Below are 72089 nucleotides of genomic sequence, written 5' to 3'. Positions count from 1 at the left end.
ATGAAATCTTTCTAAAACTCTGTTGATGTAGGCTTCTTGAGATAAACCTAAGATACATCGGTATCTATCTCTATGAATCTTAATGCCTATGACATAAGATGCTTCACCCATGTCTTTCATCTCAAAGTTCTTTGAAAGAAATTGTTTCACTTCACGTAGCAACCCTTTATCATTGGATGCAAGAAGAATATCGTCCACATATAAAACAAGAAAACAGATCTTACTCCCACTATCCTTCAGGTATATGCATTGATCCATGACATTCTCTTCAAATCTAAAGGAAGAGATGACATCATGAAACTTTAAATACCATTGACGGGATGCTTGTTTTAATCCATAGATGGACTTCTTAAGCTTGCATACCAAATCCTGACCTTCACTAGAGGAGAATCCTTCTGGTTGTTTCATGTATACCTCCTCCTTTAGATCACCATTCAGAAAAGCAGTTTTTACATCCATCTGCTCCAGCTCTAAATCAAAATGAGCAACTAATGCCAAGATGACTCTGAGGGAATCTTTCTTTGATACAGGAGAAAAAGTCTCCGTATAGTCAATTCCTTCTTCTTGAGTGAATCCTTTAGCAACAAGTCTCGCTTTGTACCTCTCAGTGTTGCCTAATGAATCTTTCTTAGTTTTATAGACCCATTTACAACCAATGGCTCTCGCCCCATTAGGCAACTTTACAAGTTCCCAGACTCTGTTGCACCTCATAGAATTCATTTCATCATCCATAGCATTGTACCACAATTTTGATTCTCTACTGTTCATAGCTTGTAAAACCATTTCTGGATCATTTCCAATTCCGATATCAGATTCTAATAAATACACAACATAGTCTTTGTAAATCTTTGGTGTGATAGGTCTAGTAGATCTTCTTAAGACTTCACCAACAAGCTCTTGGGGAGCAGCAGCTGGTTCAACAGGTGCAGGCAACTCTTGAACATCTTGATCTACTGGATTATCATTACCAACTTGTGGATCTTCAGTGATTGGTAATGGTTGTTCAACATTCGTTTGAACTACAGGAGTGTTAACCATTATCAATCTTGCTTTTGAAGTGGAAGGTTCTGAAGGATCTTTCTCAGGACCTAAGTCCTTTGATTGATCACTCCCACTGATCAAGGCATTCTCAAGAAATTTTGCATTCCTTGATTCCACAATTCTTGTGCTATGAGATGGACAATAAAACTTGTAACCTTTAGACTTTTCAGAGTACCCTATAAAGAATCCGCTTATGGTCCTTGGGTCCAATTTATTCTCTTGTGGATTATATATTCTGACTTCAGATGGACATCCCCAAATCCGTACATGACTCAAACTTGGTTTACAACCTTTCCATAATTCAAAAGGAGTTTTTGAGACTGCCGTTGTTGGAACTCGGTTTAATATGTACACGGATGTCTTTAATGCTTCAGTCCACAAGGATTTAGGAAGGTTAGAGTTGCTACTAAGCATACTCCGCACCATGTCCATTAATGTTCGGTTTCTTCTTTCTGCAACACCATTTTGCTCGGGTGTACCGGGCAAGGTGTAATGGGCAACAATCCCATTTTCTTCAAGAAACCTCGCAAATGCACCAGGTGCTTGTCCATCTTCTGTGTATCTACCATAATACTCACCTCCTCTATCTGATCTCACTATCCTAATTTTCTTGTTGCATTGTTTCTCTACTTCAACTTTAAATATCTTAAAGACATCTAATGCTTCACTTTTATTATGAAGTAAGTAGATATACATGCAGCGTGAGTAATCATCTATGAATGAGATGAAGTATTTCTGACCATGTGACTCCATATCTGGACTACATATATCAGTATGTATGATTTCTAATATTTCAGAACTCCTATGGACACCAGTTTTGACAGACTTGGAGGTTTGCTTTCCCTTAATGCAATCCACACAAGTATCAAAGTCAGTAAAATCTAAGGTATTGAGTACACCATCTTTTACCAACCTTTTAATTCTATCAATGGAGATATGTCCCAATCTCCGGTGCCACAATGTACAGGAATCCTCTTTCATAACACATCTTTTAGTGCCAGCGTGAACATGCATAACATTATTTGTGGTATTATTTTGTAAATTAAGACAGTAAAGACCATCAGACAAAATACAATTTCCAACACATTCAGATTTATAATATAAATTGAAATATTTGTCTGAAAATGTAAAGGAAAAACCAAAGGGTATAAGTCTTGAAACTGAAATCAAGTTTCTAGAGAAACTTGGTACATAAAAGGTCTTTTCTAACTTTAAAATAAAACCATTACTTAAAACTAAATTGCATGTTCCAATAGCTTCCACATGTGAGCCCATCTTGTTTCCAGATAAGATGCTTTGCTCACTTGCCACTGGCTTCCTTAGATTTTGAATATCCTGCAAGGAATTTGTTATGTGAATTGTTGAACCGGAATCAATCCACCATGTGTTAAGATTAACATTAGCCATATTAGATTCATAACATACTAAGGAAATTGGATTACCTTTGTCATCCATCCATTTCTTGAACTGGTTGCACTCCTTTTTCGCATGTCCCTTTTGTTTACAACAGAAACATTTGATGGAATCTTTCTTTATGGCAGCCTTGGGAGCCACGGGCTTTTTCCATTTGTTCTTCTTGAATGGTTTGCGTTTCTTAGGTTGAGTGGTCAGGTGAACACTTTCTCCTTGCTCATGTAGGAACCTGGCTTCCTCTTGAACACACATGGTCATCAATTCATTGATAGTCCATTTTTCTTTATGTGTGTTGTAGAAAATTTTGAAAGGCCCATACTGTGGAGGAAGATTGTGAAGAATGTAATGAACCAGGAAGGTATCAAGAATGATAACGTCGAGTTTCTTCAAATGAGCAGTGATGTCCCTCATTTTAGAAATGTGTTCTCGAACTCCTTTAACACCGGTGAGTTTTGTGGACGAGAACTCTTGGATGAGGTTGATGAACAAAGATTTATCTGAAGTGTCAAATTTCTCATCCATCACTTTGATAAAATCTTTCACCTTCTCAGGTGGCTCCACCAATCCATGCATTCCCATAGGAATTCTGGACATAATGAACATGATGCATAGACGATTAGATTGCTCCCACTTTTCACGCAGTGCAATCTCAGCAGCAGTGCTAGTATCAGTGATAGCAGCTGGTTCATCTTTCCTTATTGCATAGTCCATGTCAGTGCAAGCTAGGTGGAGAAGAACTCATTCCTTCCAGATTTTGAAGTTGTCACTCCTAAGCTTAGGGATTTCACTAGTGATTTCAGCATATTTAGAGGTGGATGAAATAGCTGCAAGAATAGGATTACAAAAATTTAGATGTTAAAAGAATTGAGGCTTTAATGAATTCATGTTTTACCAATGTAGAAACATGATGAAGATGAAAATTTTATTAAATCTAAAATTGCCTGTGGGCTAAATTTTAAATCAAATAAAATTAGATGAACTTTATGATAGATTTAATGAAATATTTAATTTAGATTAATGGAGGAATGAAGTCTATCTTTAATTAAAATTTGTGATAACACTATTAAATCAAACCCTCATAACTCCCTGTGGGGTAAATTAAGAGAATTTAACTTAATATATTATCCTAATTACTTATAAAAATATAATAAAATTCCTGTGGGGTAAAATTATTATATCCAAATAATTAATTACAAGTTTTGTCCATTAAGGTGAATTTTAATTAATATATAATTTTATATAATTAAAGATGCTGTGGCTACTCCCTAATTATTTAAAATTATATTTTCACTTTAGACATTAGGTATTGGGCTCTACCTAAAAGTAATTTTGTTATTAACATAATAGACAATCACTGAGATTAGTGCTCCTAGTGTGGTCGTCCGAAAATCATTAAAAACCGTTCTAGATATGAGCATTTGTCCCAGGTTCATGTTTTCTTATGTCAAACCACAAAACTACTTACGTTTTATTCATATTTTATTCATTTTATAAAGTTTTATGAATATTTTATGAATAATTTTATGAAGTTTTATGAAACTTAATTGCTAAATAAAATATTCAACCTATCTTAATGTTTGAATATTTCTAAATATATCTAGCACTATAAAAGGAATTTATGTATAGCATTTAAATCATACAAATCTAAATTAATTGCATTAAACATAAATTTGTCAAATAAATATAAAATAATACAACTAATGTATGATTATTAATTAAATGCTAATTCCTTAATATGAAATTAATGGCAGATTTTTTCAAAATTAATTTAGACAATAAATTGCATAAATTTGGTAATATATAATTAAATGCACAAATTAGCACAATTTTTACATGCCTAAATAAATCATGTAATAAATTACCAAATTAAACAAATTTCCATTTTCAATTTATACTAGATATATGTATTAAACAAAAATGGAAAATTAACACAAAAATAGGAAATAATTAATATTCCAAATAAATAAAAAATTTATAAAAAATTCGGAATTTTTCCTTTTTTTTTTTTTTGAAAAAATCACACTGCCAAACGACATGTCGTTTTTGAAAAATCAAAACGACACGTCGTTTTTTCCAAGTTTGAAGTGGCTGAAAATGCATGCAAAACGACACGTCATTTTTCTCTCTGAAGGGCTGCTCACAAGACGAAAAACGACATGTCGTTTTTAACAACGACAACTGCAACAAAGCCTTTCAGACGACACGTCATTTGCGTCGTCTTCTCCAGCCAAACCGGGTCGATTTTTACCCGTTTTTCTGCACGTGGGTCTGTCGAACCCGACCCAAACCCGATCGGAATAGACAATTCCGACAACCAAAATGCATGTTTTCAAATCTAAAATGTTCTAAATCAAATAATAAAGAGATCCACATAGATTTTATATACGAAAACACGAAAAATTATAAACTTTAATATCACGAAGTTAATCGAGTCCGAAAAAGTTTTAACTAAAATTTTTTTCCATCTTTAAGTTTTTCAATGGATTTTCAATGCTTAGATCGATCTATAATACTATACGAATATAGTAATGTATATAGAATTCGAAATAAACACCGAAAAATAAAAATGAAAAACGAAAAACGAAAAAAATAAACTTTAACCGATAACTTTATGTTATATATATATGCATGTATATATCACATAAATAAAAATGAATATTATGAATATATTATGCGATAAAACATTATATAATATACAATATATAAATATATATATATACACGTAAATATATCAAAAAAATAAAAAATATATATACTGTATATACGTGTATGTATTATATATATAAATGTATGAATAAATGTATATATGTATATGTATATACGTATATATTTGAGATTATATGAATATGCGTATATATATACACCAACCGAACGAACAAATATATATATATGAACAGTGTATATATTGTTGGAAATTATTTTACCAGGATCTTAGATTTACTCACAAGTATGTTTATTAACATCCTAAATAAGAACTTTCTAAAACGATCAATTAAACACATATAAAGTTTAGGAAACCTTACATTGGGTGCAGCGGAATAATATAACTCCTTTCGTTCAGATATCTAGCCCTTGATTCCTTTCTGTAGCAGAGCATTATCAATATTTGAACCTGGATCTCTTTCTCTGAATCTTTGATGCTGAAACTCCTTTGTTGATGATCTTTCTTCACGATCTTCCTCACTATGATTGAGGTATCACTTGATGTGTGTGGGCACTACTCATACACTAAGGTAGTTCGAAATTCAAAGGAAGAGAAAGAAGAAGTGGTAGCTAAAGATAGGGAGAGAGAGAGGCTCAGTTTTTCTGAATCAGAAGAAGTAGTTTTTCCTGAAGCCTTCACTATCTATTTATAGCATTCCACTAGGGTTAGATTTGAATTATATGGCATTAAAATAATGAAAAAATCAACTTAAAATACTTACATAGGTGGCCGGCCATACCTTTAATGGATTGGGCCTTGCTTTTTGCAATTTTGCAATTTTAATACCTTTTGTATCTGATTTTCTCAAAAATGCCAATTTCCTAATTCAACCATTTAAATGCCAATTCGAACTATTTAATAACTATAAATAATTATTAAATAATATTTTCATTTATCATATTTGTTAATTGAACCATACAAAGTATCATAATTAACAAATATGCCCTTATAAACTCTTTCTTTACAATTTCGCCCTTACTTAGTGAAAAATTCACAAATAGACATAGTCTAATTTGAGAATTATAATTGATTAATCAAAACCAATTACACGAGTCTTACAAGCATTATTATCTCAACTAGTGGGGGGACCATGGGTCTATATAACCGAGCTTCCAATAAGTAGATCAAGAATTTAGCACTAAAATTCACTAACTTATTAATTCTTCGTTGAATCCACGCATAGAACTTAGAATTGCACTCTCAGTATATAGAATGCTCTATATGTTCCACCATATAGACACATCATTAGTTATCCATTGTTATAATCCTAATTTGATCAATTATCCTCTATATGAATGATCTACACAGTAAAGGGATTAAATTACCGTAACACCCTACTATGTATTTTATCCTTAAAACACTTGACCCCGTATAAATGATATTTCAGCTTATGTGAAATGAGATCTCCACCATTTATTTTCGTTTGGTCAAGCTCGAAGGTGATCATCCTTTGCTTACTATTCGCCAGATAGAAGCTATAGATTCCATGTTTATGCTAGCGCTCCCACTCAATTGCACTACCGTGTTCCCAAAAAGTACGTTTCACCCTGACCTAAAAGTAGGCTTAACTAACAGTTTAAGGAACACGAATAGCCTTTCAAGATTGAGCCTAATCATAACAGGATTAAGATCATTTGATCTAGGATCAACTAGGCGATATTGACTTGAATAGATTTTACGGTAAGTTTAATTAAATCTAAGTCAAAGTTCAATATCGGTCCCTTCCGATGCATACTCCATGCATCCAACCTGAGCTTTACTTTAACCAATGTTCTGGAAAGAACATAGTATTTCTCCAAATACAAGTAAACTCTTGTTGTAGATTATCATATCAGTAAAACCCTGTGTCTGATAAATCTTGGAAACTTTATTCACATAGTCATGTTTACTTTCCAATGTGTTGACGGCACAATAAACAGGATCAAGTATGTGAAAAGGGTTTCAGATGAATTTATACATTATGTACATATAATCATGAAATAAATCATGTGAACCATGCAACATTAAATGTTATTTCTGATCTATATTAATAAGTAAATCTGATTATATTGAAATGAGTTTTATTTAGGGCATAAAACCCAACATATATGTATATATATATATATGAAACTCAAATAAAATCAAGACGGTGATAAAACTGCTCTGATACCAACTGTTAGACTATAATATAGTGTATGTAATATAGCATATACAAATGATATGAAATGCAGAAAAACAACTGTAATCATATCTATAATATAAGCAATGAAATAATCGATATACCTCCAGCCATTGATCTTTGAGCTTCAATCCCTGCAATAGCTTCGGTATTGGAGTTCGGGCTTCCTCGCTCTCTCAACTCTCTTTAGATGGAATTTGCTGAATGAATTCAGAATGAGTGAGGAGCTCGAGGACCGAGACCCTATATTTATAGGTGAGATACTCCATCAGTATCTGCGCCACATTAATTGTCAGAATATTTTGACAATTAATTCAAGAAATCAAATCAGGTAATGAATATAGAAATCTGACCATATATAGAATATTATATAATTGATTTTGTCCAGATTCAATGAATATAAAATATTCATTTATCAGAAAATCAATTATTTATTTATTTCCTTAAATAGAAAATTATTTCTTTAATTAGAAAATAATTTCCATAAATAAAATATTCTAATAGTATTTTCATACCATGATTGAAACTGGTCATTTATTTTATAATGATACAATTGAAAATTAGGCAAATGAGAGAAAAGAAAGATTTTATATAATATATAAGTTGAAAATTATTTTGAATATATGAAGAAAATAAGCAGATGGGAGAAAAGAAAGATTTTATATAACATATAAGTTTATGGGGTCGGTAAAAATATGAAAGAAAAGTTTTTATATATACATGTATACGTATTAGAAAAAGTTAGACATATTTTTTATATTATTGTTCTGAATGTATTTTTTTGGATTAATTATATTTAAGTTTAACTAACTACTACATCCTGTGTTAACATCTAATAACCTGTTATTTTTTTTTATTTAAAAAAAATTACTCAATAATTTCTTATAAACTAAAAATTCTGTTATATAACCACATTTTATATAGAATAGATATATGAGTAACTATTCAATAGTTACATTTTTATTGTAACCATAATGGTTATATTTTTTTTTTTTTTGACCTGCTATATCATGTTAACAATAGTTAAAAATTCCTTTTTTAGAATTAAATTAATCATAATTAATAATTTTCCTAAAATAATTAATTTCAATTTAAATATTTTGTAAGACCTTTTTTAACAATTAATATTTATAAATAATTTTATTTTTATATTTAAGTCCCTATTATAATATTTTGAATATTTAAACCATTTAACTATAATATTTACAATAAAATTTTATTTTTTTTACAAAATTTAAACTTCCACCTCTTCTAAAATAAATTTTTGAATACTTAATTAATTTTTAAAAATTACATCTAATTATTATTTTGCAACAACCGCTTGACCCACCTTCTTTCTTTATATATATATTTTTTTTAAAAAAAAATTAGGGTTTCAATTTGTCCCAACCTAACATTATGTGAATTTTCCACTTCGATACAATTTCTTACATCTATGCCACAAACCCATTTCTCTAGTCAACCAGCTACAGTTAGATTTCTCATTAGTTTTTAATAATTTGCTTGTTATTTTCCTACTGTTATACTTATTTGTGAAAAAAAAAAACAATAATTTCAATTAACTGGTAATCTAATTTGATAATATTTTTTTATTATCTTTAGATTGATGAAGATAATTTCAACGAGGAGCGAAAATAGTTAACAATTATTAATTTTATAGTTGTTATTACATTTTTTACTTAATTTTTTATTTTTTAAAAGAAAAAAAAAACTAAATAACTTGAACTAATTTTGGACGGACACACTAATTTAACACTTAAAAGTGTTAAAAAATAAGATTAAGCATAAAATTATCTTTAATTAGAAGTCATTCATACTATTTTTTTATTAATTAAAGTTATATGTGTAATAATTTTAAATTATAAGAAGTTTTGTTGCAATTATTTCAATTATATTTAAGTTAAAAAAAATAATTGCTAAAAGATCTTTACTTATTAACAAATTACATAAAATTAATTAATAATTATTAGTAATTTAATTTTAAATATAATTAATTTTAATTAAGTTTTTATAAGGAAATAAAGTATCAAGTTACATGTTATTTATTATTATTTTTTTTAATTTCTAAATTAATCACAACCATTCAATAATGATCTAATAGTTAAAAATAAATGTAACCGTGATGGTTACATATTTGATGTAACCATTGAAACCTCCTCCTTATTTATATATATATATATATATAAATATATAATACTAAAAAAAATAAATGCATATATATACTGTAGCATATATATGTTGTAGTATATATATATAGTGCGCTAAACTAATTATAGTGCTACATTGGAGCGAAAATTCTACTGCATCCATTTGTAGTCACATTGGACTTTCTAACTTGAAGCATAATAATTAGTCTTATTTTCCATCCAAAACTAGTGTTATAAATATAGGTTGAGTTTCTTGATACAACACTAAATTAGCACGAGTATAAAAGTACGAGCACCACTAAATACAAAAAAATATAAGCTTAGACATGACACAGTACGATACTATAAATTAACACGACACAACACAAAAAAAAAATATTTTTAAATACGACACAGCACGAAAAATACGAAAAACACGATACGTAAATATGAATAGACTAACCCGAAAAACACGACACACGAAAAACTCGAAAAGCACGATACGACATATTAAAAAACCTTTTAATTTATTATTAATAATAATAAGATATAAATTTATCAATTATAAATAAATTAAAATTAATAATAATAAAAATTAAATATAATATTCAACATTATAATTTTATAGAGTAATTGCGGTATAAATACCTAAGTTTATCATTCAGTTGCTGTTTAATATCTAAGTGAAAATTTTGGCGATAAAAATACCTTCTGTCACACTTTTAGAAGTTCCGTAACTACCTCTCCGTTTTCTAACACGCTGGCTACCAAATTGCATGACACGTCATTTAAAATAATGCCACATCCTTTTATTAAATAGCCACATCATTTTACTCTAAAACAAAATAAATTAAACTAACAAATCAATTTAAATTTAGAAGAAGAAAACTAATAATACAATTAATTTAAATAAAATTGAATTATACTAAAAAGAAAACCTAAAATCAAAAACTCAAACACAAAATTAGGGGTGTTCATAAAATAGTCGATCCAATCCAATCCGCAAAGTGCAGACATTCGCATTTGTGCGGATTGAATTGGATTGGAAAATTCAAAATCCACACTTGTGCGGGTTGGATGTTGATTGACATGTAAAAGTAACCGATCCAATCCAATCCACACATATTTATAACAAAATTAAAAAATTATATATACAAATAACATTTTAATATAAAGAAAATAATAATTTAAAAGTCTAATACATAAAATACAATTATATTGCAAAACTTAATAGATAAAATGTATATTCTATTCTTATATATTTTTTTCTACATAAAATTTAAAATAAAATTAAATATTTTTTTATATATACAATTTTTTTTTCTTCCTTTGAATTTGTTATTTGTTACTTTATTTATTTAATGTGTTGTTGGAGACATAAAATAACTATAATTTGTTTTATTTTGTTGCTAATTATGTGAAAAAAAAATATTTTATTTCATAAATATTAAATAATTTAATATTAAAAAGTAACCAATCCAAAGTAACCGATCCAATCCATTGGATTGGATTTGAGCTATTGTGCGGATTGGATTGGATCCAAAAAATGAAATCCGCACTTAGTGCGGATTGGATGTTGTTTGACCAAAAAAGTGCGGATTGGATCGGATGAACAACCCTACACAAAATACATAAGTTTGAGGAGAGAGAAAGTATCGACTCCATCTTCTCCGACCACGGCCGCGTTTGATCGAGGGAGCAGGGTGGATTTCAACTGAGATTTCTGAGTTCTGATGAACGGGTTTAAGATCTGAGTAGAAGCCATTGTTGATGAAAATGAGACGATGGGTATTGTCGACCACTACAAGAAGCCATGGTTCGCACCTTGAAGAACCCGGGTAAAAAGTTCAAGTACTATTCTAGATACAAGGTTTAAATATTTTTTCTTTTTTTGTCCACTCTTTTCTTTTGGTTTTGAGTTATGTAATTTAAGTATTAATCTTCCACTTTCCCTCTTTCTCCTTAATTGATGAATGGGTAAAAAAATTCTCCTTAATTTTGGTATTACTGAATCTCACAATTATTAAGACGTTTTTTATTTTGTAATTTTTCCACAAGGTTGTGGGTGGGTGAACTTTGAGATATTTTACCCCAAATCACCAACGAATCTCACAAATATTTCAAACAAAACCCATAAATTATTTTTGCAATTCTTACCATAAGCAGGGGATCACCACCATCTTCCCTAAAAAAAGTCATGATCTATTCCAACACCCTTGAAACTGGAAAACTCCAGTTGAAATGCTCAAAGCCCCCACGATCGATCGCTTGCCGTGCTCGGAGAAGAAGGTGTTGTGACTTTATCTTGGGTTTCTTTCTGAGATATTTTAAATTTTAAGGTTTGAAATATGTTTATATTATCTTTTTCTTATCATATTACATATTAGCTATTCTGTAAATTTTTTAATTTTATATAATTCAATTTTTAGGTTTATATAAATTAATATTGTATCATTGAGTTTTTTTTTTTTATAATAATTGTATTATTTTAATTTCTGTTTTAAATTTTTTTCTTTATTTATTAAAACAAATTGAGTAAACTGATACTCATTAGGTGGCAATAAAGTATAAGGATGTGGCCTTATTTTAAATGATGTGTCTTACCATCTGGCACTCAGCGTGTCAGAAAACGGGAAGGTACTTATGAAACTTCTAAATGTGTCACATAAGGTATTTTTACGGCCAAAATTTTAACTTAAGTATTAAACTGCAACTAGATAATAAACTTAGATTTTTACGCCGCAAATTACTCTGATTCTATAATTAAAACTATTAAAACATGAAAAATAAAGATTATATATTAATTTATTTGATATAAAAATTTAAGTATTTATAAGTAAATATTTAAATTCGAATGATGTTAATAATTTGTTTATATAATTCTGTTTAAAAGTCATATTAATATAACTAAAGTTTTGAAATATATATAATTTAGTAATTGTAAAAATAAAAGTAAAATATAAATTTAAGCTCGGTTATAAAAGTAGATTGTCCTATTTAAGAAGTACGAACTGGCACGAGCAAAGCATGCCACGAATCTTATATGACATGAAATATTGAACTTACAAAGCGTGTCATACTTATTCTTTAAAAAGTTTAGCACTACATGTCACGATCCATATTTTATTGTACGCACATGACACAATCTGTTTTTTAAAAAATACAAATAAATATGACTGGGCCAAATGCACGAACTCAAAGCACTATCCAAAACTAGCCAAATGAATAAATTATGAGAGAAATAAACGGTATGAAAGAAGAATAAACTTTGATTGATTTTTTTTTTATTTGGTCACTATTAATAATATAGAAATAATAATTTTGCTAGAATGCATCTTCTTTTTCTTTTTCTTTTTCTTTTTCTTTTATTATTAGTTTTTATTTGTTTTAACACTGGTATGCATATATATTTCTACTTTCTTTAGAAAATAGAAAAAGTTCTCAATTATAGAATATATGTTTATATATTTTTTTAAGAAACGCAAATAAATATAGAATATGTGTTTGTTTATTTTTATTTTTATAAATAAGAAGTTCAATTGGCTTTTAAAAAAAAAACAAAAACAAAAACAGACAAATTGTACAATATAATGATAAGTCTTTTTTAAATAATAATAATAATAATTTAATAGTCAAAAGTATTGTAATTTTCAACTCAACAGCATCACTGAAATATATTAAATGTTTTAAACGCTCTCGTTTTAGTCATCTCGCGTTGACTAGCTGTAGCTGATATTAGAAATATTTTAAGCATTCAATAATTATTTAAAGGATTTAAAAGCAAGAACATAAAAGGTTTGGGACCAATATGCAATATACTAAAAGAACGAAAACACAAAAAACTGCGTTCTTATAAATATTATAGTATTGTCTTTTGTAACTCTTATTGCTTCATCCCAAAGTTAAAACCCCCTTTTCTTCTTACAATTCCAAACCATGAATCTCTCTATGCTCTCTCTTTTCATGTCTTTCACGAACCGTTTCAACAGCAGCAATGCAAAAGTCAAAGCCAAAACCAGCAAATCCTCAAAAACCTCACAAAAGAACCTTCAAATGGTGCCATCAACCATGGGAGAAACATGGGCCACAATAAGCTCAACCATAGCCAGCATCATGTTTGCATGGGCCATTGTTTGCCAGTACTCCCCACACGAAGTCCGCCACTTAATCGAAAATTTCAAGAGAAGTATCAAAGAATATCTCAACCCTTACATCCAAATTTCAATCCATGAATTCACTGGGGACAGAATGAAACGTAGTGAAGGTTACAACTTGGTTGAAGCATACTTGAGCTGTAACACTTCCCGTAGTGCTAAGAGACTTAGAGCTGACCTGGAGACCGATGGAGAGAGCTTGGTTTTGAGTATGGATGACTATGAGAAGATCACAGATGAGTTTCAAGGTGTTGAAGTTTGGTGGGGTTTGGGAAAAATTGCTCACTCTTCAAGGTCGAATTATGCTGAGCAGGGGAAGAGGTATTACAAGCTCATTTTTCACAGAAGGCATAGAGAGTTGGTGACCAAGTCTTATTTGGATCATGTTATGAAGCAAGGGAAGGAAATTAAAACCAGGAATAGGCAGAGGAGGCTTTATACTAATTGTGCTAATTCTATTAAGATGTCAAGTGGTATGTGGAGTCACATAGTGTTTGATCACAAGGCGAGTTTCGAAACGATGGCTTTGGATTATGCTAAGAAGAAAGAGATTGTTGAGGACTTGCAGGCTTTTAGTATGAACAAGGAGTTTTATGAGAGAGCTGGGAAGGCTTGGAAGAGAGGGTACTTGCTTTATGGCCCCCCGGGGACAGGGAAATCGACCATGATTGCTGCAATGGCAAATTTGCTTAACTATGATGTGTATGATCTGGAACTGACTGCAGTGAAGGACAACACAGATCTTAGGAGGCTTTTGATTGAGACTACTAGTAAGTCTATAATTGTTATAGAGGATATTGATTGCTCTCTTGATCTAACTGGACAGAGGAAGGAGAAGAAGGAGAAGGTAGAGAAATCTTGTTTGGAAGATGAGAAAGTGGAAGAGAAAGAGAAAGAGCAAGAGAAAGAGAAAAGGAAAGAGAAGGAAAGGCCTAAAAGCCATAAGAAGCCACAAGAGGAAGGAAACAATGGCAGAGTTACTCTCTCTGGTCTTCTGAATTTCATAGATGGGATTTGGTCTTCTTGTGGGACTGAGAGGTTGATAGTGTTTACTACAAATCATATAGAAAAGTTGGACCCTGCTTTGATAAGAAGGGGTAGAATGGACATGCATATTGAGCTTTCTTATTGCAGCTTTGAAGGGTTCAAAGTTCTTGCCAAGAATTATTTGAGCCTTGAAAACCATCAAATGTTTGATAGAATTGAGAGTTTGATTGGGGAAACTAAGATGACTCCAGCTGATGTTGCTGAGAATCTCATGCCGAAATGGCCACAGGATGATCCGGAGAAATATCTTTTAAACTTGATTAAGGCTCTTGAGAAAACTAAGGAAGCAGCAGCTAAGAAGAAATCTAACAAGTCAAAAGTGATTGAGCCAGCTCAGACAGAGGAAGTTTTGTCTCAAGATAGTTTAGACATTGGAAAAATTGAATGAGCTTAACAAATCATAGCTGTTAAGTGAATGGAATATGTAGTAGAGAGTTCAATATAAAATAATCTCTGATAGCCAGAGTTCCTATTTCATAGTTAATGTAATGACTTTCATTTCATCTCAAATGTACTACTTGAAAAATTGGTCTTATTTCCAATGCTGGAAAACTGCAGTATCCTACTTTAGAAGTGGTCTATTGGTACATTTCAATTGCAATTCAAGAATGAATATTTGATGCCATACCTTGTCAAGAATAGGGCTTAATATTAATTTGTAAGAGAGTTGATTAAAAACATCGAAAATCATCAACTGGATCCCTACAATTCTATGGAATAGTTGGTAGGTTAGTCAAATATAACAAATGAGGATATGAACAAGGCTTTAATTTTATTTCAAAGCCGTCGGACAACCTAACAAATAAATAAATTTTATTGTGATTGTTCTTTTGTCAACAAGCTTATGTTCAATAATATAAGATGACAATAGGGAATCATGTAATAACATATAATAATGTAAGACAATTTTCAGAAAATTCCTCTTTTAATTTGTTAATAGCAACACTTGGTTAGATTTTAGATCAAAAAATAAATAAATAAAAGTTATGAGCTTTTGATTTGCATGCATTGAAAGGCTGATGTCTTGTGTCTTTCATTTTTAATTCTTGATATATATTTCACAAGAATTGAGTAGAGTAGCTCATATTCTTATACAGCTTAATATTTTTACATTTAATCCACGTGGGATAATATTCTTCAATATCACATAACAAAGGTTATATTTTGTACCTACGATGACGAGAGCTAATATTTACCATTCTCACGTCAGGTCTTTCTATGTAGTTTCATACACCAATGTAAAACACACAAAAATATGTAAATGTATGATTAAAATTTGTTTATTTGCTTAAGAAGACCTTTTTTACTTTGCATTTCAATTCAAGTCATCTACGTACTCATGTTTTAGTCTAGTAGTCTTTGGATTAAACCCCTTTTCTCTCTAATGCTACTTTCTAATTTATCACTCGCAAATTGTAAGAGTAGACAAAAGATAGCTAAAATTTGAATGATAAGACCAAGGTTTAGGAAGTAGAAGAAGCGATTGTCACATAAAATAGAATACAGCACATGAGAAGATTTGTGGAGTTGTACTATTTCTAAATCAATTAACAATTACTAACCCATATGGTCCTCGTTGCATCTCTAAATTTTTTTTCATAAAAAATCTAACTCGTAGTCTTATAAGTGGATTAATATCTTCTAAGCACTTCCTTCAGTTCATATATCAAATATCTATCATTTAATTCATTTTTCTTCCACTCTGTACATTTTCCCATACACCATAATTTGTACTCATGTAAGAATTGTTGAAAGTAACTATTAATAAGCTATGAAACTATTTTTTATCCTTTTTCCTTTTAACTTTATCTTTTTTTAGTATAAACAAATTATTTTTGTATTATTATACTAATATGAACTGTAATAAAATTAATTGCTTAAGTATTTTTATCGCTAATTTTCATACATAATTTTACTATAATTATCTTTTAAATTAATTTACTTTATTAATTTTTTTTATCAGGAAATACAACTTCTATTAATCAAACCGAGTCAATTACATCCACAAGAAGATTTCCTTTCAAAAGAGAAACTTACAACTCTTTTATATTTTTAAGAATAATTTTATCTATGCTAGACAACTTTCTTTCATGTACAAGATTAAATTTACTTTTGTGGCTCTCTTCAATACTACTATCTATTCAACTCGTATTCATACACTCTTTTTTTATTTATACATAAATTTTAGTTTAGTCAAATACCATAAATTGTACTTGCTAACAGATTCTTATGAACATGATATATTTTTTATAACACATTCTAATATTTTTTATTACTTTTAAATTATATATGTGTTTTTCCTTTAAACATATTTTTTTTTTCAATAACAAAAAATAAATTAAAATAACAAAGCTCAGTAACTTAAAGTCGAAAAAAATAAGCCCATTAATGTATACATACATACAACATATATAAAACAGTCCTCTTTCTTGCTTTTTTTTAACAATTTTTTTATAAAGCAGTCGTTTTTTTTAACCAAAAAAAAAATCACAAGTGTACGTACACACTACCATACCATGTAAAGGTGTGCATAAATCAATCCAATGCAATAACAATCGACCGCCAAACATTAAATATCCAATTGTGATTGGATCGGATCGGATGTTATTTTTGAATATCCAATTGGATTAGATCGGATGTTGAATGGGGTGTCCATAACAATACATCCAACATTCAATCGAACTAATTAGTATTTTCATTTAGTTTGAATGAATAATTAAATTTTATATTGTTATATGTAAAATATATATGTATATATAAAAATTAATATTAAAATTTTACTCTTTTTTTCTTGAATTGGATGGATCAAATCTAATCCAATACATACTGGACCTAAAATATTAGATGGATCTGATCCGATCCAAAAAATACTATGTCTAAAATATTAAATAAACCTAAATTAAATCAATAAATATATATGAAATACATCCAACAGATAGAACCGATACAATCCAACATCTAATGGATGTTGGATCGATTGGATGAATGAAATTAATTGGATCAAATCGGATGGTAAAATCTAACAACCAATATATAATTAGATCGAATCTGGATATGCTTAAAAATATTGGATGTGGTCCAATGAACACCCCTACATGTAACCTCTATTTGACTTTATTTTTATTGGCCAAAAACATTACACCCATTATATATATATATTATTTTATTTGTTACATTTACGTGCTTGCAGTAGTGTAGATATTGGACCTATATATATGTGTTTTTTTATAACTTTTCATGATAATTTTTTTTTGCAGGAAGATAAAAATATTTTTTTTTTGTAAGGGGAGATAAAACTAATTTTGATTCAAAGCTTTTGTTAAATTATAATAATAAAGCTTTAGATGTGTTTGTGCAACAAATATTAATAGTTTATTTATTTTTTAATTAAAAGAGTGATAAATATTTTAAAAAATGTGTAGTAAAATTGTTTTATTTTTTAATTTTAAAATATGAATTAAAATTTAAAAATTGTCAATATTATTTTAAATTTTGTATTTTACAAAAGTTACCAATCAATTTATCTATTTGTTAAATGACAATTGTTGACCGATATTTTCGATAACTAACTAAATAAATAAAGATTTAGAGAGCTGGAAAAGAAAAGAGAATATAAAGACTATGAAGTTTACGGGCGTTAATGAGCCTGAAGATGAAGTTCTCTTTCTAAAATTTGGTAACATTTTGGCTTAACACCAATGAGAGAGAAAGAAAAAAGGTCATTTACATGTGACCTCATTCTCATATAATTTATAGGCAGTTATAGAGTTTTTTTTATTATTATTCGTCTAAATGCTTCAATATAAATAAAGCATTAATTACTGGTATATGGGCTTGTCTTATCTTGTCTCTTCAGCTTTATTAGAAAAAACGTCCTAACATATCACATCAACTTTATTGGGAGTTTTGAGAGTTAGTGGGTGCACCATCATTTGTCCTTGTTTGATAAAAATAGTGACTACCCTCTATTTTTTTAAATGAAATATAATAATACTTTGAGCCAAAATTTGGTCATACTTTTATTTAATATATTTAAAGCCAATTTTAATTACAAATACGTGCAAAAAAGAAAATTAGCCTCCACCTTAAGATATTTTTATATTTTTGACTAAAATTGAGTCGATGATATTATAATCGTTTATTCTGAAAATATATATTTCTAATTGTCATTTAAAAAATCCAATTGATAATTTTTATAAAACACAAGGTTGAGAATTTTAAAATAAAATAAATTACTTTAAAAATTCATTTAAACACACTTTTTAAGCATAGTCTATTTTGTACTTTTTTTTTTTTATCAAAATTCACTTTATTTATCTCATCATTTTCTCTCTCGTTCTATCACATTATTTTCATTATTTTTACTTAAATAAAAACTATAACGTAAAAATAAAAGTTATAAAGACATCTTTATATAAGAAATTTATATAATACACTTAAGATCAAACTTTATATATATACATATTAAGAAGTGTTTCATATACATATATATTTTTTTACATTTTATAAATTTTCTTGTTTATAGGTTTTTCCTTATTTTGTTTTTAGAAAGAAACATTATTTTCAAGTTGTTTTCCTCTTGAAACAATGTGAAAACAACACTCCGTATTTAAAAGAAAAAACAAATGTGTTAAAATGTAAAAATAATTGTAGATCCATAAACATGTAACTTTTTGTTATTTTTGGGTGTTTATAAAATTTTATTTTCAAAAAATTACTAAAGTACTTTTTTAGATTTAAATGTTTAAATTTAAAAGCAAAAAAAAAAAATGTACAAGAGACGCATATTTAAGAATTGTTTTTTTTTTTTCATATGCTCTAGCAGTTTATTATTTGAAAAAGAACTTCAAAAGAAAAAAAAAAACATAAATTCATTAAAATAATAAAATAAATAAACTAATTCTCTACAATAGACTTCATTGTATTACAATGAAACTCAAAATAACTACTTGATGATTGGCCAAAAAAACTTTCTTATACTATAGGGTGAAAAGAGTCTCCACGTTAGATTATCCCTTTATATATTTAGGGCAACACTATAATAGGACTTAGCATAAGTTCTCTACCGGTAGGGAAGCTTTTTTGGCCATTAATTTTAGATCATGTGGTCATTATAATATCAGGTGTATACTTTTACGATAAGACTGCTTGTATACAATTAAAACTTTATACATATTATAATAATATATAATTATATATTTATTTTTAAAAAATAAAATAATATTAATAATTAAAAAATTATTAATTATTAATTTTTAATTTAAATTATTATTATTATTTCAAAGTTAATTTAAATTGTATTTATATAGGTATTTATTTTTAAAAAATAATTTTAATTACGAATTTTGCTATCAATTTTTTTATAACCTTATTTTCGGCGTATTATATTTTTATAAATTTCTTAAAATTTTACAAGATGTCTTAAATAATTGTAATGTACACGTGCACGACCATGAAAAAAAATTAAACTAAAAAATTCTCTCGCATATCATAACAGATAAGAGTACATTAGTGCACTAATTTTAAAGGGATTCATTTTAGAATTTCCCTAATTAAATTGCTATCAATTTTTTTATAACCTTATTTTCGGCGTGTTATATTTTTCTGAATTTCTTAAAATTTTACAAGAGGTCTTAAATAACTGTAATGTACACGGCCATGAAAAAAAATTAAACTAAAAAAATCTCTCGAATATTGGAACAAATAAGAGTACATCATTGCACCAGTTTTAGAAAGATGCATTTTAGAATTTTCCTAATTAAAATTGCTATCAATTTTTTTATAACCTTATTTTCAGCGTGTTATATTTTTTTGAATTTTTTAAAATTTTACAAGATGTCTTAAATAACTGTAATGTACACGGTGATGAAAAAGATTAAACTAAAAAAATCTCTCGAATATCGGAACAAATAAGAGTGCATCAGTGCACCAGTTTTAGAGAGATGCATTTTAGAATTTCTCTAATTAAAATTACTAACAATTTTTTTATAATCTTATTTTCGGTGTGTTATATTTTTCTGAATTTCTTAAAATTTTAATAGATATCTTAAATAACTGTAATGTACACGGCCATGAAAAAAAATTAAACTAAAAAAATCTCTCGAATATCGGAACAGATAAGAGTGCATCACTGCACTAGTTTTAGAGGGATACATTTTAGAATTTTTCTAATTAAAATTGGTAAGAACTACCAATAAATTGGCTTGGGCGACCTGTATAAAAATGAATAAAAAAAATCATCAAGCTTTTCAAAAAAAAAAAAATCATCATAAACAAAATATATATATATATATATGAAATAATCCCCTAGAGATGCTCAAATAAAATTTTTGTACAATTTATTGTTTTTAATTTTTCATTGGCCAAATTTCTTTTCCTGTAGCATGAGGTAAAAATTGTATCCCCTACTATAGATAATTCCTATAAATATATATATATGAAACATTTCTTAATGGGTATTACCCATGAATGGTTACTAAACAAATTTAACTATAAATATTAATTTTAAAATATCAAATCATCGAATTTTGATCTAATAACGAATAATGAAATCACAAATTCAAATTTCTATGCTTATTTTAACTACTTAATTTAAAAAAAATATCTCTTTTTACACTATATCAAAAATATGTTCATACAAATAAAATATTTAACTCAAACTCAGTTTTTTCTTTTCTTATTTTTTTTTGCTAAAAACTTTTTTTAAATTTTTTTTTTACCGATGGAACAATCTCAGCCCATATGATATAAAAAAGAGAGATTTTTTTAATTAGATAGAAAAATTAAGCATAAAAACTCAAAATTTTCTAATTTTACCCATTCATGGGTAATACCCCTTAAGAGTGCACCCATATATATATATACTAGTTAGAAGTTACGTGCCGAGGCACGTAAATATTAATTTTATTTAAAGTTTAGTTCTTTATTTTTATTTAGATTTCTATAACTAAAAGTATGAGTATAAAATTAATATTGTACTATTATATTTGGTTAGTAAAATATAATTGTGTATATATAAGTCATAACAAAATAATATTAATTATTTACTTATAGAAAATTTAGAGGAATAAGATATAGGTTTTGTAAAATTTAAAGCAAACATTATGTAACAAAAATTAAAAAAATGTGCAAGACACGTATACTTAGTTTCATTTTAAGTTATTTGAAAAAGAAATGACAAGTTAAAAATAAATAATATATCCCCATCCAATGACATAATAGCCATGTTTCTAAAACAAAATATTTAAGCAATAAAAGTGCACACTACCATTCTAAAGGAGCATGTTTAGTTTAGTGTAATGTGGATAGTAATGGAATCATTATTACCATTACATTGTTTGCTTTCATTTTTAAAGCTTTGTAATGCCTTTATATTGTAGTGGTCATTACAGTATGTATTGTAATCCCCATTACATTATAAAACCAATGTAATAATGATTACATTGTTAGAAAATATTTCTTTTGTCTTTTTTTGTTACTTTAATTTAAATTTTAAATATTAAAAATAATAAAATTAAAAGTATTTTTGTCAATATACAACTTATTTTATTTGATTACAATGTTTATTAGTTAAACCAATCATCAAAATATTATTCTTATTACAATTCTTATTCCATTACATTATCATTCATATTATAATTACCATTCTCATTACATTATATTACATTAAAGCAAACACCACTATACTATAAAGGAAACTTAAAGAAAAAAAGAATTAAAAAAAGTTTTTATTATGAATCAAGAATACATAGTTAGTATTTATATAAGTATAAAAAACAAGCTAGCCATTGAGGTACAAAGAGTTACAATTAATATCATACTATATTTGACTCTAGTTTAACAATCATAACAAATTCAATATAAACCAGAAAGTTGAGCTTTCAGTTCCTTCTTTAGTATGTTTTAAAGTAACTCCTGGCTGAATAAGTAGGAATAAACAAATAATTAAATTGATATATCATCAATATATGAAGAAACTCTAGAAACTTATGTTTCAATACTGCTCAAGCTGTAAGAAGACCTAAAATTGTATGATTCCTATCAAATTGATATCTGCTCAATTATTTAAATCATGTCATTAACGTTTGCCTAGAAGTATACCTTCATAAACTCTGCAACTTTCGAGGCCAACTGTTGTTGTTCAAACATGCATGAGGGAACAATCAGCAGAGTTCAGTGATGCTGCTACCAAAAGAAAAATGACAAATATATTAAGCAGAGACCACAATGTATAGTTACTTGCTGGACATAGATGAAAATATCCACATATCTTGCAAAACGAATAAGCAGTAGGTTTCATGAACTTCTGAAACTTAAATTTTGAAAGTTAAGTGTATCATTTCTCTTCTGTTCTCTAAGCTTTTCGGTTTGACTTCCTGTAAGCTTATCTTTGTGAACATATGCAGATGGAAATGAATTTGTGTGCGCCAAAATAAGAGACAGAAGAGATCCATATCAAATGTAATAGCCCGAATAGTATAATTAAGGATAGGCTCTTGTGATGCAATACACTACTGATAAAGGTTATAGTTTCTTATCTTATTGAGAAACCAGAAAAATATTTTATGGTACTCTGTCATTGAAAACTTCCAGTAAGTATTCTAACTAAATGACAGTTTTGGGAAGTTAATTCTCACAACTGACCTGAGGCCAACAATCTCTATAGATATGGGAACATCAAATCCTAATGACAAAATAGTCTAGATTTTCACGGGGATAGGCAACACCATGAAACTTCTACTGGAAAGAAAACATACCGCATCAACTTGCACTACTTTATTATTATGAATGGAAGTTCCAGAAATCCTAATCAAAGTGATACTTTCTGCTGTGTAAGTTTCATCAGTCAAACCTTTCTCTGCAACATTTTTTTTATAACCAGAACTCAATCCACCCTGAAAAACAAAATAAAGCAAAAAGTCGGTAAATATAAATCACCAAATTAAATATAACTATGTGTATAAATATATAGATAAACATACATACACTACATTTTTCTTTTTTCTCATGCTAAAAACAAAAGAGCATCTGTATCCTATTGTGGAATTTACAATTGAAATGCAACATGAGAAAAAATTTTAAGCACCACCATAGGCTGAAAAAGAGCAATAAACTGGGGTGGCTCTTTATCTTGAAATATCCGACCCTGCAACATACACTGTTACGTTCAAGTCTTAAATTCATAATCCTGACTTGATAATAGATAATAGATACCTGAACAGGTCTCCCTTTCAGTGAGTTGGACATGGTATTTGCCAAACGAGAAGCCATTTTCCGATCCTCCTACAAATAGTAAACAATTCTGTTTTATTAAATTGGTGGATATAGTCACACAAGCTTTGACCAATCAAACGTGACCAAGAGCATATGGCCGCCAACAAAAATATGGCAAGAACTTTACTTTTTCAAGCAAGCTTATTACTATAAACAGATTTAAAGCTATGGTCGGTTTCAAATTTGCAAAAGTATCTTACATTCAAATCGAACAAAACATATATGAAACTCCTGCGCCATAATTTATCTAAACATTGATTTATACCAACAATTTAAGAATAGTGAAAAATAAGAGACAAGCAAATGCTCTGAAAACTAATAAAATAACATCATCATGTAATAGTTCATGTAACGATGTAAACTTTCAAGCAAGCTTATTACAATAAACAAATTTAAAGCTATGGTCGATTTCAAATTTGCAAAAGTATCTAACATTCAAATGGAACAAAACATATATGAAACTCTTGCACCATAATTTAACTAAACATTGATTTATACTAACAATTTAAGAAAAGTAAAAAATAAGAAACAAGCAAATGCTCTGAAAACTAATAAAATAACATCCTCATGTAATAGTTCATGTAAAACAATGTAAACAAATAATCCAGATATAAACAAAACAACCAAATTGTCATAGAAAATAATTGTTCAGAATTGTTTGCAGAAACTGTAGGTATGCAATGAGCTGCCTGAGTCTCATTCTAAAACATACCAAAATGCGAAATATTCCCAGATATACCTAAAGTTATATTAAAACAAGCACTTAGTAGCCCATTTTTATGTGAATGATCCTTGCTTTGTAACAAAAATTACCATAACCCAGGGTTGATAATGCATAAACTTGGTTTCTATGTACACAGAAATAATGTATAATAATATACCGAAATTAAACTTTCCTTATATTTAATTCTCAAAATCGGAAACTATGGCTATTAAGATCATAAATTGTTGGTACTCACTGACAGGGGCACTTTTTGTCATCTATCTTATAACCATGCCACTCTTCTTCCGACTCCTTCATGCTTGCAAATGAGATTCACTATCATGGAAGAAAATAAGAGTGAGTACAGTCTCTATGAGAGAGAAGATAGTCAATAGTGAACCCAATAAAATTAGAATTGTTGTCCTTTACAAAATATCAAAAATTAAGAGAGGGAAAAGGGAAACGAACGACATTTTTCTCCCTCTGAGCTGATATCCAAGCTACGAGGGCAACTATTGGGGAATGAAGGAGCTACATCAGAATCGTTGTATGTGAGAATTGGATCTGCTGTAATATTTGATCGATTAACTTTTTGGACGCCATCGATTTGGATTTCTTCTTCAAATAATATGTAGCGACATCGATTAAGATTTCTTCAAAAATAGAGAGGATCAATCGATTGGGGGAGTGAAATGGAAGAGTCGGTGAAAGGAAGCTTTGGTTCGTCGGGCTGTTGGTTTTGATGATCTGCTATTCAAAGTGAGAATGGAAGGGAAGAGTGAAGAGATTGTCGTGAGAATGAAACGACTGAGATTAGGACTGATAATTTTTTTAAAATTTTTTATAAGAATAATAAGTTAACGGCGTTAAAAGAAAACTTTTTTGGGGTTATATTTAACATAATATCCTTTTATTTGTAAAGTATATTCTGTTAAACCAAGAAATGTCGTTAGATAGGCACTTTTAATATATAAATATATATATGTGTGTGTTAATACTTTGAAAAGTAAAAACTTAAACTAAGCTCTCTCTTCCTTCCTCTTCGTGCGACAAGAAACACCACCACCACCACTTCTTTTTCTTCAAATTTCAATCTAAAAACAGTCTTAGTGGAAACGCCACCACCACCACTTATTTTTCTTCAAATTTCAATCTAAAAACAGTCTTAGTAGTAGTTGTAGGTGTAGGCAAACTCAAAGAAAGAAGAACTTGATGTAAGGTCAGGGCCGGCCCTGAGTATAGGCGAGCTAGGCCTGTGCCTAGGGCCCACCTAGCTCAGGGGCCCAAAAAAAATTTTTCCCCTTTTAAAATTACACATTTTTTTATTAATTTTGAAAAATACCACATTTTTTTCTAAATGAGGGCCCAAAAATATTTGTTTCCCTATGGCCCACTAAATTTAGCATTCTTAAAGTTTCAAGCTTCAAGCTATAGGTTTAAAAAATTAAAATTTTGTTTTGTAATGTATAGAGGTTAACTGATATTTAATAGGATAAATTTAGTAATTTTGTAGTAGTATTTTAGCTGCAAGATTTATAGCTAAATTAAATATCATAAGAAATATTTTTAGTAGAAAATTTTTTTACTCATTTGGCATTTAAGTATAGCTTAAATATTCTCCATTACAAATAATACTATACGCTTTGGTCTCCCAATAGGGTCGGTCTTAGACTAAGGCGGGCTAGGCCAACATCTAGGGCCCACTCCTATCAGGAGTCTAAATAAAAAAAAAAACTTAGGCTAATTAGCAATTTTTCCTCTCAAACTTTGACATGTACTAAATCATGCCCCCTGAACTTTTTTGGCAGTTAAAAAATCCCCCTGAACTATTAAGGTTGTTAAATTTAAGGACTTTTATTTAATTTTAGTAAAAAATTTCTAACATAGATGAAAGTTCAGGGGGCATGATTTAATACATATAAAAGTTTGAGGGGCATGATTTGGTAGATATCAAAGTCTGAGGAGCATGATTTAGTACCTGAAACAGTAAAATTGAATGAAATTAGACAAAAGTCCTTAAATTTAACAATCTCAATAGTTCAGGGGGAATTTTTAACGGCCAAAAAAGTTCAGGGGACATGATTTGGTATATGTCAAAGTTCGGGGAGAAAAATTGCTAATTAGCCAAAAACTTATAATAGATATACATATATTTTTAATAATTTTTAAAAATACTATTTATTTTTTATAAAAAAAAGGTCCAAAAAAATATTTTTTTACTAGGGCTCAAATTAACTTAGGGCCAGCCATGTATCCTAACTATAAATAATACTATGGACCATGATACTAATCGTATTCAGAATTTACAAAATCATAATAAAATAATACCTAAACACAAATTAAATTATTTAAAGGAGGTTTCACAAAAATATTGGATTTTGAATAAATGTTTACATTTATACTACCACACAACAAAATTTACATTTTTACTGCCTTGGCCATATTTTTTTTTTCTTTTATATTGTAAACACCAAAAATAAAAAACGAGGTCATCATCTTCCATACCCACGGATAGAACCACCATAGCAACACTACAACACCTGAAAAAATAACTATTAATTCCGGCGAGATGAAGCAGATTTATTAAAACCATTAATACTGAGATTGTCATAGTTTTTCTAATGTTGTTCTTAGGTTGTTTCACTATTGTCTCTTATGTTTAATAAATGTTGGTTTTAAATTGTACAGGTTAAACCAACCACCGAATATTTATTTGAGGTAACCAAAATAAAAGAATTATGGAGAGTAGACCTCAAAGAGAGAACACACACATGCAACAGGTTACTACACAAGCTCTGTTCAGATTACGACACTAAGAAAAATTGGCTAGCAACTAATTAAGGAACAATGTATCCAATAAGACACGAAAATGAGTGGGATATAGCACAAAATGTGAAAGATGTAATAGTCTTACCTCCCATTGAAAGGGTGAAATCTGGAAGACAAAAAAAAAAGAGGATGGAAGTTGGCTGGGAAAAGAAACAACATAACAAATGCAACAGATGTGGGGAGCTAGGGCATAACAAGAGAACATGCAAGCGAAGACATCAAAAATGAAAAGAATCAGAACAACTAAAAACTAACAATAGAACAATGGAGGAAAAATAAACATATATTGGAGCATAGGATACTGAAGAAAATAACTTACATACAAATTTTATTATTTTTCTAATACAGTACAATAATATTTTAAAAAATGTGATAAATAAATAAAATAAAACAACCTTAAAATAATAATAAACAATAACAAAAATAAACCAGTAACAAAAATATATATTCAATCCTAAATAATCTAATAGAAACATATTTAACATGAAGAACTAAAGTACACGAATATAGGAAAACTACTTGTTATAGTGAGATTTCTCTCACCTAGAAACTCGAGACCAGACTCTTATTTAAAGGACACGTGTATTCAGATTTCCAATGAAAGCTGAAATGTCCATGAGAGACTTCTCGAAGTTTTAGATCTCGCCCAGGATAAAACCAGCAAGATACTGCGAGTGCGACCTAAGTCGCACCGCATAACCGTAATTCTCATTATGCAGGGTAGATCCAACTCGCGTGTGTCAGAACATGTGCGAGTGTCCCCTCTATATTTCCGCGAAAACATAGAGACCAACTCTCTATGATACAATTTGGTCCCAACGACCCAATAGCCCCGACAAACCGATATAATTTCACATGTCCAAGTTCTACCAGCTCAAACATGCGATGTCTACGAGGGGCGATTACCTAAGGGCGCAGATGTTCCAAACGTACTGGCGACCCTGCGAGCTCAACAAACGGAACATGAACAGTCAACTCGCAAATGCGGAAGATGCATACGTTGATAAACTTAGTAACTGTCAAGCATTTATTAATGTTAACGTTGTTTGGGTTTAATTATTGCAATTCAATGTGTAAATAATGGATTAACAATGAATGTGATCCTTGTGTAACCGATTGGACACCTACTTTGTATATAAAGGGGTGATTCACCATGAAAATGGACCTACGAATCCTTTGCTACAGTGGACTAAGCAGATCACAATCTGACTGAACCACTATAATTCTTTGTCTTATTTACATTTTCCAGCCTTGTTGTTTGTTCTTGCATTCCCAGTCGAGTACTCGCCATTCTAGGTCGAATACTCGCACTTGTCATTTCCCTGAAAATTCTCTTTTATGTTAGTTAAATAATACATTTCGGTGTTGCAAAATTCACTCGACAACATTTGGCGCCGTCTGTGGGAAATCGACTGAAAGATTTCATTCACTTTAAAGAACACTATTCATCATGGCTGGAAATCACGCTAACGGAGCTAACAATGGATCCATCAATATTGGAATGATGAGTGTACCACTGCCTGGAGCTGGAGTGCCACCTGTAGACGTCATCAACGGCGGAGTAGGGAGGAGCAACATCAGACCTCTCAACCTATTCCCAGAAACGACTGGCTCTCAAGTCGGAGACACGTCCACACCGCCAGCAACCATGCATTTTCCCCCCGTCACCCCGGCGGTAGTATCCGAGGGAATGGTCCAGCTCACCACCGATCAATATGCTACAATTCAGGATCAACTAGGGGCACTACAAGCCGAGGTAGACGGACAGAGTCGAGCTCGACGCCCTCCTCGAGTTCCTGCCATTCGCAACGATAACCCTCAGGTAACAACTTCTAGACGTCATACTAACCGTGTACGCAGGGAACGAAGAACTGACCCTGAAGCTCTGGACTTGAATCACCCGATGTCAAGAGACCAATCTGCAAGGTTTCCTAACCAGAGCGCACAAATTGACGAAGATCCTGAGCGCCGCAATCCTCGCAGTCGTCCATCGAGAGACAACGACGCAGAGTCAGCCTCTTCGTCATCGCATGGCCGCACTCCGAGCAGATATACAAGGTCCGGGTCTGTACAAACACAACAGGGAGGACGTTATCAAGTACACCGAGGTGATCTGCGTGATCATCTCAACGCAGTTTTCAGGGCACGCTCCGGCGGCCCACATAACACTGAGACACTCCGTGATCCCCATGCGGGCGATCAGGGTGTCAACGCAGGTAATAACCCGCCTATCGCGCCGATCGCGACTACTGGGATTAATATCCCAGCAAACCTTGCCGCAGTGGTTGCGAGCCCCACAGTCGCAGCGACTCCAGCCCCTGCGACAGGAGGAATTGACCAAAGCATGCTTCTGCAAGCTTTGAAGATGCTCGAGCAACAGCGCAAGCCTATATACAAGCTGCATGGCACTTCGCCTTTTACTGCAGAGGTGCGACAGGCCCAACTTCCAAAAGGGTTTCGTTTTATCCAAATCCCTCAAATATAAAGGTACTTCTAACGCGATAGATTACTTAGAAAAGTCCAATACTATAATGGAAGTGGACCAGGTACCGCAACTCGCGAAGTGCCGCATTCTTGCGGCAACACTCGAGGAGAATGCTCATGATTGGTTCACCCAATTACCTGAGGCATCGATGTCGACGTGGGAAACCTTCGTCGACTTATTCCTCACGCATTTCCAAGCCACAATGACGTATAGGCCACCCTATACGACTTTGGCCAACATCAAACAAGAACCTGGTGAGTCTTTACAAGACTATTTCAAGCGTTTTAACGCAGAGGTAACAAAGGTCGAGAAGGCCCCCGAGTCTTCGCTTGTTTGTATGTTGATAACAGGTATCTTGCCAAGGACCGACTTCTGGAAGGAACTTCAAGCACGAAGGCCAGAGTCCTTAGTAGAGTTCTTCGCCATGGCCGAACCTCATAAGAGAATCGAGAACTCTCTAACAGAGTTAGAGAAGAGGAAGGACAAGCGTCGTTCACCCATACCGCGGTCACGCTCTCGCAGTCTGCGAGGGAAGAATTCCAGGGGCAGAAGCCCGAGAAGACGTAGCCCGCGCAGACAGCGAAGCCCGAAGTTGGCTAAGTCACCCCCAAAGAAGGAGTCCTCGCCGAAAAGGAAGGGAGGACCTCGCTTCGTCAACTATACTGAACTTGCCGTACCTCGAGACCATATCTATGCGATTGAGGAAAGGAACAGGGTCTTCAAGAAGCCGCCCCCCATCAGGGGAAATCGCGACCGAAGGGATCCTAAAAAATTCTGTAAGTACCACAAGGACATTGGTCATACTACTCTTGAATGTTGGGTCTTGCAGGATGAAATAGAGGAATTGATCCGAAGAGGGAAGTTCGACAAGTATAAAAGAAGCGAGGAAGGTCATCCCCAAGCGGATGGCAAAGGAGAAACCCAAAATGCGAGTGGCTCCAGAACACCTCGCAATATCTTAACTATAATCGGAGGACCACACATCGCAGGCGACTCTCGCAAATCGCAAGAAAGGTATGCCAGAGAAGCCAAGGAGAGGCCGTTAACCAACGTGAACAATCTTGGTGAACGGCCAGAGAAGCTCTTTAAAAAAGAATGTGACGACATCATCTTTATGGAGAGCGATGCGAGATGGGTCCATCACCCGCACTCTGATGCACTGGTGATAGTCGCCAACATTGGTGGAGACAATGTCCATCGTATACTGGTAGACAATGGGAGTTCAGTGAATTTGCTGAATTTCCAAGCCTTCAAGCAAATGGGGTTGCAAGAGAAGGATTTGCGACCTATGACATCAAGCATCTATGGCTTTTCGGGAGATGTCATAGCAATTAAAGGAATGATCAAGCTCCCAATCACTTTGGGAATTGCCCCAGTAACAGCCAAGTCGATGGCCGACTTCGCAGTAATCGACCAATACTCAGCGTATAACGCCGTAATTGGTCGACCAATTCTGAAGGAGATGAAGATCATAACCTCGATCTATCATCTGACGATGAAGTTCCCTACTCCCGCTGGAGTAGGTTCAGTGCGGGGAGTCCAATCCGACTCTCGAGAATGTTATAACGCAGCTGTCAAACTCGCAGAAAAAAGGACGGTAAATGTTATCCACCTTTTGGATGCACCACCGCCTCGCCAGGAGATCTTCAGGATCGAGGAGGTGCCGCACATGGACGAACCAGACTTGGATCCAAGAATCCTCGATCACACCGCCGCAGCCCAAGCCGCGGAAGACACAATCGAGGTACCTATAGATCCTATAGATAATAACAAGGTTTTAAAAATTGGTTCTAAATTAAACATACAGTTGCGAGAACAATTAACGACCTTTCTAAAGCGAAATCTTGATATTTTTGCCTGGAAACATTCAGATATGGTCGGGATATCTCCACAGGTCATGTGTCATCGCTTGAACATTGACCCCGAAGTGCGAGGTGTCCGACAAAAGCGCCGCAAAATGGACCCCGCGAGGTACCAAGCGCTGAAAGAAGAAGTCGACCGCCTCCTTGCCTGCGGCTTTATACGGGAGTCATTTTACCCCAACTGGTTAGCTAACCCAGTACTCGTGCCAAAGCCTAATGGCTCATGGCGCACATGCGTTGACTTTACAGATCTAAACAAAGCCTGTCCCAAAGACAGCTTTCCTCTTCCTAGCATTGACCAGCTTGTCGATGCCACTGCAGGTCACGCGCTTTTGAGCTTCATGGATGCGTACTCGGGATACAATCAAATCCCGATGTATGAACCAGACCAAGAACATACCTCGTTCATTACTGATCGAGGATTATACTGTTACAAAGTAATGCCTTTTGGTTTAATAAACGCAGGTGCGACTTATCAAAGGCTAGTGAATATGATGTTCGCAGATCTTATTGGAAAGACAATGGAGGTATATGTTGACGATATGCTCGTAAAATCGCAACACGCGGAGGATCATATTACCCACTTGCAGGCCATGTTCGACATATTGCGGCGATACAAGATGCGTCTAAATCCGTTGAAATGCGTCTTTGGGGTGGGTTCTGGGAAATTCCTTGGTTTTATGGTAAATCAGTGAGGAATAGAAGCCAATCCTGCAAAGATCAGGGCATTGGTAGAGATGCCATCACCGACTAAGCCAAAGGAGGTTCAAAGCCTCACAGGTAAAGTCGCGGCTTTAAACCGCTTTATATCCAGATCCTCTGATAAGTGTAAAGAGTTTTTCCAGACTTTGAAAGGCAACAAAAGGTTTCATTGGAACGAAAAATGCGAGCAGGCCTTCCAAGCTTTAAAAACGCATTTGGGGCAACCTCCAATCTTATCGAAGCCGTTATCCGGAGAAGTTTTGTCTATCTATTTGGCCGTCTCCGAATATACGATTAGTTCAGTACTAATACGTGAGGACCAAGGACGCCAATACCCGGTATATTACGTCAGTAAGCGATTATTAGACGCCGAGACGCGTTATCCTCAAATGGAGAAATTGGCTTTCGCCTTGATAATATCCTCAAGAAAATTGCGACCTTACTTCCAGGCTCACAAAGATTGAAGTTTTGACAAACTTCCCTTTAAGACAGGTTTTAGCGAAACCAGAAGCATCAGGGAGATTGTTAAAGTGGGCGATGGAATTGAGTCAGTTCGACATCAAGTATAAGCCGAGAACTGCGATCAAGGGGCAAGCCTTGGCAGATTTTATACTTGAATTCCCAAGCACCGAGGTGGCAGTTGTAGAGGATAGAAATGACATTGTCATGGCAAGCAAAGAAGTATGGACATTGTACGTCGATGGAGCCTCAAATAACGAAGGTTCTGGCAGTGGGATCTTGTTAATCAGTCCCAACAATTTCAAGGTACACGCTACTTTACGTTTTGAATTCTCTGCATCTAACAATGAAGCCGAGTATGAGGCTTTAATCACAGGATTGAAACTGGCCCTCGAGATGAAAGTCGAGTATCTACAGGCTTTTAGCGACTCTCAAATCGTGGTATGCCAAGTGAATGGAGAATACCTAGCAAGAGGCGGAAGATTGGTTAAATACTTAGCCATCGTTCGTGAAATAATGCAGAAGTTCAAAAATGTAGTTGTATCTCGAGTACCGCGTGCTCAAAATGCCCACGCAGACGCATTGGCCCGATTGGCCTCAACTAGAGAAGCCGAATTACTCGATGTGATTCCGGTAGATGTATTGACTCATCCAACCATAGATCGAGAAACAATCATGGAGATCGATGATGTTCAGGAGATTACCTGGATGACTCCTATCCTCGCATACCTTGAAAAGGGGCTCCTACCTGATGATAAAATAAAAGCGAGGAAATTGCGACAACGAGCAGCCCGTTATGTGATATATGATCAAAGGTTGTATCGCAGAAGTTTTAGCCAACCACTTCTCAAATGTATCAGTGGAGAAGACTGCGGTTACATACTGCGTGAAGTACACGAGGGGATTTGTGGCAATCATATCGGAGGTAATTCTCTTGCCTTAAAAATTATGCGGCAAGGGTATTACTGGCCAACATTGCGACAAGATGCCCTCGCATTTGCAAAAAGGTGTGATAGATGTCAGCGAATAGCCACTTACACACACCAGCCCCCGAGTAACCTCCATTCTATCACAAGTCCCTGGCCCTTTGCAATATGGGGAATCGACTTAATCGGCGAGTTACCCAAGGGAAAAGGCGGAGTCAAATATGCTGTAGTCGCAGTTGATTACTTCACCAAGTGGGCTGAAGCCAAAGCGCTCGCAACCATCACTGCAACGAAATTATGCGAGTTTGTCTACACCTCCATCATTTGTCGTTTTGGCATTCCGCATAAACTCATTTCAGATAATGGAAAACAGTTTGACTGTAAAGAGATGCGACAGCTATGCGACGATTTGGGGATTAAGAAAGCCTTTTCCGCAGTTGCTTACCCGCAAAGTAACGGACAAACTGAAGCCATTAATAAAATAATCAAGCATACCATAAAAGGGAAACTAGAAGATTGCAAAGGGGCTTGCCCAGATGAGTTATCGCAAGTCCTATGGTCCTATAATACGACCCCTCGATCTACAACTGGCGAAACACCCTTCTCACTTTCTTACGGGTGCGAGGCCATGTTGCCAGTTGAAGTTGGGGCAGGTTCCCTACGCAGGGATAGTTTCAACGTCTCACAGAACAACGAGAATCAGTTGTTCTGCCTTGATCTTTTGGAGGAAAAGCGTGATAAAGCGCATCTAAAAAATGCGGCTTACCAACAGCGGACTGCGAGATACTTTAACTCCAAAGTGAAAGTAAAACCCCTGCGAGCAGGAGACTTGGTCCTTAGAAGAGTAATGCCAAACACCAAAAACCCGTCGCACGGGGTCTTCGGAGATAATTGGGAGGGACCATACCTCATCGCAGATAAAATTGGTGATGCAACGTATCGACTCGCAACACTCGATGGAACTGCGATTCCACGAGCATGGAATAGCGAGAGCTTGAAATTTTATTATCATAGTATTCGCATTATTCGATTATGTTCATTCTTGTACTTATACTTAGATATTTTTTCATTTAACAAGGAAAAATCCTAAGTATAGGGGGATATATAACCGAATGTACTATTGATTATATGAATAAAATTACTTGTTAAATTTTCAAAAAAAAATTTACCAGCTTTGCAAATGATCTTACTTATTACACCAAGCTGTAATCGAAGTCGCAAATATATATATAAAAGAAAAACGCGAGTACCCGTGTACTGCGTAAATGTTAAAGGATAGCTATCCCCGCGAGGATAGAAATTTGTCCAAAAACAAAAAGTAAATTCGTCCAAGTACATAAGTGCGAGTACCCTTGTACCGCATATATAAAAAAAAGGTAGAAGTAAAATTAAAAAACAACATAAGGATAACTAAGCATCTGGAGCAGCAGGAGTAGTCTCATCCGGAGCAGTCTCGTCCGCGACTTTGCTAATGACCTCATTCTCGACTTCTTCAGCTTGTGCGCCCTCGACCTCGTCAAGAAGGTTACCTCCCCCACCTTGAGTCTGAGTAGGCGACATGGCGCGAAAAGCCTCGGCCATCTCAGCGGCTTCAGCTCCAAGAAGAGAGAAGTCGAAGTCTGGAACTTTGGAAAGAGTGGTATAGATATAATCAGACACTGCCTGATCATACTGCTTCTTCCCATTCTCTTTCTCAGCCTCCAAACGCGAGCCATCTCCGCGATCGTTGCCTGCGACTTCTTGACCTCGAGCTCCGCCTGTTCCTTCGCCCTGCTGAGTTCTTCGAGCTCCTTCTCCTTGGCCTTGCTGAGTTCCTCGAGCTCTCCATTCTCGCCACTTCTTGCTTCAGCTTTTTTATATTCTCCTGAAAATGAGCGTTCTGCCTCTTCAGCGAGTCGGCTTCCTTTGAAGGAGTCGCCGCAGCTTTTATGAACAAAGCCATTGACTGCGCGGCCAGTTCAGCAGATCGCGTAACAAGATCCTCGTAAGGGATCTCAGCCAGGAACTTTTCCTGCATGGCCAGGAAGTCGTGAGCTCGAACAGGAGGATCAATGACGACTTTCTTCCCCTTGTCCTGAGTGGTCTTGGCCAGCTTCTTGGAAGAGTCTGCGACAAGTGAAGCCATCACATCGCTCTTCCTCTTCTGGGCAACAACCGGCGAAGTCGTCGCTGTTCCACCCTTTGGTTTGATCTTCAGGACAGGGGCAGACTTCAGAAAAGTCATATCTGCGAACATGAATGAAAGATAAGTATAAGTCAAAATCCTACCTGTTAGTTTATAACAAGAGACGAATTACCTGAAATTTATCGAGGAGTTTGTTTAGAAAGACGCTTGTCTATTCGTTCTTGCTGCTTCTCGGATGGTTCTTTGTATACTGGTTCCCTTTGAAGACTTGCGTTCTCAGGAATCAGCTGATGTTCTCGCAACTTTGCAGTTGTACACAATAATCGCCAGTCGCGATCTTGTACCGGAAGACTCCCGAGAATTTCAGCTGTCTCCTTGCTAGTCGCGTCAAGAGTCGGTCGAGCTGGTCTATCTGCGATGACAACAAAGAGCGAGTGAGCAAAAGATTTCAAAAATAATGCAAAAACTGTTTAAGTCAAGAAATACGCGACATACTAGGTCTGCGATTAAAGTCAGTCCTAATCCCAGGAACCTTAAAGACATAGAACCACTTCGATTTCCAATCACCCATGTTCGACACCATTCCTTCAACTCCATTGATTTCAGAAGTCGCCCATTTGCTAAAACAGTAGAAGCCGTTATGAAGACCTACGCTTTTTATGTCGTAGAAATAGCTGAATTCTTCTACTGAAGGAGCCCTATGGACATACTCCATGTACATCGCATAAAAGGCTAGGACAGTGCGATAACTGTTGGGAGTTAGCTGAAAGGGCGATACATCATATCGCCTGAGAATGGCTGCGACGAAGGGGTGAAAGGGGATTGACACACCACACCTAAGGATGGGTATTGAGACTACCACATCCTCCGTGGGAATGATCGCAGGGTTAATAAATGGAAGGTGCGCTCTCTGAGACGGTTTAGGACGTTGAAACGCGAGTCGCAGCAAATTCAACCTCACAAAGGTGGTGAAGTCTGATTTGGCAACCCTCGAGATTAAATCCTCGCACGCGAAGGGCTCGTTCAGTTGGGAATCGTCGACCGAATCTGTCCCACTCCCTTCCGCCTCCTCCTCTTCCCCACCTGACTCGCGAGCTGGAGTCGTCCATTCCTCGTCCATCTCCTCGACCTCGACGTCAGGAGCATGCCTCGTATGTATAAGATAGTCGTGTGCCGACACTGTGGACTCGCTGTCCCGGATATCGATGGTCCCAGGTTCTGGGAGTTCCTGCACCATCCTCTCGATGTCCACAGAAGACATCGGACCCAATTCTATTTGAGCGGCCTCCACTTCAGAAATGTCCGTGGGGAGAAAACTGTCCCTCTCCTGGTCAGACTCACCGTCAAATGCGTGGCCTCCCGAGCCGAGCTGTTGGCTATCCGATAAATCGCTCATCTGAAAGATAGAAGATCTTTTCAGCGTGATGGATGTGTGAAAAACAAAGTGAGTGATCTCACCCGCAGTAGATTATAAAGTCGCACTCGACAGAATGGTCAGCCTCCTTGCGAATACTGACCATCCCATCAAAATGCGAGGAGAGATAAAACTATCTTGGGCAAGTATTTTACGCATCCTCGGCTAAGCGGTATACCCCCAGAAACGGCTGGGAGTTTCCCAGTGACTCAAGAGGTATGCATTTTCGAGCATAACCCTGAAGTTACTGGGAGACCCCCACCGTTCCGAGACTACCTATCAACCAAAGAGTACGATCATTCGAGTATTAACGCATGTCGCAAATGGCTGGGTGTATCTCAGTATCTCAAGGGGCATATAACCGCATATATGGCCATTAGAATACTGTGACACACCCACCATTTGGAATAGCGATTAATACCCTCGCAACTCAGCCCGCGACATATAAAAATCCTAAAAGATCTAGCTAACAGTCAAATGAAAATAAATCTTGGAAATATGCGAGTATTCAAGTTGTTCATCTGAACACCCGCGAACATTCAAGTTGTTCATCCGAATATCCGCGAATATTCAAGACGTGAAACAGTGCCTATGAATTGTGTGCGGTTATGTCAGTTTACAGGTCATATTCTATGAATTTACCCAGGTTTACTTACCTAAAACACATAGCCTCATAAACACCCACTAGCATACATTCCTAAAAGAGCCTTTAAAATACCCAAACCCAGAAAATAAAGCATATTTTCTCCAAAAACAGAAAACGAAAATGCAGTGATTTGGAAACTAACCTTTAGTTCTGATTTCTGCGATTGCTCTCGATCACTTCTGAGATTGAGAATGTTGTGCAAAATGGTAGAAAATCTGGGAATGGATTTTTCGAAGTGTATGTAATGGAGGGAAGTTAAGAGTAAGAGGGAAAAATGGGAAATTTGATTCGTATCAAAGCGTTTAAATACCCATATCCCTTATTAATTGGGATTGTGACACGTGGCAGCCAGAATGCCTAAGGTCGCCCAATCTAACGGTCAACTATGGCCACGCCTATACGAAAACCGAAGAGTTTTGTGACGTGGCACCATAAAGGTAATAATTACTAATAATTATAGCCGTCATTTTTCGAAACCCTCGATGGGACAACCAAAAGGTCACCTCCTCGTGACAACCTTTCACCTGTCTCTCGAATAATAGTTTCCCTCAGTGACCGCTCCTGTCACGTCGCGAAACTAGGGGCATGTGTTATAGTGAGATTTCTCTCACCTAGAAACTCGAGACCAGACTCTTATTTAAAGGACACGTGTATTCAGATTTCCAATGAAAGCTGAAATGTCCATGAGAGACTTCTCGAAGTTTTAGACCTCGCCCAGGATAAAACCAGCAAGATACTGCGAGTGCGACCTAAGTCGCACCGCATAACCGTAATTCTCATTATGCAGGGTAGATCCAACTCGCGTGTGTCAGAACATGTGCGAGTGTCCCCTCTATATTTCCGCGAAAACATAGAGACCAACTCTCTATGATACAATTTGGTCCCAACGACCCAATAGCCCCGACAAACCGATATAATTTTGCATGTCCAAGTTCTACCAGCTCAAACATGCGATGTCTACGAGGGGCGATTACCTAAGGGCGCAGATGTTCCAAACGTACTGGCGACCCTGCGAGCTCAACAAACGGAACATGAACAGTCAACTCGCAAATGCGGAAGATGCATACGTTGATAAACTTAGTAACTGTCAAGCATTTATTAATGTTAACGTTGTTTGGGTTTAATTATTGCAATTCAATGTGTAAATAATGGATTAACAATGAATGTGATCCTTGTGTAACCGATTGGACACCTACTTTGTATATAAAGGGGTGATTCACCATGAAAATGGACCTACGAATCCTTTGCTACAGTGGACTAAGCAGATCACAATCTGACTGAACCACTATAATTCTTTGTCTTATTTACATTTTCCAGCCTTGTTGTTTGTTCTTGCATTCCCAGTCGAGTACTCGCCATTCTAGGTCGAATACTCGCACTTGTCATTTCCCTGAAAATTCTCTTTTATGTTAGTTAAATAATACATTTCGGTGTTGCGAAATTCACTCGACAACACTACTTCTAGCCCAGAATGATGAGAGGGAGAAGAGAAAAAAAAAAAAGAAGGGAAGAGGAGAAAAAAAAAAGAAGAATGAGAGAGAGAAAATAGAGAAAAGGGTATTGAAATAGAATAGTAGATAGAGCTGGAATTGTTAAATTTCATAGGGTAAGTTGGAGAGAGAACAAAACTCTTATCTTTCCCAATTCTTTGGGAAGACTATGTAGGAGAAGATTTTGTAAGAATTTTATTATTAGTTTTAATTAAAAAAAAAATTGTCACAAGTGACAAGACTACCCATCACTTAATTAATTTTAATAAAAAAAATTATCACAAGAGACAAGACAATCTATCACTTTTATTATTAGTTTTTATAAAAAAAAAAAAAAAAAAAAAAAAAGTCACAAACGTTAGCATGTGACTATATTTTAAATATGATGAAAAAGATAAATGAATTTGGTATAAGGTAACGTGTAGCATAGAAGAAAACAAAAAAACTCAATGTAACTAACATGACAACTCAAAGACAGTAAAAACTTAAAGTTTCAAAATAAATACAGTAAAAATGTAAAACATACCCAGTATAAAAGTTGTACCGTTTAACAGTATAAAAGTAAATAAATTGATAATTTTAGTATGTGGTGTAAATTAAGGTACTCAATTAGTTTCCCAACCAAAAAAAATTACTACTATCATGTGCATTATATTTTATACAAATTTTTAAATTAAAGGATAACACACTCGTTATTTCATTATTGAGAATATTAAAATATATAGTGATATAGCATATATTTGTAATATAATAGATCCACATCCACTGTTATGTGTCTAAAGTCTAAACCCATTATTTAGAGTTCATTTACTCTCCCTTTCGGGAAAAAAAAAAAGAGTATTTACTGGTAACTACAATATCAGATGGGAATATGGTATGTTGATAGAGAACTTGGACATTGAATGGTGTAATTAAATAACAATATAGAGTTGGTAGTAAGTAGTGTAATGTGTAATAAATGAAAAGATGTCTAATACGTAAGAACAACTTAAATGATCTGGTGCAGTGCAAGCAACACATGGCTTGGCTAATAGATTATGCAGCAGTTCTCCCTATTTATATGTACAACAAAAGTGGGTTTCATAAAGGTTTATACTCCCATATTGATATTCCCACCAACAGGCAAACATTTTTGTAATATTAACACAAAACAAAAAGAAAACAAGTGGTCAATTCGAGAAAGATCCAAAGCTTGAAACAAAGATAAAACAAAACTCAAAAAAATAAATAAGATTGGCTACTCTTTTTTTCTTGTTTTTTTAATTTTTCCTGAGGGAGATGGCACCACTACAATAGGACCAGTTATGTGACCAACCAACCCAAATGCGCAGGACTAATCAAATTTTCATGACCACAAAGTGATGACGATACTAAAGAGGCTTGAACATATAAAGCCAAATTTTCTCAGTTACAAATATTAGTAGAAGAAAATGTTATTGTACATTGATTGATCTGATGAACTGAAGAACTCCCAACAAATTCTTCATCATCTTCTGCAGGGTGTTTCTTTTGAATCTTGGCATACTAAAAAATGACTACCTACTCTAAGTAACTCTCCGCATCATTTCGATCCCTGGCTGCAGATCATACACCAAGGTAGTTTGGCTTAAATTAATGCCATGGAAGAAGGAAGACCAAGAGTAGAGCTTCTACCATGGGCTTTCTTTATCACAAAATTTAAAATTTTTAATATCATACACTCTGGCTTCCCGATCACAGCTTTTCCAACAGAGCAGGAAGCTTCAGAAATCCTCTGTATCATCATCCTTGATTATAGTATTCATCCTATCGTCAAGGCCTGAACCGGGGGCAACCTCATTTAAGTCGCCCGGGGCAATATCATTTAGGTCACCAGTGGCAATCTCATTCAGGTCAAGAAAACGCCTTTTCTGTTGTATACCTTCCACTTCATCTTGACCTGGGCTATTTGACTTTTCAGGAGGTGGGGTTTGAGGTTTTTCTACTATGTCGGGATAACCTTCAACAGGCTCGACACTTTTCATTTCTTGCTCATCATCATTGCCAACATCATCGCCATCATCATTGCCATCAGACTCTTGAGTTCCCATTGAAAAATCACCATTCTCACTTGGTTCTGAGGGCTCATCTGATGTATTTGATTTTTCACGTTTCATTGAATCCACTTCTGATTCAGACACTTCGTACTGTCGGTAATTGATTCGGTTTCTGGTCGCCCTTTTACTTCGTCTTAGACCTGCCTGAAGGTCATCAACAGACCTCAACTTAGCTTCCCTCCTGGTACGACCTGGCAATTTCTTAAATTTTCGGGGCTCATCACTATCCTCACTAATACTTAATGAGTCTTCTTCCTCCTCTTCTTCCTCTTCTTCAGGATTTTCTTCCTCAAAACGATACTCATCGTCTCCTTCAGAGCTACTGGACAATTTCTTCTTCCGTTTACGCCGCATATACTCTTCATCATATATAGCCTCTCCCATTATGTCATCATCACTATCAAACTCTGCATCATTATCCGAAACTGCTTCTACAAAATCTTTCTCGGAATAGCGTTGAGGTCTCTGTCTCCGCCGATTGCTACATTTCAAGATGTAAAGTTAATAACGAGAGTTTTCACTGAGAAAAATAAAGTAAAAGAAAAGACGCAGAAAAAAAAAAACTGAACCTTCTATCCATTGGATCAGATTTATCATCTTCATCAGCGTCATCATAATCAGAAGATTTGGGAGAAAGAGCACTAAAACCACCATGTTGAGAGGAATGTGAAGGACCGCTCCATCTGCCATTAGTAGATACATCATGTTTTACCATTCCTTCCCTTTTGTATAAAGGTTCTGGAGATGGATGCTTCCGCCTAACAAAGAATAATAAAATATCAAAGACAGCACTAAGGTAAGTCAAAGACGATTCTGTATAAAGAGTAGGTGAGACAAATCAAAAGGCAATGATTTTCATACTTGGTAATCTTGATTGCCTCATTGATGGACCGATCATAATCATCTGCAATAACATTTGAGACCAATCAGATCATACAATCATTAACACACAAGGCTTCAGATCAAATACAGATGATTGTAAAGGGGAAAAATAAGAAAATTTTAGGATGGACATAAGTTAGCTAGCCTTTTGAACAGAAACAGGTAAGCGAGAAATTTAATTTTTTTAAGTCGCTCTTAAGCAAAATATATCAATGCAACCTTGCAGAGCAAATTCATGCATTCCACCTAGAGGAAAATACTCTTCTGGGTGTGAGGATGAACAACATGACACTGGTGTCTTTTAACAAAAGACAGAAGTCAAACAGATATTTTCTTCCACTAGCTTCTAGCCCACAAATATTATCGTAGATTTTAGATCCATGTAAAAATGATGATGGGAAAGGATAATTCACTGTCACTATATTGCACATATTTATATAACCAAAAATTTAAAGTAAAATCTTATCAAAGAAATCCACATTCCAATGCCACAAGTATGGCATCAGAGGGGAGAAAAATAAAGCAGCTTAAGCCATTTGGCCTTACCAAAAGTGTATGTGACAGGTTTTCTATCTCGAAGGGAGCGCCCTGGAGCAAGCCCATCCATATTGTAAAAATTATCAAGAAGGAGAGCTTGTCTGTGCTGCTTCTTCAGTAACCTCTCTTTCCTCTGTACAAAACAAAATCGAATAACAAAAGTTTATCACCCCCCAAAAAACAGGAAATAATTGATCAAGGTTAAATAAAACAATGATAGCAACACAGAAAAATTTCCATCTCAGAAAACAGATTTAGGTACCTTATGAACCCTTTCAACCTCAGGAAGCATGTCTATCTTTAACTTTTTCCCTAGTGAAACCTCTGTTCTATTAGTACTTGAGAAGAGTTTCTCCTGTGAGATCATACAATGAGCTTAGAATTAAAAAGAACAGCAACAACATGGCAATAAATATTCTACCAAGTGGCAGCAAATACATATATATATGTATATAGATGTGTGTGTGTGTGTTTGTGTACATATATAGTACATCGTTGAATTTTGTTTCAGGTAATTCTGTAAGAAAGAGGGGAGGAAATTAGAGTTCTGAAAATAGTTTGGATTAATAAGCCAGACTAGGAAACTGATTTACAGAAATATTTACAATCAGAAATGATCCACATAAGTCAATATTTGTAAAGATAAAAATGTCATTCTGGGACACATACACATGGGCAGATCATTCTTAGCAACTTACAGAAACATCTTGGAATTCATCAAAATTGGTTGCTACTGTTTCCCACTGGTATGATGCATTGAGAGGGACTTGAGAGCCCTTTGATTTGGCTTTCTTCACTTCAAATTTTCTTATCTCTCTGTAAAGTCTGTGACCAACCATTTCATCATCTTCATACCTGTAGTAACAAACATGAGAACGCCGTATACAAGACTCAGACCACCAAACATGAACTTCTATACAAACAAATTAAGTTTTTCCAGTAAAAGTGTAAAACCAATACCAATCACTAAGTTCAAAGAAAACAAATAGATAGAAACCAGACTTATTATATAGGAAAGTTGAAAAGTCTTTGATTACCAGTATGAAATTCCATGAGAGTCACCTCCAACGCGTTCTTTACGAAACGTTGCAAGTGGAATACCATGTTTAATTGAGTGGTCAATATAGTTCCTGATGTCATCTTGCTGCAAAACATCACCCACATTCAATCTAAATGAACATACAGCAAAATAAATGCAGTGAAAGGTTTCTGCAAGAAATTCACAATAAACTTGGTAACTGCAAAGTATGATTAAAGGTTTAAAAGGAAATAATAGCAAATTAGATCTGTGTTCACGATTGCATTTATGTATCTATATTTATAAATTGAAAATCATAATGCACACTGAATGTAAATGTAAACTTATAACTGCACAACATTTTCAACTAACTCACTAAATGGCTGAAAACACAACAAACAAATAAATATGAAGGTACACAGTCATAGTCAAAAGTATAACCCTTTTTCAAAAGAGGGAGTTTTAAGCATATTACATCTTCACGAGTGTATCATATTTCATTGAATTTCAAAAACTTGTAGCATATAAACTAGCAGTTACTAAAAAATTATACAGTTTGGTATTGACCACTACCCCTCAGTTTGGTGGTTAACTTTAACATATTTTTTTTAAAATATTGGCTACTCTGCATGCAAGATCTCGCTCCTGCATACCTAAAAAACATCCAAATCACAAGCGAATTGTTTTCATTTCTTGAAATATAACCCTTGACAAACTTCAAAATAATAATAAATCCAATATAATAATATTACCCATTAAAAATATGCATTGAGTAAGCGCACTTATAATTAATTAGCACACTGCATGAGCTACCCCAACACACGCATACAAAAAGAAAAAAGGAACAAATCATAAGTGACAACTGTTTCCACTTAGACATCCCTAGACAAACATCAAAAAGAACTCCAATATATTAATTCTTATTAACAATTACTCATTAACAGCATGAATTGAGTATATGAATTTATAATCGGTAAGAACAGCACTGTCCCAGGAAAGATTACCAGAAAAATTGACGAAAATAGAGAGGACCAAATGATTATACAAGAGTTCAGGCAACAGAAGACATCATAATGTGGCTAGTACCATCATATTAACTAAATATGCACATTAAAGTTCTATTATTAATTAATTACCTCCACACGAATATCACAAAGTGCTTTCAAGATGACCACACGAACTCCGGGATCAAGCGTTTTGTATAGTTCAATCTCAGCCCTAGAAAATTACCAGGACAAAACACATTAGAGACAAAAAAAAATAGTATAATACAGGAAAGTAAGCCAATATCTATGATTGATTACTCACCCATGTGAAGCAACGATGGGTAGATCCCCATCTGCAACCTGCAAATAGATGCTAAGTCTAATTACGTTTTGCACAATCAAAAAATTGATGATACCAAATCACAGTTATGACAAACATTAGTAAACGAGGTGCAATTACCCAATGCCACCAGTCCCTCAACTTTCTGCACAAAACAGTAACCCAAGTATCACGTGTAAGTGCCATTCGTGTAACAGGAGGTATCGCCTGAAGAAGAATGATAGAAGTTATAGGGAAAGCCATTGTCTTAGCAGCATAAGATGGTATACTAAAATAAAATTACAGATTGCAGCAATATGAGTATGAGCACCAAAAAATATATAATAATTTGGCACAACTGTTAAGTGTATATGATATAAACTTGAGAAGTGACCAAAAAAAAGAACTAGAAAATCATGCCACATTTAAGACTTGTAATGCGTGGACTATGAGTAAGAATATGAATAAAACAGATCATGGTAATAAAAGTGAACTGGGAGATACTCTGTAACTCTCCACAAATTACGGAGCTTTAATATTTTAAGCAAAGATCAAGACTTCTTAAATTGAAACCAAAGTACAGTAACTATAAAACACAAATGATCAATTTTCCAGTTAAGCAGAGCTTCTTTGCACTTAAAACCGCTTATGTAATGTAGCTAAGAGTCACACACTTAAGTTTAACAGTGATTAAAAACCGAAACTTTGCACCATTGAAACAGCAAAGACATAAACTTGTGCGTTTTTTCTTGCATTAAACTCCAATGAGGACTAAACGGGCATTGGCAAAGATGAAAACAAGGTAAAAGAGTTGCACATTCATCAAAAGAAGCCATTTGTATTCAAGACACAAAAAAAAATACCAACCTTTAATAGAGGGATGTGAATATCACTAAGAGTGTCATTGGGATTAAGCAAAGCCGTCTCAAACTCCTCAGCTGAGAACTCGGCCGAAATATTCAAAAGGGGTCTAAAAACCTGCAACGAAAGACACCAAAAACTTAAGCCCTAAAGGGACGCAGACATAAACCCCCAAAGATCGAACACTTGACAAAACCCTCACATGCAAGAAATTGAGTACGGACGCGAACTCCCACATCGAACGCAGAGTCCACCGCGGCAATTGCGCCGGCGGAGGAGGTTCCACTAATGGCGTCACGATCTTACTGCTACTGCATTGTTGCTGATACTGCGGCGACTCATCGCCCCCAGCCTCATTCCTATCTTCCTCCTCTTCCTTCTTCTTCTTCTTTAAAGCCTTCAACCTCCGCTGCTCGGCGGCCGGCTGAGACGCCGCGTAGAGTCTCGCGGCGGTGCGTATGGTGCACGCGCGAGATGGACGGTTGCTCCTGGAGAGGGGAGGTCCTGTTCCCGGAGCTACGGCCGCAGTGGTAGTGGTGTCGTTTTGGGTGGTCGGAGTGCCGTTTTGGGGCTTGGACTGGTCGGAGGAAGGGTCACCGGAGATCGGGGAAGGGGAAGCTTCGCGGGACATGGTTGTAGGGAGATCGAAAGGGTTTACGGCAGTTAAGGTGGGATTACACGTAGGGGATCAGCATAGGTTTGCATTGGAAGAAAATAAAGAAAAGAAGAGGCAAATCAAGCGAGAGAGATTGAGGAAAACAGAGAGAGAGAAAGTTGCGAAGGTAATTCCTTTTTTTTATCGTCCTTTTTTTATTTTATTTATTTATTTTGGGGTGAGAGAGAGGGTCTTCTCGGCCTTGTGTTAAATGTTTTTTTTTTATTTATTTTTATTTTTTATTAATTTCAAAATTGAAAAAGAAGAAGGGTATGGTGGAGAAGGACCAGACCAGCAAAGTTGTTTTATAACCCATGCTATGAACAACACCTACATATATTATATATGTGTTCGAAGAAAAAAGGGTTTCCTTATGAACTGGATTTAATATTGGCACTATACTTTTTTAAAAAAAAAATTAAAAACAAAAATTGAAGTGAAAGAAAGGTGAGAAAATAAGAATTTCATTATGAGTAGTAAATTTATTGTTTGATTTTTATTATTATTTTTTAAAAGTATATTTACTGTTTTATATTTAATTTACTGTGTTTTAATAAAATTTTAAGAAGCCTCCTTAAGCGCAAAAAAAAAAAAAAAGTACAAGACTCAAAACAGTTGAGAAGACCCGATCACCAAATCATAATGTGATCTAAAGATAAAACTAACTTAGCAAGATTATGAGCTACAGTATTATATTACGTTTACAATGCGTAAAACTAAGAGCATGGACACTACTACAAATAGATATAATATCAACTAACAACATACCTAACTTCGTTGACAAATGAGTCTTAGACGAAAGAGCATCACAAATTCGCTAACAATCAGACTCAACTTCAATATCCTTGTAACATAGCCTCAAACAAAGAAGAAAATCATAAAGCACTGCCAAAGTTTTTGCAACCAGAGGAGAGAGAGAACTTACTATTATGGTAGTTGCCGAAGACAACCCCAACCTTAATCTTCCTACCAACTCGAGTAACCAGTCATCAAAATTGAGTTTGAGATAGTCGACCAGAGGTAACACCCAGCGAAAAATCGTCGAGCAGGGGAGAGAAGGCCCCTTACGAACAGAACGCCCACCCACGGTTGAATTCGCTTCGACAAACGAGAGGTGAAATCACATGACCAGCCATACACTCCTTCATCATACAACAATGCATGCCCACGAACCTATTGATTGCGACCATACCAAATGCGCCATAACAAGATCAAAAATAAGCTCATCTCGTCTCATTGAAAAAGAGCTTCTTACTCCCGGAGGAAAGCATACAAATTCATATGAGACCTAACATGTTGGGATTTTATGCCTTAAATAAAACTCATTTCAATATAATCGGATTACTAATTAATAAAAGATAAGAAATTATTTTATGTTGCATGGTTCACATGATTTTTTTCATGATTACATGTTTAATGTATAAATTCTATTAAATCTAGAACATGTAGTTATTCATGATTCTAGTGTTGTCTACACAGTGGAAAATAATCATGATTATATGCTTTAAAGTTTAAGTCCCATGAGTTGTTAGTACACTGAATTTATACTGACATGATAATCAGCGATAAAATTTACTTGCACCTTGGATAAGTGTTCTGTCTTTTCTAGGGCATTAGCAAAGTATGCTCGTATTGGATGTATGGAGTATACAGACTGGACCGATATTGACATTAGATAAGATATCATAAACTTACCGTTATATCTTTCTAAGTTAATATAACTTAGTTGATCTTAGGTCAATAAATCTTAATCCTGAGATGGCTAGATTCTGGCTTAAATGCATTATTTGTGTTCTTTGACTTGTTTGTTAAAGATGACTAATCGGATCGACCCAATGCTTACATTTCGGGAACATGGTAGTACAATTGAGTGGGAGGACTAATCATAGACATGGAATCTATAACTTATATAACTATTAGAAGTGAAACAATGATTTCCTTTGAGCTTGGCTTAATGTGATAAATGATTGATGCCTCATTTCAGAAATTATATTAGTTTACTGAAATATCATTTACAACTAGCTAAGTATTTTAAGGATAAAATATATTGAAGGGTAGAACGGTAAATTTATTCCTACTCGATGTAGATCATTTATAGATTTGGATTGAAATAATGGGTAATTCAAATCGCATCCATTTTTGATAATAGAGTGTTCTATGTAATTAAGAGTGCCATTCCAAATCTACAGTGGAGTCAGGAGGAATTAATAAGTTAAGAAATTTACTTGGTAAATTTCAGATCTACTTATTGAAAGCTTGATTACATAGGGCCATGGTCCCCACACTAACTGGGATAATATGATTTTGTAGTCTCAATTAATTAGTTTTAATTAATCAATTAAAATTCTAAATAAGACTATGTCTTGTTTGTGAATTTTTCACTATGTAAAGGCTTATTTGAGAAAAAAATATAATTTAGGGTTTATTTGTAAATTAAGAGACTTTGTAAGTGTTGGAAATTATTTTACCAGGATTTTAGATCTACTCACAAGTATGTTGATTAACACCCTAAATATGAACTTTCTAAAACGATGAAATAAACACATATTAAGTTTAGGAAACCTTACATTGGGTGCAGCGGAATTAAATGACTCCTTCCGTTCAGATCTCTAACCCTTGTATCCTTTCTGTCGCAGAGTATTATCAAGATCTGAGCCTGGATCTCTTTCTCTGAATCTTTGATGCTGAAACTCCTTTTGCTGAAGATCTTTCTTCACGATCTTCCTCACTATGATTGAGGTATTATTTGCTGTGTGTGGGCACTACTCTAATCACTAAGGGGTTTTGAAATTCTAAGGAAGAAGAGAGAGAGAGAGTGGTGGCCAAAGGTAGAGAGAGAGGCTCAGGTTTTTCTGAATGAAAAGTGTGTAATTTTCCTGAAGCCTTCACTACCTATTTATAGCATTCCACTAGGGTTAGGTTTGAATTATTTGGCATTGAAATAATGAAAATATCAGAGGTAAAACTCCTATAAAAGTGGCCGACCATGGCTTATTGGATTTGGACCTCACTTTTTGCAATTTTGCAGTTTTATCACTTTTGTATCTGATCTTCTCAAAAATGCCAATTTTCTAATTCAACCATTTAAATGCCAATTCTAACTATTTAATAACTATAAATAATTATTAAATAATATTGTCATTTATCATATTTATTAATTGAACCATACAAAGTATCATAATTAACAAATATGCTCCTAATAACTCTTTCTTTACAATTTCGCCCTTACTTAGTGAAAATTTCACAAATAGACATAGTCTAATTTGAGAATTATAATTGATTAATCAAAACCAATTACATGAGTCTTACAAGCAATATTATCTCAACTAGTGTGGGGACCATGGGTCTATATAACCGAGCTTCCAATAAGTAGATCAAGAATTTATTACTAAAATTCACTAACTTATTAATTCTTCGTTGAATCCACGCATAGAACTTAGAATAGCACTCTCAGTATATAGAATGCTCTATATGTTCCACCATATAGACACATCATTAGTTATCCATTGTTATAATCCTAATTTGATCAATGATCCTCTATATGAATGATCTACACTGTAAAGGGATTAGATTACCGTTACACCCTACTATGTATTTTATCCTTAAAACACTTGACCCCGTATAAATGATATTTCAGCTTATGTGAAATGAGTACTCCACCATTTATGTTCGTTGGGTCAAGCTCGAAGGAGATCATCCTTTACTTACTATTCGCCAGATAGAAGCTATAGATTCCATGTTTATGTTAGCGCTCCCACTCAATTGCACTACCGTGTTCCCAAAATGTACGTATCACCCTGACCTAAAAGTAGGATTAACTAACAAATCAAAGAACACGAATAGCCTTTCAAGATTGAGCCTAATCATAACAGGATTAAGAACATTTGATCTAGGATCAACTAGGCGATATTGACTTGAATAGATTTTACGGTAAGTTTAATAAATCTAAGTCAAAGTTCAATATTGGTCCCTTCCGATGCATACTCCATGCATCCAACCTGAGCTTTACTTTAACCAATGTTCTGGAAAGAACATAGCATTTCTCCAAATGCAAGTAAACTCTTGTTGTAGATTATCATATCAGTAAAACCCAGTGTCTGATAAATCTAGGAAACTATATTCACATAGTCATGTTTACTTTCCAATGTGATGACAACACAATAAACAGGATCAAGTATGTGAAAAGGGTTTAAGATGAATTTATAAATCAAATAGACAGGCAATTGATAAAGTGAACCAAAACATACACAAATGAATGAAAAATTCTTCTGTTTCTTTATTGATGTAAAATAAAATAGATTACATTGAAATGGAGTTTTATTTAGGGCATAAAACCCAACAAACTCCCACTTGCACTAATATAAAACTAATTAGTACATATCAATTAATCCTAAATTCTGACGGTGCTTTTCAAATGCTGTCACGGCCAAGACTTTGGTAAATGGATCAGCTAGTCCTCTGTGTCAACTTTCTAAACTAGTACATCCCCTCTTGCCACGTATTCTCTGATAATGTGATACTTCCTTTCAATGTGTTTGCTTCTCTTGTGGCTTTGAGGTTCTTTACTGTTTGTTATTGCTCCATTGTTATCACAAAGTAGGACCAGAGGCTTTTCCATTCCAGGAACGACACCTATACTGGTGAAGAACTTTCTTAGCCAGACAAGTTCTTTAGCAGCTTCGGCTGCAGCTATGTATTCAGCTTCCATAGTTGAGTCCGATATCGCAGTTTGTTTTGCACTTCTCCAAACCACTGCTCCACCCCCAAGAGTAAATACCATCCCAGATGTAGATTTCCTGTCTTCAAGACTTGCCTGGAAATCTGAATCAGTGTAGCCTATGGGATTTAAAGCACCACCCTTGTAGACTAACACAAGATTCCTTGTACTCTTTACGTATTTCAGAATATACTTAACTGCATTCCAATGTTCATGTCCTGGATTAGACTGATACCTGCTCACGATTCCAACTGCATAGCAGATGTCAGGTCTAGTGCATAGCATTGCATACATTAGACTTCCAACTGCAGAAGCATAGGGAATTTTCGCCATGTCCTCTATCTATTGAGGATCAGTCGGAGACTGTTCCTTAGATAGACGAATACCATATCTTGAAGGCATGTTTGCCCCATTGGTGTTGTTCATGGAGAATCTCTCTAAGACTTTGTCTATGTAGGTTGTTTGAGAGAGAGAGCAAGAGATCTGTTCTTCCGGTTTCTAATAATCTGAATTCCAAGAACATAGGCTGCTTCACCCAAATCTTTCATATCGAGTTGAGTGTTGAGCCATTCCTTGATGTGAGTCATTTTCTTGACATTGTTTCCAATAATCAAAATGTCATCAACATAAAGGACCAGGAATACTACTACTTGGTCTTCCTTGAGTTGGTAAACACAAGGTTCATCTTCATTCTGAAGAAAGCCGTAGGTCTTGATGATTTCATCAAACCTTTTGTTCCATGAGCGAGAAGCTTGCTTAAGTCCATAGATAGACCTATTTAATTTGCAAACTTTCTTTTCCTGCTCAGGAAGAACATAACCTTCTGGTTGCTCCATATAGATGGTTTCTTCAAGTACCCCATTAAGGAAGGCAGTCTTAACATCCATTTGCCAGATTTCATAATCAAAAGCAGCAGCTATGGAAAGAAGAATTCGGATGGATTTGAGCATGGCAACAGGACTAAAAGTTTCCTCATAGTCCACACCTTCTCTTTGGGTATAACCCTTGGCTACAAGTCTAGCTTTAAAAGTTTCGACTTCACCTCCAGCTCCTCTTTTCTTCTTGTAAACCCACTTGCATCCTATCGGATGATAGTCGTCAGGTGCGTCTACATATTCCCAGACTTTGTTCTTTTTCATGGAATCCATTTCTGAATCCATGCCGGCCGACCATCGTTTCCGTTGCGGACTAGCCATTGCCTATTTATAGGTTAATGGATCGTCTTCAATACCATCACCTACGACCATATTGATTTCACCATCCAAGCCATAACGAGCTGGTTTTGTTGAAACCCTCCCACTACGACGAGGTGCAGTGATCTTCTGAACAGAAACTTTAGTAGTAGATTTCTCAGTTTGTTCAACTGAGGGAGTGGGATTGTCTTCTTCACGAGTGGAAGAGGACGAAACATTGGAAGGACTTATATCTGATAGCAATTCCTCTAGAACAACTTTACTTTTCGATTTGTTGTCTTTAATATAGTTCTCTTCAAGGAAAGTAGCATTTGTAGAAACAAACACTTTGTTATCCTTGTGACTATAAAACAGTCCACCCCTAGTCTCTTTAGAATTTCCGACAAACATGCATACTTTGGTACGTGATTCAAGTTTGCCTTCTTTCTTTCTTAAGACATGAGCAGGGCACCCCCAAATTCTGTAATGGCGTAAACTAGGTGTACGACCATTCCAAAGTTCGACGGGTGTCTTAGGGACTGCTTTAGATGGAACAACATTTAAAATGTCATTTGCCATCTGAATAGCATATCCCCAGAAGGATGTAGACAGAGTTGAATAACTCAGCATAGACCTAACCATTTCCAAAAGAGTGAGATTTCTTCTTTCTGCAACTCCATTTTGTTGTGGAGTGCCTGGGGCAGTGTATTGGGATTCAATTCCAAGTTCAATTAAATGATCTTTGAACTGCATATCCATATATTCTCCACCCCTATCAGTTCGCAAGATCTTTAATGATTTACCTAATTGGTTTTGGGCCAAAGCATGAAACTCTTGAAACTTTTCAAACGTTTCAGATTTCTTTTGCATTAGGTAAAGAAAACTATATCTAGAGAAATCGTCAATGAAAGTGACAAAATACTCATAACCACCTCGGGCTTTGACATTCAAACGTCCACAGACATCGGAATGCACTAACCCTAGAGGGATTTTGGCACGCTCTCCCTTTGCAGAGAAAGAACGTTTAGTCATTTTTCCTTCTAGGCAGGACTCGCATACTGGCAATTCACCTAAGACGACATTTTTCAATGGACCGCCTTTGGTTAGCCTATTGAGTCTATCAAAGCCTATACGACCTAAACGTAAATGCCATAGATAAGTTTGATCATCATTATCAATCTCTTTTCCTTTGAGGTTTCTAGGTCTAGCTACATTGAAAAGTTCACTATTTAGTGAGATTTGAGTATTCGGTCTTAAAACATAAAGCCCTTGTTCCATTGTAGCAACACATATTTGAAATCCATTACGAGAAATTGAACAATTTGTACTCAAAAAATTTAATATATAAGATTGTGTTTGCAAACATGAGACACTAATCAAGTTTCTACTAAAGTTTGGAATAAATAAAACATTTTCTAAAATTAAAAATCTTTGTTGAAACTTGATGCGGGCTTTTCCTCTAGCTTTGACCGATACTAATTCGCCATTGCCAACTTTAAGCTTTAACTCTCCTGGAAGCAGATTTTCCCAGGTTTCAAGCAACTGCAGTGAAGAACATACATGGTTAGTAGACCCAGAATCAACAATCCAGACGGATTTGTCGTTCTCTAAAACACATGATTCAAAGACAAAAGCATTACCTTCGTTTGAATTGTTTAGAAGCTTGGGAAATCGTTCTTCTTGATGTCCCTTTTCATTACAATTCGAACATAGAAGATTATGTCTGATAATTGTACTTGAAGAAGCAGTTTTGTTAGATCCTTCATATCTAGTCCTTTTCCTCTGATTATGAATTGCAAACCCACGGGGACCTATTGCAATCAGATTCCGTTCATGGGCTCGTAATTCTGCTTCGAGCTTGTCCATGTCGGAGGAGTTGGAATTGTTGATCATGTAAGAGATAACAAATTCATTATACTCCGGAGGAAGACTATTAAGGATGAGTGGGACCCATTGTTCTCTTGATAAATCAATTCCTAGTAGATTTGCCTTTTGGAACTTCAGATTCATCATCAATAGGTGCGAGTTTATGCAACTACCAGGATGCATTTTCACACTATAGAGTTCTTTTGCTAAGATATTAACTAGGAGAGGACCGGGGTGAGGGTTATTCATAATGACACTACAACACATCAATAAAACAGAAGTAAGGTTTTGGTTCATAAATTCATACACAGTTCAGAAAATAACAAGTAATGACATATGTTATAGAAATACTAAATCTAACATAGTTTATTTTCCAAGGTCTTTCAACAATCTGATACAGTGTTCCGTTTAGGCGAGAGTCAAAGCATCATCCATTGAATAGAGTTGTCAACTCATCTAAAATGATAACCACTCTACCAACCTTTTATTCGATCAAGATTGGAATTCAGCGTTGTCCCGTTTAGGCGAGAGTCAAGGCAATTCTATCTTATGAGCTTCCACCATTGTTTCATAATTTACAAGTCAAGTATGGTCGCCACCATTAGGGTGATCCATACCATACAAAACACTTACAAACTACTTATCTTTCAAGATTAAACGGTGCGAAATTGCTAATGAACGTTCCTCCATTAGGGAGGATTACTCACTAAAACAAACGCGATGTAAAACAACAATTGAGATCGAATGTCTCTTGATTAAAAGCTCATTATTTTAAAAAAAATATATGTATTTTGTATAATCATTTTATTCGATATTATAATAATGAAAAATTACAAATTTAAGTTGGTTTAAATAAAAAAATCAACTTCAATTAATTTTCAATTATTATTTAATTCGAAAAATAAATTCGAATAAATATCGAACAAGTTCCATATTATAATAATGAAAAATTACAAATCAAACTTGGTTTAAATAAAAAATCAACTTTAATTAAATTTCAATTATTTTTTAAATTCGAATGATAAATGAAACAAATTTGAAAATATCTTGTTTAAGTTGTTTTAGAAGAATCTAAAAAAAAAGAAGAATCAACTTAAATATCTTTCAAATCAGATTTAATTAAATTAAAATTAAGCTGTAACCACTTAATTTGAAAATATTCCATTTTAAGCTAATATTCGAAAAGATATTAACTTAAAAAATATCTAAAATATTCCATTTTAAGTTAATATTCGAAAAGATATTAACTTAAAAAATATCTAAAGAATCTTAATAACCAATGCCTAAAATTCATCAACTTAATTTTGAAATTTTAAATCCAAAAGATATTCAGATTTAAGTTGGTTAGTTATAAATAACTAAATATCAACTTAAATAGGAATATTTAATGAAAATTTTAAATTAAGCTTCAGAAAGAATCTAGATGGTTATAATTCTATATTTAATTAAATACAAGAAAATACATATAGTTTAGCTTAGAATATAAAATTCTTTAAACTATGGTTTTCTTAAATTAATTTCAAAATAAATGAAATTAATTATGTTGCTAATCAATTTTATTAGGTTAAACTAATTTAATTAACCTAGTACAGTTATTCAAATCAGGCAAATGAGCCTTCACAACTGGGGTGGTTCATGTGAGGGGGTGCTGGGTTCAGTATGTCGTACCCACTACTATGGCTCCCAACTCTCACACAAGGCCCAAAAGAGAGGAATTTAACCTTAAAATGAACAACTGTTATTAATTGAATAGGCCCAAAAACTAAATGGGCCTAAATAAAATCTATCAAGAACTATGACATTTTATTTAGCAACAACAACCTATATGCATCTATAATGAAATTAAACACATAGGCTCACACAGGCACACTTTGGATGGGTCCTATCATGTTGCTAGGTCATACACAGATGAAAGAAGATTGTAAATATACCCGTTACAAATTATTTACTTGACCAATGGAGCCATGAGTTAAAATTAGATCATTGGATCTGTCAACAAGTTAACCATGGCTATTTGCAATCAAGCAATAATAGGTTTTAAAAACTTACAAACAAGCTAAAACACATACTCCTGCAACAAGGTTAGCTGGATAGTTGGATGTACGATTTATTTAATTTTAAATAAATAATTTCGAAAAATAATTAATTAAATAAATAAAAATTTATTTTCGAAAAAATTAAAAAAAATTTAAAAAAATTTCGAATTTTTTTTAAAAAAAAATTTAAAATTAAACCTACAATTTTTAAAAAATTAGGTTTCAACCAACCTAAATATCATTTCAAAATTTGCTAACTACTTTTAAAAATTAATGTTATTTTATAAATAAAAATTAAATAAAAAATTAAAAAAGATAAATGAATATCTTTTTCAGATTTTAAATGTAATTTAAATAAATAAAATAACAAAATTTAAAAGTTAGCAAAATATCTTACATCTATTTAAAATTACATGATTATAGTTATCTTATTTTAAATTTAAATAAGGTCAAATTATTTTTAAAAAAAAATTAATTTAAAAATTTAAAATCTGACCTTAAATTTAAAAATAAGATAAGATACAATCAAATTTAAAAATAAGATAGATAATTAAGCAAAAAAGATAGATATAGACTATTTCAAATTCAAATTACACTAATATCATGAATTAAATTTAAAAAATATTAATTAAATTCATTATGATAATTAGAATTGAATTAGGAATAGTAAATGTATAAATACAGAACTACACAAAAAATCGGAAGTTAATTCCATGAAAAAGCATGAAAAAACGAAGAAAAACGAAAAAATTGCAAGCTGTACGGACGGGATGTTGTGCATACCCGTCCGCGCGCGTGCTGGGGTGTCATGGGCGTGCAACCTCGGCGGCAGCAGGATTTGCATGAAATCCGTGCGCGCATGAGGTGTGCTGCTCAACCCCGATTTTTTCAAAACTTCAAAAAATCATAACTAATTCAAATTAAATCGAAATTGAGCTCTGTAAAAAAGTAACTTGCTCAATTTTTTCCATGCTATCCAATAAAAATAATTCCAGAAACAGATATTCAATTATTTTCACGAAAATTCACAAACATCAATCAATCATCAAATAACACTCAATACAACATGATACCATCCAAAACATCAAACAATAGTTTTAAACTCCAAATTTCTTGCAAGCAAATCAATTACCATGGCTCTGAGGCAAGTTGTTGGAAATTATTTTACCAGGATCTTAGATCTACTCACCAGTATGTTGATTAACACCCTAAATATGAATTTTCTAAAACGATGAAATAAACACATATTAAGTTTAGGAAACCTTACATTGGGTGGAGCGGAATTAAATGACTTCTTCCGTTCAGATCTCTAACCCTTGTATCCTTTCTGTCGCAGAGTATTATCAAGATCTGAACCTGGATCTCTTTCTCTGAATCTTTGATGCTGAAACTCCTTTTGCTGAAGATCTTTCTTCATGATCTTCCTCACTATGATTGAGGTATTGCTTGCTGTGTGTGGGCACTACTCTAATCACTAAGGGGTTTCGAAATTCTAAGGAAGAAGAGAGAGAGAGAGTGGCGGCCAAAGGTAGAGAGAGAGGCTCAGGTTTTTCTGAATGAAAAGTGTGTAATTTTCCTGAAGCCTTCACTACCTATTTATAGCATTCCACTAGGGTTAGGTTTGAATTATTTGGCATTAAAATAATGAAAATATCAGAGGTAAAACTCCTATAAAAGTGGCCGGCCATGGCTTATTGGATTTGGGCCTCACTTTTTGCAATTTTGCAGTTTTATCACTTTTGTATCTGATTTTCTCAAAAACGCCAATTTTCTAATTCAACCATTTTAATGCCAATTCTAACTATTTAATAACTATAAATAATTATTAAATAATATTGTCATTTATCATATTTATTAATTGAACCATACAAAGTATCATAATTAACAAATATGCCCCTAATAACTCTTTCTTTACAATTTCGCCCTTACTTAGTGAAAATTTCACAAATAGACATAGTCTAATTTGAGAATTATAATTGATTAATCAAAACAAATTACATGAGTCTTACAAGCAATATTATCTCAACTAGTGTGGGGACCATGGGTCTATATAACTGAGCTTCCAATAAGTAGATCAAGAATTTATTACTAAAATTCACTAACTTATTAATTCTTCGTTGAATCCACGCATAGAACTTAGAATTGCACTCTCAGTATATAGAATGCTCTATATGCTCTACCATATAAACACATCATTAGTTATCCATTGTTATAATCCTAATTTGATCAATGATCCTCTATATGAATGATCTACACTGTAAAGAGATTAGATTACCGTTACACCCTACTATGTATTTTATCCTTAAAACACTTGACCCCGTATAAATGATATTTCAGCTTATGTGAAATGAGTACTCCACCATTTATGTTCGTTTGGTCAAGCTCGAAGGAGATCATCCTTTACTTACTATTCGCCAGATAGAAGCTATAGATTCCATGTTTATGTTAGCGCTCCCACTCAATTGCACTACCGTGTTCCCAAAATGTACGTATCACCCTGACCTAAAAGTAGGCTTAACTAAATCAAAGAACACGAATAGCCTTTCAAGTTTGAGCCTAATCATTACAGGATTAAGAATATTTGATCTAGGATCAACTAGGCGATATTGACTTGAATAGATTTTACGGTAAGTTTAATAAATCTAAGTTAAAGTTCAATATCGGTCCCTTCCGATGCATACTCCATGCATCCAACCTGAGCTTTACTTTAACCAATGTTCTGGAAAGAACATAGCATTTCTCCAAATGCAAGTAAACTCTTATTGTAGATTATCATATCAGTAAAACCCCGTGTCTTATAAATCTAGGAAACTTTATTCACATAGTCATGTTTACTTTCCAATGTGATGACAACACAATAAACATGATCAAGTATGTGAAAAGGGTTTAAGATGAATTTATAAATCAAATAGACAGGCAATTGATAAAGTGAACCAAAACATACACAAATGAATGAAAAATACTTCTGTTTCTTTATTGATGTAAAATAAAATAGATTACATTGAAATTGAGTTTTATTTAGGGCATAAAACCCAACAGTAAGGTCATATTAATAAATAAGTTAAATGATAATTTTATTTGATAATTAATTATAACTATTAAATAGGTAGATTTGACATTTATAGAGTTAGAATTAAAATATGTCGTTTGTGAAAGAAAAGATAAGTTGTTGAATAAAATAGCAAAATTGAAACTAGTGGGATCCACAATGAGGTTGGCCACTTAAGGTTTACTAAAGCCATTTTTTTTTATCTTTTTTTAATTCTATCTAAATTCTAAACCTAACCCTAGAAGGAATCCTATAAATAGAATAAGATGGCTCTAGTTTTGTAAATTGACTTCAGACTACTTTGTCATACAGAAAAATAGAAAACAAAGAGAGAGCATCTTCTTCTTCTTCTATTCGAATTCTTCTTGAGATTCCTTCATAGAATTTCGAAGCCTGTGTGAATTGAGAGTATGCCCACTCATGTCAAAGTAATATCTTGCATAGTGAGGAAGATTGTGTCTAACCAAACTAAAGGAGAAAAGATATATGTTCAAATATTGATAATGCTCTGCTACAGAAAGGAATCAATGGCTAGCGATTTGAATGGAAGGAGTCATTATTATTTTGATGTCATCAGTGTAAGGATTTCTCAATCTCTTATGTGTTTATTTCATTATTTTAGGAAATTCATATTAAGGATGTTAGATTATAGATTATAATCAAACATATATGTTAGTAAATCTACATCCTGATAAAATAACTTCTAAAAACTGGCCTCGGAACCATGGTAATGATTTAATTTCATGAAATATGGATTTAAAATGGTGATTTTGATTATTTGAATGTGTTCATTTTGGTTTATGTACTTAATTGATGATTGTTTGCTAATTACAAATTTTCAACAAAAAATAATTTTATTTTTGTACTGGAATAATTTTTTTTTCGAAAAGTAGATGAAAAATTAATCAATATAGGCTTTTACAAAACTCAATTTAGATTTAAGTTGAATTAGTTATAATTTTTTTAAGTCTTAAAAATATTGGGCTAGGGTTTCCCCATCCACGCGCTGCTAATTGCGATGTATTCGCTCAGATCGGGGATGGATGACCAAGAGTACATCCTCCAATCTCACCATGTAGAGCTAGATCGTCGCAATAGAAAAGCCATCGATCTGATAAGGTGGTTTAATGAAAGAACTACTAGAAGAGGCTAGGATCTCCACTCCAAGGAAGACTAGTCAACAGATCAGGGAGGGTCTACCAACAGGCTGTCCAACTAGGTTCTTCAGGAACCAGGACAGACCTTCCTCTACCCGAAGGAGGACAGGCTTTTCCACAAAGGTATAATGGCTAGAACAGCCAGATCTCAGCAACCAATAGCCTGGGGGCTGGCGAGGGATCTCAAGCTCAGTAACTCCCCCATTAGCCAACCTTTGGCCAGCTAGCCCTCTAGAGGTGTACCTCTGGCTAGCTAAGGGAGTGAACTCCCTTCCTAAGGCATTTGGGATCAAGTAACCTAGAGACCAATCTTCAACCAGCCAGGTCTGGGAATGGGTGGAAACACCCAAAATAGCAACTTGAGAAGTGAGTCTAATCACTTCAAGTATCTATATTCACCTAACTCCAGCAACTGGTGTGATCCACCCCTGTCAACACACCGGCTGCACCAGCCAACTAGGAGGTCACGGGCAGCCAGCCCTGCCCAGCACAGGGTTGACTGGCCATGAGCAACTACCCATCATAGGCTTGACCGACCAAGATCAATCTCCATACCTAGGAGTGACCAACCAAGGCCAACACCCAAGCTCACGGTTGGTTGAACTCCACCATACACTCTCTTAGAGTATGCCCAGCCAGCCCCTACTATATTCAGGGCTGCAGTCTCCCCAAGGAGGGCCAGTCAGCCAAGTCCTTACAACAACGAATCCTTTTGTGCAAGCACATTTGGACCAAATAAGGGATATGATCAAGGGCCTAGCTGGTCCAAAACCTTTAGACCTTGAACTTGACAGGTCAAGGGGATCACCATTCTCGACCTACATAAATGCCTTACCCTTGCCCAAGTTTAAGATGCCGGTATGGAAGATGTATACTGGGTGAGAACTGGCACACATCAAGTACTTTGAGATGCAACTCGATATCCAGAAGATCACTGGTGATGTGTAGTGTTGCATATTCCTGACAATTTTGTCAGAAACAACTTAGCAATGGTACTTTGAGATTGCCCTAGGAAGATTCAATTCTTGGAACAAGTTTTCTTGAGAATTCTACACACAATTCTCGTCCTCAAGGCTTATACCATTGCAAGTATAAGACCTTATTAAAGTCAAACTACGACAAGGAGAACCTTTAAAGGATTACATCTAGAGGTTCATGGCTGAGGCCACCAAGGTCAAATGCCTTACAGAAGAAGGCCAATATACGACCATACTGGGGGGCATCCTTCCACTGAGTAACTTTTGGAAGAATATCTGGAGGATCTCAACTAACAACATGAAGGAGTTCCTAGACAGAGCTGATGACTTTATCAAGCTAGAGGAAGCAATCTGACAAGCCCAAATAGAGCAAGTCAGCAATAGGAAATCACAGGGCATCCTACAGCCCCACGACTTACCAGGCACTAGCAACTCTGCCCAAACCTCCAATGGTAAGAACACTAAGACCAAGCGTAACAACAATGACTCTAGAAGAAATAGGGGCAAAAAGGGGAAGTATAACACTTCCCCCATGCCACAAAACTAAAAGGACAAGGAGGAGAAGTTTACCTACTTCACCCTCCTGACAGAGAAACCTAAAGCCATCTTCATGGCCACTTGGGGAACAAGCCCATACAAGAGGCCCCCTCCACTCAAAAGGAAGTTGAGCAAGAGGGACATGTCAAATTTCTATTGATTCCACAACAACTTCGTTCATGACACCAATCAGTGTCAAAATTTGAAGAGGGAGATTGAATTTCTTATAAGGAAGAACAATCCCCATTTGTGTCGTTATGTGCCAAAATGACCAGACTCAGGCACAAGGTGTCCAAAATGGAGACCCAATGCCACATCTAGTGGCAGGTCACTTAGGGGTCATTATCGACATACCCCATATTGTAGGTGAGACTAGCAAAGCTAGGGAGCGCTATGCTCGAACACTCCATCACGAGCCCAAAAACAACATCCTGATTGTCGAAGAAAGGGGCTATACACAACCAAAGCCTTGAGAGCCCACGATCTCTTTCATAGAAGGAGATGCTGGTCAAGTTTGTTTCCTATACAATGACCCCTTAGTCATTACTGCATAAATCAGGAATATGATTGTGGCAAGATGCATGGTGGACAATGGAGTCTCCTTCAACATTCTTTTCAAATCAACATTTAAAAAGATAGGGCTCTAACTTACTAATTTGGCACCCTGCAGTCAAGTGATGTATGGCTTCTTTGGCCAAGGCATTGCACCCATGGGGTATATTAGAGTACACCTCATTGTTGGAGAAAATCCAACCACCAGAACTCTAATTGTCTAGTTTGTCGTAATCGATGTTCCCTCAGCTTTCAATGCCATGATATGTCGACCAGCCCTATACGACCTGAAGGTGGTGACATCTTCCCAACAAGGCATGGGGTAAGATGTTTGAGGGGACACCAACAGTCTGCCTGTCATTTAAAAAGATAGGGCTCTAACTTACTAATTTGGCACCTTGCAGTCAAGTGATGTATGGCTTCTTTGGCCAAGGCATTGCACCTATGGGGTATATTAGATTACACCTCATTGTTGGAGAAAATCCAACCACAAGAACTCTAATCGTCTAGTTTATCGTAATCGATGTTCCCTCAGCTTTCAATGCCATGATATGTCGACCAGCCCTATACGACCTGAAGGCGGTGACATCTTCCCAACAAGGCATGGGGTAGGATGTTTGAGGGGAGACCAACAGTCTGCATGTCATTGTTACATCTTGGCCCTGTCTAAAGCCAAGAAAGAGAAGATGTCTGTCAAGAGCTCTGAAGAAGAGCCTAGCAAAGGACAATGAAGTCCAGCCCAAAGCGGGAACACAAACATAGATCCTCGCTTTAGGGATCTTGTAGATAGCTTTGGACCTGTAGAAGAGTTGAGGAAGTGGAGGTCGATCCCGCTTCTCCAGCTAGAAGACTAAAGATCGAGAAGGGTTTAGCGCAAGAAATAAATTAAGTGCTGATAAAGTTTCCAAGGGTAAACCTGGTCAGAATGGTCAGAATCGACCCCTCCGTGTTGACCCATGCCCTCAACATCAATCCAAACTTTTGACCTGTACAAGAGAAGAGGAGGTTATTGGACAAAGAACACGCCAAAACGCTCAGAGATGAAGTCGAGAGGCTACGGGCCCATGACTTCATAATCAAAGAATTCTATCCACTTTGGGTATCCAACCCTGTGTTGGTGCCCAAACCCAACAAAAAAGTGAAAAGTGTGCATTAACTTCACCAACCTAAACAAAGCATGCCCAAAGGACTGCTTTCTGATTCCAAGAATTGACCAGCTGGTGGACACCACAGCTGGCCATGAAATTTTGAGTTTCATGGATGTGTATACAGGTTACAACTAGATAAAGATGCATCTGCTAGATCAAGAGTATACAAGCTTCAGGATAAACTTAGGCCTATAATGCTACAAAGTCATTCCCTTCAAGCTGAAAAACATGGGGGCCACCTACCAGAGGCTTGTGAACAGAATGTTCAAAGATCTCATTGGTCGTAACATGGAGGTGTATGTGGATGGCATGCTGGTCAAGTCCAAAAAGGTTGGGGGCATGTGGAAGACCTAGATGAATGATTCAGGATCCTTTGCAAGTACAACATGAAGCTTAACCCCCTCAAATGTTCTTTCGAAGTAGGCTGAGGCAAATTCCTTGGCTTCATAGTCAATGTCAAGAGAATAGAAGCAAACCTAGACAAGATCCAAGCCCTTTTGGACATGAAGTCATCCACAACCATCAAGGAAGTACAAAGCTTGATAGGACGCATTACTGCACTAAGAAAATTTGTGTCTAAGTCTACAGACGAGTGTGTACCATTCTTCAACATTCTTAGAGGCAACAAAAAATTTGAGTGGATAGAAGAATGTGAAAAAGCATTCCAGGAGGTGAAAAACAATTTGCTCAACCACTTGTGTTGTTAAAACCCCTAGACAATGAAGAGTTAGGCGTGTACCTAGCAGTCACAGAACATGCTATGAGTGTAGTCCTAATAAGAGAAGAAGACAGTGTATAGCACCCTGTATGCTACATCAGCAAGAGACTAATTGACACTGAAAGTCAATATCCACTCATGGAGAAGTTGACCTACAACTTGCTCTTGCCATCCAGAAAGTTGAGGCCATACTTCCAAGCACACCCAATAAAGGTGTACATCGATCAACCATTACGGCAGATTTTACGGAAACCTAAAGCATCTGGCCGACTAATTAAGTGGGCATTGAACTTGGCAAATTTGACACCACACATCAACCAAGAATGGCCATGAAGGATCAAGCCCTTGCAAACTTTGTGGCCAAGTGTAAAAACACACCTCTTGAAATCTCTCAAGATTTAAGAGAAGAGCGAGAGCCAGAGAAGAAGCAAGAGTAAGAGCAGCAACAAAAACCTAAAGAATTAACATGGATACTCCATATTAATGGAAGCTGCACTAACCAATTGTCCGGTGCAGGCATTGCCCTCGTAACACCTGGGGGCAATAGTTGAACAGAGCAATCAAATTCATCTTCAAGGCCTCAAACAATGAGGGTAAATGTGAAGCCCTAATAGCAAGCCTTAGGCTGGCACATAAAGTATAGGCTGACCACCTGAACATATTCAGTGACTCTCAACTAGTCATGAATCAATCCTAGGTGAATACACAACTCAAGGTGAAAAAATGATGGCCTACTTGAGAAAGATACAAGACTTGCTAAGTCAACTCAAAGGCTATACTATAAGGTAGATTCCCAAAGAATAGAAAGCCACAACAGATGCACTTGCCCGCCTGGCAAGCAGCACCATTGTCGATAAGGAAAACCTAGTGCCAATACAATTCCTAAAGGAACCAAGAATTACCATCCCTGAAGAAGTCGACATGTTGGATGACAATCTAACATAGATGACACCTATTGCAGCTTACCTCCAAACTGGAGCCTTGCCTGAAAACAAGAATGAAGCAAAGAAGATAAGAAGAAAGGCTGCTAGGTATCTAATCCTAGATGGAGTAATGTACAGACAGAGCTTCTCAATGCTGCCCTTAAGGTGTGTCACCAAGGCTGAGGTTGAGCGACTAATGATAGAAGTGCATGAAGGCTTCTGCGGTAACCATGTCGAGGGAAAAGCCTATCCAAAAAGATACTCTGATAAAGGTACTTTTGGCTAAAAATGATCGAGGATTCAATGGACTATGTCAAAAAATGTGACAAGTGCCAGAGATTCTAAAAAATCCCTAGAGCTCCACCTAATGAGCTCATGATGATGCAGTGTCCTTGGCCCTTCTTAGTTTGGGGGATAGACCTTATTGGTCAACTCCCAAAGGGAAAAAGAGGGGTGCAGTTTATCGTAGTTGTTGTAGACTCCTTTACCAAGTGGGTACAAGTTGAACCCCTAGCAACAATCACCTCTAAAAAATCATTGACTTTGTTGTTAAGAACATCATATGTCGATTCGGACTTCCACAAAAGATTGTGTTAAACAATGGGAAGCAGTTTGACAATGACATGTTCACTGATCTCTGGAATAGACATGACATCATCAAAAGCTTCTCTGTCGGGGCCCATCCTCAAGCAAATGGGCTGGTAGAAGCTGTCAACAAGACCCTTAAAGACACCTTAAAGAACTCCTATGGTCGCACAAGGCCATCGAGAATACGATCATCGGGTAAACTCCATTCGTTCTAGCTTATGGCTATGAGGCAATATTACCTGTAGAGCTGGTGCCGCCGTCTTACGGGAGGACAACCTATGACCAGGATAAAAACAACATCTTGCTGGCAAAATCCCTTGAGAAAATAGAAGAAAGAAGAGATCAAGCCAACCTAAAGCTACAAGCCTACTAGCAAAAGGTCACGAGGCACTTCAACAAACAAGTCAAGGATAGGAAATTCTTTGTAGGAGACCTAGTGCTCCTATGAGTGTTCGTGAATACCAAAGATCCAATAGCAAAAGTTTTTGGACCCAACTGGGAAGACCCATATCAAGTTACAAAAATAACTAGTAAGGGAGCTTACAAACTGGGAAATTACAATAAAGACATAGAGCTCTTCTCCTTCCAAGACACTGGAACGGAGAGCACCTTCGCAAATACTACCACTAACTGTTGGGAATATTTTACCAGGATCTAAATTTACTAACAAGTATGTTGAATTGACATCCTAAACATGAATATCGCTAAAACAATAAAATTAAACACATAAGAGTTTAAAAAACCTTACATTGGTTGCAGCAAAATTAAATGACTCCTTCCGCTCAGATCTCTAACCCTTGTTCCATTCTGTCGCAGAGTATTATCAAAATCTGGGCATGGATCTCTTTCTCTCCTTCGGGTTTGGTTACCACTTTCTTACCCAATATGATTGAGTACTTGATTTGCTATATGTAGGCATAGTACTCGATCACTATAGGTTGAGTATGAAGAATAATGAAGGAGACAAAATCACTATAGAAGGAACTCTCTCATCTACTAGTTGTCAGAGAATGAAAACTAAATTTGGTAGGTTAAAATAGGTTAAGTTGGATGAGATGATAGCATCATGTTCTTTGTATAGTGTTTCAACTAGGGCTTAGGGTTGAATTATATGGATTAAAAAGAATAAAATATTGGGTAAAATTGCACACTAAGGTCGGCCACTTAATGGACCAATCTCTAGTTACAATTTTGCCACTTTATTTCAACCACTTATTCTTCTTTCAATAATACCATATTTTCCAATTCAATCTTATAAATGCCAAAACTATCTATTTAATAATTATAATTAATTATCAAATAAATCTGTCATTTATATTATTTATTAATTAGACCATACAAAGTCTCTTAATTAATAAATTAATCCCAAAACCTCTTTTCTTCACAATTAAACCCTTGCTTAGTGAAAATTCATAAATAAGACATAGTCTAATTTTAGAATTATAATTGATTAATTAACTGAGTCTGCAAGCAGTATTATCTCAACTAGTGAAGGGACCATGGGCCTATATAATCGAGCTTCCAATAAGTAGATCTAGAATTTACCAAGTAAATTCCCTAACTTATTAATTCCGCCTTGCGCCACTATAGATTTGGAATTGAATTACACTCTCAATTATAAAGAGCGCTCTATATGTACCAAGATGTAGATACATTATGATTATCCATTGTTATAATCCTAATAGTCAAAGATCCTCTATAGATGATCTACACTGAATAGGGACAAATTTACCGTTCTACCCTTCAATGTATTTTATCCTTAAAACACTTAGCGAGCTATAAATGATATTTTAGTAAACTAATATAATTACTGAAATGAGACCTCAATCATTTATTTCTATTCAGCTAAGCTCGAAGGAAATCATCGTTCCACTTATACATACTTATAGAAGTTATAGATTCCATATCTATGATTAGCGTTCCCACTCAATTGAACTACCTTGTTCCCAAGATGTAAATATTTGCCAGAACCATTGGTTAGCTTCCGTTAACAACTTGAAGAACATAAATAATACAACTAAGCTAATCCTAACCATATTAGGATTAAGATCCATAGACTTAAGATCAACCAGTGATATTGACTTAGAAAGATATAACGATAAGTTTATGATATCTTATCCAAGTTCAATATCGGTCCCATCTAATGTATACTCTATACATCCGATACTGGTAAATTTCGCCAATGCCCTGGAAAGGACATAACACTTATCCAAGGTGTAAGTATACCTTATCGCCGATTATCATGCCAGTCTAAATCCAGTGAACTGACAAATCATGGGAATTAAACTTTTGAACATATAATCATGATTATATTCCACTGTGTTGACGACACTATAATCATGAACAAATTTTAAAATATATATATGTATGTGTTCTGGACTTACAAGAATTTATACATTAAGTATAATCATGAAATAAATCATGTGAACCATGCAACATAGAATGATTTCTGATCTTTTATGAATTAGAAAATCTGATTATATTAAAATGAGTTTTATTTAGGGCAAACAATCCAACAGTAACCAGCTTATAGAATGCTACTCTGCAATAGTAGCACTACCAACTCATCATTAGAGTAAAAGAAGAGCTAGTGCCCACGACCTTTTGGCGTGGCCGCCCACCATTCTTCAACGGTGGCCTCTACTTTGCATGTCAAGCAGGGGTAGCCATTTGAAATCTAAAAGTAAATCTTTATCATGTAAGTTGCACAGCAACATAGACCAATTAATGAATAAAAAACAATATTTATGTTCAAATATGTTGTGTCTAAACCACTTGCTAACAAGATTAACTTTTTAAAGTTATTCTTTCAGTTCCACATGCGTACAACAAGTAATCCCCAAGAAAATTTCGAGGCAAGGTCTATGAAACTTGGTGAATTTCAGTGACAAAGAGACTATAAGTCTACATGCTTACTTTGGGGGGGGGGGGGCACCCACACCGTACAATGCATCAAACTAGCACAAAGAATCCATGCAGAGAAATTTCAACGCTTAGTATAAGCTACTAAACATGCCTCTAAGTTAGGTGCATGAATACTTCAGCTTAGCATAAAAAAAGTAAATCTAGATACTTACATGTCAAGGAAATAAGAAGATAGTCAGAATTAAAGACTGCCTGGTCGGTTACACATCCATAATAAAAAGCTTTAAGGCTAAACAGTAGTAATGTTCAAAAGGCCAAAAGTACGAACATGAATGCCCTAAGGTTGAAAATAAGTAGTGTTCAAAAGTAAAAGGCCAATTGGCCATACTTAACATGAAATAAAATGTCTATGCTAATGAAATCATAAATCTGAAATACTGATCAACTAAAATTACATGTGTGTAGGTGCAAGTGGGGTTGAATTAGAAGCTATAGAGTTCGAAACGCTGAAGTGTGGGTCGGCCATAGCCTCTGTAGGCTGGCTGACCACCTCCTCAGTAGGTGGGCCAGCCATCTCCTCATCCAATTGCCCCGAAGATGATCCTTCTGGCTGGACAGTAATCTAGTCTGTCTCCAACCTACTTTCAAACAGTGCTTTCCCTTGGGCCAATGTGTTATCCAAGAAAGAAACATCCCCCATGTAAGAAAGATTAGCTTTGGGGTTTCATAGATTGAACTCGTAGATGAGCTCTGAAGACAAGCTGCTGCCGATCATGACCTCTAAACCAGAATTCATGTCCTAGTTTTTTTAGCCAAAAGCCTCCAAATCAGTCACAATCTTGCCCCTCGCTAAGAGATCAGCCTCCAGGGTCTTTACTTGCTCTCAGAGAGCACTCGAGGACCCCCTGGAGTTTCCATGAAAAAATTTAAGCTTCATAAAGGCCTAAAAACAAAACAAAGACAAGATTACTGCCAGAAGAAAATACTGGCCCGCCAGCCCCACTATGGTGCAACCAAGGCCAACCAGCCTCTCAAAGACACTATCAATGGTCGACCAGCTTCTTACAACAATCCCTATGGCCGGCCAGCTTACGATAACACAAAAAGTGAGTAAAGTTAAATGTGCAACTTACCGATGCCAACTCCCAAAGATCGACAGAAGAGAGCCTCTCCGACTCACCATCACCAAGCTCCTTATGTTCACTATCCACAGTAGGAAAAGCTCTGTCAAGGCATCTACGAACTGCCTCCATAGATCTCTACCCCACGGCTGAGCCTGCTTCCCGACTAAGTTTCTAGGAGCCCCTGCCCAAAGGTCGATCCCTCCTCACATGAGGGTCATCTATCATGGGCTGCCCAGCTAGCGTAGGCCCATGAGGAGGAGGAGGAAGAGATGACCCCACGGTGTCACCACAATAGGGAGTCCAGGCCACCTTGGCCCTCGAGCGACCCAAAGGCTCATCTGAAGGTCCACCAGCTAAACCTCTAAATCTAGAAGATATATATATATAAGAAGAAAGTAACAAAGTTAGAGTACAAGTTACAGATATTTAATGCAAGCCAAGAATATAAAAGATGGTGCAATCAACAATCAAATACAATCATCTTTGGAAGAGGAATCATTTGAATCTTTGACGGCTGCCTTCCCCTTGCCTCTAGATGGATTTAAGGGGTTAGTAGGCCTAACAAAGCTCTAGCCTCCAGGCCTAATCTGTAGAGTAGCATCCCTAATTGTGCCCCCACGAGCCAAGCGCTGGCAGTGGGCTCTTTCAATCTTTTCCAAACCCTAGGGTATTCGAGATAGAGGCACATCATCATCCATGTTAGGAGCATGCCCACCACCTGCGCAAACCTCCTCAGTAGTTAGCTCCATCTACACCACATAATGGGCCCTCGACCCCTACAACTCTAAAACAGGAGGATACAAGCAGTACTTCTGAAATTTGGCTACATTGGCCAACCTTATTATGTTCCTCTTCACTACAAAGAAGGACAGGATGTGGTTTTCTCTATCCCTCATCTGTAGGTTAGGGGGAGAGCACTTGTAGATAGGCACTCGCTGGAAGCGGTGATGTCGAATCTCCTAGACATTCTAGGCTATGAAGTAATTCTGGGCATATCCACCTACTTTTGACAGAGGCGTGTTGTTGGTGTCACCCAACCATTGGTGGCCTACCTAACTGAAGTAGAAGTACCCCATATAGTTTTGCCTTAGAGCAGACTTTAAATCAAAATAATACCCAATCTCGTACAGAGTAGGATGAGGTCAGCCTAGCTTCGCATAGAGCACAAAATTGTTGAGAGGTATTTAATACTTTTCAGGGTGATTTGCGTTGAACACATCCCGAAGTAAGCGACTGTATCTCTAAAATATGGGTGTAACCACAACACTGCCCCTACTGGATATGGCACTTTAACTATACCATCCAATTGAAGGCCAACTGGTGTGCTCTCTGATCCCTCAAGGGCACCTCACAGTAGATGCCTCTCACTATTCTATTTTTCAGTATCCTATCAAAAGCATCGGTAGGGATAACAGATGAAGGAGAGACCCACCAATCTCCTCATGACCCAGCATCAAGAACCTGAGGCTCTAAAGACTGTACCAAGACACGGTCCAAACCTATCACTGAGGGCTGACCAAGCCTGTTTAATGGCTACCTATCAACGTCATATGAGACCAGAGGGCAATTGGAGGATGGCACAAGTCCTGTACGTCCTTCTTCTGGCAGGCGCAGCCTCCTCCACCTTGGACTCGATGTTAATACTTTCAGTACCCTGGTCAACCACAGGCACCTATGCCTGGCCGACCTCTGGATCGATATCATCAACGGACGGTATGGCCTCCTCTACTATGTCAACTCTGCACATTGTTACGTGCGGTCCAAGAGGGC

General features: G+C 35.1%; 3 protein-coding genes across 5 annotated transcripts; 1 reads left to right on the top strand and 2 right to left on the bottom strand.

The window, feature by feature from the left end:
- The first annotated feature begins 13236 nt into the window (after positions 1 to 13236).
- Positions 13237 to 15279, top strand: LOC115708878 (AAA-ATPase At3g28580). Its single transcript, XM_030636893.2, has one exon. It carries the CDS (start codon positions 13379 to 13381, stop codon positions 15029 to 15031), a length of 1653 nt encoding a protein of 550 aa, XP_030492753.2. The 5' UTR covers positions 13237 to 13378; the 3' UTR covers positions 15032 to 15279.
- Positions 15280 to 22098: 6819 nt separating this feature from the next.
- Positions 22099 to 24463, bottom strand: LOC133035475 (villin-2-like). Of its 3 annotated transcripts, XR_009686677.1 has the most exons (3): positions 23857 to 24463; positions 23400 to 23537; positions 22099 to 22824 (listed from the first exon to the last, which is right to left on the bottom strand). XR_009686677.1 is itself a non-coding variant. In XM_061111323.1 (2 exons), the coding sequence occupies exons 1-2, from the start codon at positions 23911 to 23913 to the stop codon at positions 23343 to 23345; spliced, it is 252 nt and encodes an 83-aa protein (XP_060967306.1). In that variant the 5' UTR covers positions 23914 to 24463; the 3' UTR covers positions 23274 to 23342. The 3 variants fall into 3 exon arrangements, 1 of the variants encoding a protein (XP_060967306.1); XM_061111323.1 differs by lacking the exon at positions 22099 to 22824 and having other exon boundaries at positions 23274 to 23537; XR_009686676.1 differs by lacking the exons at positions 22099 to 22824; positions 23400 to 23537 and adding an exon at positions 23545 to 23788.
- Positions 24464 to 40761: 16298 nt separating this feature from the next.
- Positions 40762 to 47280, bottom strand: LOC115709143 (DDT domain-containing protein DDR4). The gene is made up of 12 exons (XM_030637178.2): positions 46438 to 47280; positions 46242 to 46352; positions 45516 to 45602; positions 45378 to 45415; positions 45206 to 45287; positions 44089 to 44195; positions 43750 to 43906; positions 43314 to 43406; positions 43061 to 43184; positions 42494 to 42536; positions 42202 to 42390; positions 40762 to 42113 (listed from the first exon to the last, which is right to left on the bottom strand). The coding sequence occupies exons 1-12, from the start codon at positions 46864 to 46866 to the stop codon at positions 41300 to 41302; spliced, it is 2274 nt and encodes a 757-aa protein (XP_030493038.2). The 5' UTR covers positions 46867 to 47280; the 3' UTR covers positions 40762 to 41299.
- Between the last annotated feature and the right edge of the window lie 24809 nt (positions 47281 to 72089).

Source organism: Cannabis sativa, chromosome 3, assembly GCF_029168945.1.
Source record: "Cannabis sativa cultivar Pink pepper isolate KNU-18-1 chromosome 3, ASM2916894v1, whole genome shotgun sequence".
Taxonomy (NCBI): Eukaryota; Viridiplantae; Streptophyta; class Magnoliopsida; order Rosales; family Cannabaceae; genus Cannabis; species Cannabis sativa.
Note: the sequence above shows the minus strand (reverse complement) of the source record. Positions and strands in the feature narration are given on the sequence as shown.

Excerpts from the sequence above, each read along its gene's own strand:
- LOC115708878 (XM_030636893.2), top strand. The coding sequence starts at position 13,379 with ATGAATCTCTCTATGCTCTCTCTTTTCATGTCTTTCACGAACCGTTTC.
- LOC133035475 (XM_061111323.1), bottom strand. The coding sequence starts at position 23,913 with ATGGCTTCTCGTTTGGCAAATACCATGTCCAACTCACTGAAAGGGAGA. Across the intron at positions 23,538-23,856 it reads TGAAAGGGAGACCTGTTCAG|GGTGGATTGAGTTCTGGTTA; the intron begins GTATCTATTATC and ends TTTGTTTTTCAG.
- LOC115709143 (XM_030637178.2), bottom strand. The coding sequence starts at position 46,866 with ATGTCCCGCGAAGCTTCCCCTTCCCCGATCTCCGGTGACCCTTCCTCC. Across the intron at positions 44,196-45,205 it reads TTTGTGATATTCGTGTGGAG|CAAGATGACATCAGGAACTA; the intron begins GTAATTAATTAA and ends GATGTTTTGCAG. Across the intron at positions 42,537-43,060 it reads ACCTGTCACATACACTTTTG|ATGATTATGATCGGTCCATC; the intron begins GTAAGGCCAAAT and ends ATGTTATTGCAG.